The sequence below is a fragment of the Saccostrea echinata genome, unplaced genomic scaffold (genome assembly GCF_033153115.1).
Source record: "Saccostrea echinata isolate AGI-Se365-2 ecotype Australia unplaced genomic scaffold, CSIRO_AGI_Sech_v1 ptg000029l, whole genome shotgun sequence".
Lineage (NCBI taxonomy): Eukaryota > Metazoa > Mollusca > Bivalvia > Ostreida > Ostreidae > Saccostrea > Saccostrea echinata.
Genome location: NW_026889778.1, coordinates 3,765,112 through 3,837,200, shown reverse-complemented (window position 1 = coordinate 3,837,200; position 72,089 = coordinate 3,765,112). Strand labels below are relative to the sequence as shown.

The following is a 72,089-nucleotide window of genomic DNA, read 5'->3' as shown; positions in this document are numbered from 1 at the left end:
AAAAATAAAGCTCAAGAGCTGTTAACCGTGTACAAATTAAATTTTAATGGTAACAATGATACGTTTTATTTTATGATTTATACATCATGCAGAAAAGACACAGTGATTAGCTACTGAACTAGTTACATAAAACTTAGACAAGCTTAGTAAAAAGATGAAGATTGCATTAAGCATGTTTAGATAAACAAACTTTGCATTCTGTGCATTAAAATATGAAATAATTTGAGATAAATGGTACTTACATTTCTGTATATGTGAAATGTCTGGACATAACTCTAAAAATCCACATTAAAGAATACACATTTCAAAGCTTTCTTTTTTACATAAAACCTTCAACGTTCTTCTGTAGGAAACCTCTGTGATTAAAATATTGGACGTGCTAAAGAGATGCAGATTTGACCATCCGGTACTATCAGATATCACGATTACCATAGAAACTGGCCAGTCTCACGCTGTGAAAAACCCTGCCCTAACTGCTTGGTCAGAAAATGTGCTCTTATCTTGGAATATGCTCCCTCAATCCAACACTTTAGAAAAATTATGTAATGGAAGTTTTTATAGTGTGTTTGTCTTATATTTTCATTTTATTTTTATTTTTTTATGCAAGTTAATTTAGATGTATGCATAATTGAATAATTTTTTATGTGATTCTCAAAAACATTTAATTTATTGTAGTGTTTAAAGATTTAAACATATTTTACGTCTAATAACTTGATACATCCCTGCATGTTTATTAAGAACACACGGTATGTGTAACATTAAATACATATAATTAACTCATAATATTTATCTTTTTCTTTCACTCTCTCTTTGTCCGATTTTATAACGAATACTTCCAGTGTCCCCTGAATTCTGACTTCACCCCAGTGTTGGTTCAACGTTGTCTACCCAACAAAATGTAACAAAATAAGGACGTAATTCACAATGTTGGCCCAATGTTGGGCCAACGTTGTACTCCCAACAAACTCCGTCAACTTAGTGGTGACAAGCTAACAACGTTGGCCCGACGTTGGGCCAACGTTGTGTCCCCAACCAACCTCGGCTTCTGACTAAAATAGTGTTATGTTGACATTGGCCCAACGTCGGGCCAACGTTGCATACCCAACGCCAACCATCGACCAACGGTCCAACCAATAGCCAACGTTGGGCCAACGTAGTCATGCTATCTGGGTAGTGGGCTGTACCCATATGAATCTTAAAATATTACAATACAGCCGAATGTTTTACAACAAAGTGTTACACTGAGTAATTGACGACAAACATAGCATTATATTATTACCTAAATAATCATTTACTATTTACTTTAACCGAAAGTATACAGTCTTTACACCTTTCAATGTTTACTTGTCCAGATGAAGATTAATTGACGTGACCGGTTTCGGTATAAATATTCATAACACAAATTATCTGTTTTTCTTTTTCGGTTTAACAAACAAATACATATATATGTTGGAGAAACCTAGAGGAATTAAACAGAAATCCACCTTCAAATTCTCGGGAGGGACGTTAAACAACAAACAAACAAACAAACAATACCTTCAAATGTAAACAAGCGTAAAGTAGATTAAAAAGGTTATAATTTATGGCTGTGATATTTTTGTCTTTTATGAGTTATACTTCGTCCTTTTGAATCTGTTTACAATGATAATACTTTAAGATGTATCTGTTCGTTACTTCTTCCGAATAGTTCCTTAATCTTGCTTTATTTTAATTCTGTTCCCAATTACTTACGATGACAAACATAAAAAACAACTGTTACACTGGACTTGCAGGGTTTTTCTGAGCATATTAGCTGTAACTATTATGATGTGAAATTAATATCTTACAATGGATTTTCTTCACGTTGAGTATAATTACTGGTATGTATCGAGTGTTGTAATGAACATCACATTGGTCAATTTTTATTTTAATTTATTTTGTTTTATTTATTAATTTATTTATTTTAATAATGAATTTTTTCCCGCTGTTTTATCAACAGGCACTTGTTTCTTTAATATTGTTTTACCCCATATTATAATAGTTATTTTCACACTAAATTGTCTTCAATATTTACGTTTCTCCAATCATGAAAAAGAGCACAGGACAGGTATAACCGGTCGACAGGGGGAGCTAACTCCTCCATGACACCTGAATCCGCGTTTGATGTTTTTAGGGGTCTGGGTTTTCTCTGATCTTAGTTTGTATTGTTTCATTGAATTTTGAGCTTCATAAGCGTTCATTATCTCCATATATCATTATGGCAAACTCTAAATGAAATAGGAGAAATAACGTATAGGTAATTGATCTCAAGAAATCTAAAAACAACACATTACATATTTGTTCACAGGGCATAAACACTTTCCCTTTACATTCCAGAGGTAGGATCAGGTGCCTAGGAAGAGTAAGCAGCCCCTGTCGACCTGTCCCACCCGCCTTAAGCCCTGTGTATTGATCAGGTAAACAGAATAATATGTAGACAAATTTAGTTAAAAATAAAAAAAAGAAAGGCTAAACAATTGGTATGAAACATGTTAGTCGAATTATGACCCAGCAGTTTGTTGTATTTACTTACAAGATCAATATAATTACTATAGTTATATTATTATACAGTTGGTTTTTGAAATCTATAATTAGTAGAAATCTTTAATCAAGTATAGTACGTTTTTCGTAGTGTATAACCTTAAAAACCGAGGCCCCGTGTCACGGCAGGCGTTGGCACGATAAAGATCCCTCACTGCTCAATGGCCCTGAGTGCCGAGTAAAGGTCAAAATTTGAAGCCCTTCATCGGTATATGGTGACGTCTCTATATGAGTGAAAAATTCTCGAATGGGACGTAAAACAATATACAATCAATCAATCGTAGTCTATATAATTTTGTGTCTATTCTAAGTGCATTGCTGATTGAGATTGTAAATTTGATGAATAGAGAAACTTCCTGAAAGATGTAAAACCCGATTTTATACATGCTGTTTGATTCAATGATAGTTAAGGAAAAGTCTTGAATTTATGGTACTTATACATATACATTCATATTTTGTGTGTATTCATCTTGATCACTGAGTGGGAGAGGGGCTGAAATAGGCCCAGCTCGCTACCCATGCAGTCCCGTTCACTTTTGTTAATAATAACGTTTAAATAGAAATATTCATATGAAAAAAGGGTATTTTAAGGTTAAGGTCTAGTAAATGAATTAAGACTGTCTTTTGGTGCTTGATCCATTATGATTTGATAATTATGAAAGAGGTGTGTGTGGAGATAACGAACAGTATTCGAGCTTATATGTCCATGAAACATTACAAAATAAGAGCAGAGCAAACACGGACCTCTAAGACATCAGAGCTGGGATCAGTTGCCATGGAGGAGTGAGCATCCCCTGCCAACCGGTCACGCCCGCATTTTAAACTTACTTTTTTTAATTTATGGCCTTAATAGATTTATGTTAAAAATAAAGCATTTTTATGGAATTTAATTTTAAAATTATTTCAAAAGTAAACCCGATACCTATATTTAATTCATTATCACAAAAAAGAATATCTAATTTACCGTTTTCTGAGAGACTGTAGGCAATCTACATATATTCTTATTGTCTGATATGTTGAAATATGTTTTTTTTGTTTTGTTTTTTTTCCCGTGAAATTTACCCTACGATTAAGCCTCGATAGACCTTATTTTACCAAGTTATTGTTATAAGCATCATTTAAGCAATTCATTTCTCAAATTGAGAAATCTGTAGGCAAATTTTATTTACTTGATCTTGACCTTAATGTTTAAATATTCACAACCCATATGGTCCATGGTGCATTCGATTAATAAAATGTTTGCATATGGACTCCAATCCATAATTATGGTTAATAGTTGTTTAATTTCTGTTTATAACCTTCATGAATTTTCACATAAAATTTTAGTCGAATACATTTCTTTATTAAATGTAATGTTTAGTACGTATTGAGGAGATTGTTTCATTTTGTGACACATTTAAATTCAACTCTAAAGTGTTAAATGAGGATTGATTTATCTTAAAATCCCCATTCAGACCACAAAATGAATGAGTGGGAGGTAATTTAGTTGGAAAACAAGTCATTCATCTCTTTTAATAATTGTTCTTTAGTTACAGATTGACGTTGAACTTGCTTACAGACATACATACATCAGAGTGTAAAACAATAACCTACAACAGGTGTGAGGAATAAGTGAACTGATCCGGGGATGGTCATTATTGATAAACAAACTGGGTCTCAAAGCACATTTAATGAACAGAAAACAGTGTTGTTGATTTAAAACAGGAGTGAATGCTAAGAAATGATACAAACTTTGCTACCTGGCGCATTTAAAAATATATGTGAGTGTAAACAAATGTGTAAATGTGTAAAATGTGTAACAAATGTAAATTATAATATATCTACAATAAGATATTATTTTTATAAAGTAGTTTTAAATTGATAATAACCGGATATGTGATTTAAGCTAAATTAAAAAGTACACATTTATTTACATTTGATGAGGTGATTTTTTATGTGTCCCTGAAAAAATCTAATCAGTCACATTAAAAAAAATGTAGAACAAAATGGATTGTTTCCAAGTTTAGAACCATCAATATAAACATTTTCTTACATAATTGCACACAAAACGTGTTTTCAAATATATGATTTGCTTTGGGCAAATTGACACTGCTTTGTCTTTATTTTACGTAATTGTTCTATTGGTCTGGTCAGCCAATGAAACATTTGGATGCAACATGCATATATATACGCCTGAAGTTCTCCAAGTTACAAAAGTTTACTTAGAGTATATTTTTCCTCCGCTTGGAAATCATTAAAGGTAAGGCATCTGGTTTGCAATTGATGGCTAAATTTTCTTTCAATCACATGATTTCGCTAGTACGTAGTGTCTAAGGTTTTTAAGTTTAATTTTTTACTTAACGTTTTTGTCTTGTCCGCACGTACAAGACTTAGTATTACATTTTCTGGTATCCAAAAGACGAAGTATGATTTAGGATAAATATAAAAATCTTAATGATCTTGAAGCAGGTTCATCTATTGAGTATATGTACCGTTAATGTTATATGCACAATTTTTTAGATTTATTTAACAAGAATTGTTGGACAAAGCAAATTGTTATTCATAGGAGTAAAGTTTTATCCAATAATTGCAGACCTCTTTTCACACAGGTTCCGGTTTTAGTACGTTGACGTCTTTAATTATTTGAGACATCTGTTGCGTAATAAAAAGAATATCATGATGAAAACAAAATAAAGCTTAAAAGCATAAGCACTTTACTGATGTCCCATAAGTTATCAATATTGAACGTTAATTTTAACCCCCCCCCCCTTCCTTTCCAGAAATGAAAATCGTCTACATTTTGCAAATTTCAGCGTGAATTTCTTTGACCAGTACTGTTGATTGACTTGTACCAGATTGAGCTTTATTCATTACATTCATTCCTTTTCCTACATTCTCACACAATGCTATAACATAGACATCTGACATATTTTCCATGTTACAGAATTTCTGTTTATCTTTGTACTGGAGATACAAATCAATCCTGGGTATAAGTAAACAAACACTTGCTTTTTTTTTTTTCCTCCGAATACTGCAGCTTACAGTAATTAATTAGCAAACGATTATTACTTTTTTTCTTTCTAAAGATTTAATATTTTGTATCAATAATTTAGTTTCAGGGCGTCAATAATACAAAATCAAATCATGAGAACGTGGATCTAATCTTACTGAAATTATTTTAAGAAAAAAAAACAGAAATTTTTAAAATAAAGAAAAAATGCCCATGTTTTTTATATAATAAATGGCAATCCTTGATAGTTTGCCATGCTTTTTTTTTGTTATGCGGTAGTAAACAATAAAGAATTTTAAAAAGCCTTGTGTCCTGGATACAGGTAGGAATTAATTAGTCTGGAGTAGTTTTTGATGGGATACTTATCTTTAAACTTGATTAAAAAATGGCTTGAGTTAAATTAAATCTTTTTATATATTTTATGTGCCCTATAGATATATGACCAACTAATCCCTGCAGCATATCACAAGTATAATGACTTAAATTTCTCAATCGTCAACTCCCCTTATTTATGAAGTAACATTTCAATATCACGTACATATTGTGTTTATCCACCTGATTCAGTCGCAAGAGCATTTTCAAAGCACTATCAATGATTAACAAATGAAGGCTACTGATAAATTAATTGAGGTTGTAAGGCTTTCAAAAATTTAAAATCAGCATTTCATGATCATTAATCGTATGATCTATGTAATGATCTCGTTTGCAAATACAGCCTATTGTTGGGTTATATTTTGACAGACATTTTTCATACAAATTGTTCTGCCTTTGGTTTTTTTCAAAAATTTCTTAGTCTCCCTCAAGATTCCAATATTTTTACCTTAGACTGGGACTGAATCTTTTTATGAGATGAAAAACTATATGTTAACTTCCTGTATATACCAGATTCATTAAAGTTTTCGGCGTGCTGAATTTCGCTGTATGCTGCATTTGTTGGAGGTGGGGGTGGGGATTAGGTCCTGCACCTGATTTTCAAGCATCTACTCGAGTTTGACAGAAACAAACCTGCGTGCCTTGCAAGATTTATCTGTGTTACTTCGTACTTAAATTTATCACGGTAAAGATTTGTTTTACAAGGTCTGAAACAAAAAAACATGAGGCTGAATTTTTAGACTACATTTAAAAACAGGGACGTATAAAACATTATAAACACATATTATTTTCTGAGATGTTGATTGATCATTTTGAACTAAAAATCCCTTAAATGACTATACATGTTTACATGTCCCAAGTGATTTAAGCATAGAACACTTTTAAAAATTTTTATCTTCACATGAGCCCTTTATCAAAATATATACATTACTATTGAACCGATTTGGAATTGAGAAACTCTGGTTCTTATTTTCTTTAATTCATAAAAGACAGTATATATTAATCCTATGGTCATATTTTGAAATCATATGTTATACTTTTAATGAAAATAATGAAAAACAGTAATTTATTAATTTATTAACGTATCAAATTATGCGGAAAAACACTTAAGATTAAAAATCAATATCTTCAAAAGATGAAAAAAAATGAAAAAAACATACACATGTACATTGATAATACATGCAAAATGAAACATGTTAAGCTAAAATAATAATAAACCGCTTACATTTCGTTTTAGATGAGGATAGCCGTGTTGCTTCTTCTGTTGTGTCTTCTGTCTTTGGTTATTGTTGATCCTGTAGTGGGTCAAGGTGGATGTGTGAGAAGATGCAGGAATAGAGAATGCTACAGATACTGCCGACGCAGAGGGTACCTAACTGGATCCTGTAGACGCTCCAGGTACTGTCCCAGAAGCCGGCCAAGAAGATGTGGATGTTATATACGGAGACCAAACTATGGCTAACATACAATGACACATTACCTAACGAAAGAACAGTATGCCTTGATTTTGGTTAAAAGAAATAAAACAAACGTTATATTTTATGTTGTTTTTAAGTACTGATATTTAGGTATAATAAATATTGTTAATTTCTTTAGTTGCGCTTCGAATCCTGTGAAAATAAGAGAAGCCAGTGCATTTATTGAATGAAGTATGTAACAAATATAGATGAATTCCTAATTCAATGGATCATTTTTTTTAAAAAATACATTTATTTTTTGAGAAACGAATAATGACCTATGAACTTGTAACTTGATCAACCAGTAACATGAAAAATAAGATAGTTTTGATTTTTCTCTCTACTACAATAAAATATGAAGATAACGAACAGTATTCAATCTCGAAAGTCTAATGAAACGATACAAATTTGGAGCAGAGCAAACACGGACCTCAAAATTTAGAGGTGGGATCAGATGCCATGGAGGAGTGAGCATCCCCTGCAGACCGGTCACACCCACCGTGTGTTCCTTGTCATAATCGGAAAAAAAAACGAAATAAATCTGTTGACAGCACAGTGAATACATTATAGCCTAACAATTAGTATGAAAAACGTCAAACAGCATTTGACTCAATGATAGGTTGCATGTGCTGACAAGGTCAGTGTATCGACCGTTAAACTTGCGAAATGACGACTTCAAACGAGACTGTTGATATCCTTGTTTCATCAACTTCTTTGTCAATAGCTCGCCTCGTTTTAGAAATTGTTTATTCGTAGAGCAGGCTCTTGCGTATCGAATCAACTGAGAGACATAACCCCGTATGCAGGTGATAAGGGTATATTGCTACGTAAGTAAGGGAATTTGATGATTGAAAAGCTGAAGTCATCCCGTTTATCATAAAGCTTTGTTGTCAGGTTACCATTAATGTCTTTTTGTAGTAAAATATCTAAACATGAAACAGATGTGTAAGAATCTGTGGTATCTTTTTATTTCAAGCTCACTGGGATTTATCGAGTCGAACTATGAATTAAAGTTACTATTGTTAATTGATAATACGTCATCGATATATCGAAATGTCGAGTTGAAGGCCAGAGCAAGTGCTTCCTACTTCTCATGTAGAAGTTTTTAAATAATTTCTGTGTCATATTAATACAAAAACAGGTCTGCTAACATGTAAAGGTCACGTTATTGTGTCTATTTCTTCCGAAAAGGAATTATTTTATTAGTACAGTGCTTTAAAACAAAACTGTAAGCTACTTCCTGGATTTATAATTTTTTTCTGAATAAACATTGTGTTAAGTTTTCTTTCAGAAAAAATGGCTTTAAGGGGAATAATAGAACCGGAAGCTCAACTAGAGAGAACAGGCATCGGCTGTGTAAACAAAGACATATTATATTAATCCTTTAATGTATTTTCTATATTAATTTTGTGCTTATTGCTAACACTAGGTTTAATTTGTTTGAAGAATGACAATATTTTATTGACAATCCTGTCTTTATGAATTATTGAAATACTGATTCTATATAAAAATAAAGCGTTTCACAAGTTAGGACCATGCCCATATTAATGGATAATATTAATAACATATCTTTTCAATAATCAATAGCCTCAAACGTATGACTTTTCTACACTTTATACAACATCTCACGATAAACAAAGGAGCAGACTTTTTGACATTCGAGGCAATTGTTTCTTCAATAAAAATGACCTTAAAACTGTGAAAATAAAATAAAAAAAATTTCATATTTTGTCATTGTTCATATATCTACAAAATTACTTTGTTGAAAATAATTTTGTTTCAACATACGTACTTATTCTAAAGTTGATCTGCTAAAGATTCGTCGTTGACAATATGTAATACTATGTAGTTTTTGAAGTCAAAGTTTTCAAACAAGCTGTTCGAATTTCGACGAGCAGTAATTGTTTTTTTTTTTTATTAGCATAAATGTTTTTTGATATTTTTCTTTGAAGCAGAATTTATTCAAAAACCTCTGCCTGATAAAAAGAAAAATCTTAATGTGGTCTTCAAACATTTAGATATTTTGATGCAACCGAAATTTCCGTTCTCGTTCTTATTTTGGTTGCTGATATAGACTGCACTAAACAAAACCGGGTTTTTTTTCCCGGCAGGAGCTACATTTTGTCCGTGAGCTTGGGACGCGTTATTCATCAACTTTGTCTTAGGGTTTCTCTTAGCGTCTGAGACGCTCTATTACAGCTTTTCATGCGCAAGCGTGTAAAGGATAGGTGTAGGCGTTTCTATGCAAATACTCTGATTAAAGAGCAAAAGAGCTATATTATTTTTACATAGAAGGTTATAAAACATACTCGGTACCACGATATGATAAAAGCAGGTACATATGACCTCATTTTATGACACCATGTTCTTTGCTACAACAGATTATATAACACATGGCTACTACACAAAGGCGAATCCTATTTAATTTTAAATAAGTAATGTACATTGTATAATGCGTTGCAAAATATTCTAAAAATCGATTAAGCTGCTGCACAAATCCCATGTACTTCCTTCATATTTCATACTATATTTATACAATGTACGTAATTTGATACTAATTACCCGTTCCATGTGATCAATTAATAGGACTCACGGCGGGTGTGAGCGATCAACAGGGAATGCTTACTACTCCTTAATTCATGATTTCTGGGATCTCTGCTTTTGCCCTTTTTATGATTTTTACTCTCGCTCGAAACTTATGTATCTGATCAGTAAATAGGGCTTACGGTGGGTGCGACCGGTCGACAGGATATGCTAACTCCTCTGAGGCACCTGATCCCAATCTGATGGTTTAAGGGGTCCTTAGATATGTTAAGAAAGGCAGTGGGGAATGTGATCTAAATACATTCTTAATATGAATTATATTTAATAGTCACTGTAAAAATAGTAACTACAAAATTGTAGGTAAGGTAATATTGTAACCAATGAAGAGGTTTATGTCATACTTAGTACCAGTTATTTTGCATGTATCGCATGTATCAATTGCGTGTCACGAAACTGGTATACATGATAAAAAGAAATGTCAGGCTGAATGTAGAAAATGACGTTAGTGCAATGGCATCCAATTGTTTTTTTGGTCATAAAAATTTATACAAATTAAGGGGTTTAATCCCTTACCTAAAGAGTGCTGGGAGCTAGTTTTGGCTTTTTAGGAAGTACTCGTAATGTTGCCGATAATGCGTGTAATAGTAAAAATTTCCCTTCGCCGCTATATCGTAATGAATTTAAAAATATATATATTCTTCATATCAGAATTAACTCCCAGCACTTTTTAGAATACGAATGACATTTTAGCGATTGATATCCCGTATTTCAGCTAAATCAGCCTAGTAGATGTCTTTGCACTTTTGACGTTCATCAGGAATATGCTTATCGTATCAGCGATTTTCATTACATTATCTAATGTTGTGCAGCTTTATAATGTCTTGATAAATAATTTGTATACACTCGTGTTTTTAAGAAATGTTTTCTTTTCAGTTTTATTAATACGATTTAAAAATTAACGACGATTTTGCACTTAATTTAGCATCTCCTGTAATAATTAAACTAATGGATCAAATCCACTGGATCATTGCTCTGCGTCAAGTCAAGGCGAATAACCTGAGATGTTACACAAGATTTGTTTTTAAACCATCAGTAGTATTGTTATCAAATGGTGCGACTTTGCGTTCTATAATATAAATAATGGGTAAAAATTGCCTTTCTACACAATAACCTTTATTTACACATTATCATATGGGCGTAATTTCTTTTGTTCATTTTTAAATATTTTTAATGACGTCACAATGATACTCTTCATGTGAACTCAGGCCTTCCTCAAAGTAACTGAGTCCATTGTTTTTACTTGTACACGATTTGTTCTGTTTACTAGATTAATGAGATTGATCACTGTTCGTTATCGTCACCTTTTACCCCTACTTACATGTATGTCTGCTTACACAAGAGCTACAAGGGACATGAGAAGCTATTTAAAGTTTTCTTATTTTTCTTATTTATTTTCCTGTTCCCGTAACTATACATTATTTTGTCTAAATACTCAACTTTGAGCAAACATTATGAAAATAAAACAAATTATAATAATATAAAAAAAAAAAAAACAAAAAACAAAAACAAAATAAAAAAAAAACACTTTGTATAAAAATCAAATCCAACCACAAACCATGGGAGATCCTAGATGTATTTATCTTTTATTAATTGATTGATATATTTATTTTTCATTTCTTTCTTTCTTTCCTATTTATTTATTTATTTTTCTATTCATTTATAACATTCATCTTCCTTTCTTAACTTCGAAATTTTGTGTATGCGATTTCTCGAAGACTTACATGAAAATTTCAGGAATTATTTCATGTTACAAAACCCTGATCTATTCGAGAGAAAATTTTTAAATTTACTTCTAGTGCCTAGTTATCGACCATTTTCTGAATACAAATTGACATTTTGTCCACAGACAATCCCGAGAACGGCACGAGATAACAATGTCAAACTTTCAGGGATTGATTTATTCAATTTCTTCTCTTTTTGATTTATTTTCAGTGATATAAATAGGGATAATAGAAAGTTTTATAAGAATGTCAAATATGTAATTTGTTTATGATTGATCATTGTTGTTTTACGCCGAGTCAGCAATATTTCAGCTATATTTCGGCGGTATAATTAGTTTAAAAATATATTTAAACCAGTTTCTAGATATTCGGCATATTTTTCACTCCGAAACGGTGGTTCCGATGGCATAATGGTTAGATGGATTTCCATGCAGGCGACCCGGGTACACTTCCAGAATGTGCAGTTTTTTCACACTCCTTTTAGCTTAAATAAACGTGCTTAATTTTAAAACTTTTATGTGTTAAGATCAAAGAACAGTAACTGGCGATATTGTAACATGCAGCTATGTCATTTATTATTTCATTTATTACATTCAATAGTTTCCTTTATTACAGTCAAAGTTATTCATAATAGACATTGAAAAAAGGCGGATACAATTTGTCACAGACGTCTGGGTAAACATCTGATTGAAATTCTAGTTCAAATTGTAATTTCAATTCATTATTTTCACAGACGTCTGCACGGAATTTATTGCAGATGTCCGAGGAAATATTGAACATTAAAAAAAAAAAATAATAACTTGCATTAGATAATCCTTAGATTGAAAATTCAAAATTGTTTTTTAATCATATTATTCCAAATTTACATTTTATGCCACACCTTATTCTTTCGATAGCCGATGAGATTTTGTATATCATATATATTAGAAATAACCCCCATCGATTAGAATGAAAGTGGCGTCTCTTATCCGAGTGATACAATATTAAAACAAGCATTCGGAGAGTATTGCATTAGCAATACTAGTCCCCTACCGGCAAGTGTAATCTGGTTCCTATTAAGAATTGGTTAAGAATTGAAAATCCCATAATTCAGTCAAAAATCAATGACGCGGGACGAAATGCAAACTTGATCTATAACTAATCAAGGTAAAGTCACATACCAAAAATCAGCTCAATATCTGAAAGCGTTTAGAAGAAAATTGCGGAAAACCCGTAAAAATTGAGAAGGCCATAATTCAGTCAAAAATCAATGAAGCGAAACGAAATGCGAAATTGATCTGTAACTCATCAAGATACACTCAATACCAAAAATCAGCTCAATATCTGCAAGCGTTTAGGAAAAAAGTGCGGAAAACCAAGTGGGACGGACTGACAGACAGACAGAGGGACAGACAGACAGACAGCTAGACAGACAGACAGACAGACAGATAGACGGACAGACGGACGGACAGGCTCAGAGGAAACTTATAGTCCCCTCCGGTTTCACAGGTATGACTAATAAGCATTCTGAGAGTATTGCATTAGCAATATTAGTCCCCTACCGGCAAGTGTAATCTGGTTCCCGTTAAGAATTGAAAATGCCATAATTCCGTCAAAAATTAATGAAGCGGGACGAAATGTAAACTTGATCTATAACTAAACAAGTTAAAGCGACATACCAAAAATTAGCTCAATATCTACAAGCGTTTAGAAGAAAATTGCGGAAATCCCGTAAAAATTGAAAAGGCCGTAATTCCGTCAAAAATCAATGAAGCGGAACAAAATGCAAACTGGATCTGTAACTCGTCAAGATACACCCACATACCAAAAATCAGCTCAATATCTGCAAGCGTTTAGAAAAAAAGTGCGGAAAACCAAGTGGGACAGACTGACAGACAGACAGAGGGACAGACAGACAGACAGCTAGACAGACAGACAGACAGACAGGCGGACGGACAGACTCAGAGGAAACCTATAGTCCCCTCCGGTTTCTCCGGTAGGGAACTAAAAACAATTCAGCATTGAAGATAATGCATTTGAATTCCTTTTATTTATTTATTTATTTATTTATTTATTTTTGTCCAATTTTCTTAGTATATAATAGCTTTTTAATCTCATTATATTGCTATGAAAAAAAAATAATATTCGTTTCATATATCTTTTGGAAGAGTAATACAAAGTTGTTGTTTTTTCAATAGTTATACAATTGTCTCTAAATATAACGAATCTATGAGTTATTTTGAGTAATTGTATGAAATGCTAAACAATAATAATAATAATACCCGCTGCCAATTATGTCTACCAAATTCCTGAGTCGTTCAATTAGGTTACATAATAATCTGAAGAACTATACCTTTTTTCACAATCAGAACCACACCAATTGAATTTATTTTGAAAAAAAAAATGTATGTTGTTTTTAATAGCCAATATCAGATGTTGCTTCAATTTAAATTCAAAATTCGATGGCTTTTGCCAACATGAACATTTATCATTCAATATCGACTACCATTTGTGCACCAATTACTTATTTTTAGCATGCTTATCAACTTATTTCTATATTATACATATTGCTGAAGATTAAACTAGTAGATTTCAGTCATTGCTATATTCCTCATACATTTATTACTCAAAATTCATACAGAATTTTATTTGAAACAATGGTTTAAGGTCCTCATAAGGCTTTGACTCAAAAGAATATTTATTTAGATATTTTTATTTCGTTTTAAGATGAATACGAAAGCATTACTCGTTATGCTGTGCCTTCTTTTGTTAGTGGCTTTTGACCCCGTTGTCCGGCGGGAAGTGTTCAAATAAGCGCAAGGAATACACGTATCAGACATGTTATAGACAATGCCAGCGCAACTATTAACATAGGTGGATCCTGCGAGTGGACAGGTAGACGATACACATGTAAATGCTATGGAAAGTACGGAAGAAATCTTGGTTGACGATTAAAATATACACAACAGCTGACAACTGACAGTATATTGTGAATCGTTGATTAAAAACATGAATAAATTTTCATTTCATTTTTTTTATTATTGTTATTATTATTATTATTATTATTATTATTTTATTTTTTTTTTTTTTTTTGTGAATAAAAAATGTAGCTTAATTTACCTTAATTGTAAATGTTAAGTGTTAAGTGACAATCTTAAAATCCAGATTTATTTAAACATAAATCCCCATTTTTTTTTTTCATTCCTAAAAAGCCATATCTTGTTCTTTTGAATGATTGCTCTCATGATGCAAGTGTCTTGTCTTTTCTTTGAATTGCTATTGTATAAAGAGCTTATTTGGTGTCGTATTCGAGAAAAAAAAAATCATGATACTTGGCCAATTTTTAAAGATTCCATAATTTTTACTTTTTAATTAAATATTTTAACTAGATGCTGTCATGAGACAGTAATACCCGCACTAAGGTGTTTGCCTCTAAATGCACACTCCTTCATATTGGGCTTACCAAGGAGTCCAAATAATTCTATAATTTACACTGTACATGTATTCGTCAAATCGAGCATAAAATGCTTAGGTGACCATGTGACCCATGAACCTCTTATACGCATTTCGTATACTTAATTCATTACCAGTCTGAAATAACAGAATTTAATTAATGATGTAAATTAGGTTTTGATAAAAGGGGGGGGGGGATATAAATTTTTGGCCCATAATTGGAACTTTTTAAATTTATTTTCTCAACAACAAATAATATTATTTTAGTACAAAGCGTTTTTGATGAATTTATCAAAATGTGCAAACTTTTTTTAGTATTTGATTAGGCAAAAACCTCCTTGAAAAGCCATATCCAATCAATTTTGTCACCCCCCCCCCCCAACACACACACACAATTTGCCTGTTTTTGGAAATAGGCCTAGATGGCAAAGTTATGTTAAAACATCGTTTGTTATGATAATTTAAAATTTGTTTTTGTACTGTACATGTATGTGAACACCTTTTTGAAAATTTCTACATCACATTGGGCTTGCGTAACCCTACCAGTACTAGTTTTACCATTATCATTTTTAGATTGCACATGCCATGTGACATGGTGTGGTGCAGTGTTACATGTCTATCAGTGGAAATTAATTCATTTTGTGGTTTAATTGGATTATATTTCATGAAGTTGACAGGACCTATGACAGTCGGTAAGTACAAGTTTAAGTATAGATTGGGGTAAAATAAACCGAAATACAAATGGTTAGGTTAAAGTTTAAAAAGGATCAAAGATCATCGGCAATCTCATATGCAGAGTTGTCGTTCGCTTCTCTCTCAGACACTGAATGTATGAGCCGATGGTAGAGAGTGGATCATCGGATGCCACAATAGACCAATTTCACATTCTGAAGAGTTATCTCCCGTTGTCGACATTACATTCAGTTACAGGCACAGATCGGGGAATTTTTTTCCGGGGGGGGGGGGGGGGGTTCACACCTCAGTCAAAAAAAATTCCAGCCCAGAATTTCCTGAGGAGCAAAAAAACAAACAAACAAACAAACAAAATAAAAACAATGATGGTGGGGTCCATGTTTTTAAAGGGCGAAGTCATTTTTTATTTGCTTCTGTAAATCAGTATATAGTCCTATTTAAATAACTCTGCAAATTCCGGGGGAGGGGGGTTCCAATCTCCCTAGCCTCTCCCTGTCCCTGAAATGACAAATGATCATGTGACTCCTAAATAGTAGAAAACTTTTCCATTTGACTATAAATAATTTTGTTTCTTGTGTTATTATGTACATCTAATGGTTTAAGGTTATGAACCCCTGGAGGTCATCCCCACTCTCTTAATGAACTGGAAATGTTCATAAGATGACTACATCAAATTAAATAAAAGTGCATCAATGATAAGATTACTTGACATTTCATTCATGAATTTGGGTCAACCCATGTACTCTCCTAGAATTAGGAATGAAAATCATTCAAAGAGATGGACCATTAAACTATTTGTATATATTCACATTTTTTTTTTATGTCAAACAAAAATATTAGACTAGAAACTTTAAAATTCACTAATTAAGCTCTGTGGTTGAGTTAGCTATACCACTTTAGCTTATTTTGCTACTCAAAGCACCTTGTCAAATGATTAACTATCTTTAATCATACTGTTTTCTGAAATGTGAAGTTTTTTTCAACATGGATACAAGTCATACCTTTTCAGCTTCTGAAAACAATGTATGAAAAAAAAACTGCTTTTCAAATACTGTAACTCTTTCCAAGTACTTGTGATCATCAAATTTTAGCTCACTTGAGTTTTTCTGGTTTTCTGATCACATTTTGTTTCTCATCCATCAGTCCACCTGTAAACTTTTCACATTTTTATCTTCTTCACTAGAACTGCTGGGCCAATTTCAACCAACCCTGCCACAAAGCATCTTCGGGTAAAGGGGATTCAATTTTGTTCAAGTGAAGGGTCACATCCTCTTTCAAGGGGGGATAATCAAGAATTAGTGAAAATTTGGTGGTAACATTTTAAAAAAGTCTTATCAAGAACCACTGACTGGGCCCAAAAAGTTGAAACTTTCTTTACATAGACTTAGTGTAGCTTCAAATTTGTTAAAATTATGACCCACTGGGGTAGGGTGGGGCCACATATGGGGATCCAATGATTTACATAGAAAAATGCAGGGGATTTTTCCCATCATAAATCTTCTTCTCATGAACAGCTAGCAAGGGCATTATTGTAGTCCGTTTTCGCAAAAGGGACCTAGGGGACATTAAATCTCATTTGTCTGTCAGTCTGTCCATTTGTCAGTCTGTCCATCTGTCACAATAAATTTAACCTTGGTCATAACTTCTGAATAATAAGAGATAGGGCTTTCATATTTCACATGTACATTACCTACAAGAACTTTCTAAACATACCATGATTTTTGAACCCATGACCTTGACCTTGAAGTTTGACATACTTTTCAAAAAATTTAACATTATTTTAAATGATCATTTTGAAAGAGAAAAGATAGGGCGTTCATATTATACATGTATATTACCTGTGACAAGACCTTTCTAAATAAATCATGACTTTTGACTCTGTGACCTTGACCTTGAAGGTTAACCTACTTTTCAAAAATGTTATATTTCCTTATAACTTTTGACTGAGAAGAGATAGGACTTTTATATTTGACATGTACATTACCTGTAACAAGATGCTTCCAAGCATGCTATGATTTTTTTTACCCCTTGACCTTGATGTTTTACCTAATTTTCAAAAATTTTAACTTTGGTGATTACTTTTGAATGACATATGATAGGGCCTGCATATTTGAAACAATATGTCATAAATAATGGCATCCCATCCACTAGGACACGGAAAGCAGGGAAGCACAATTCTTTGAATTTGCTTGTTAGTCATTTTGATATGGAAACATCCTCATATAGTGTAGATTCAAGTTTTTTATGCCCTGCCATGAATATGGCCGAGGCATATAGTGTTTGTCATGTCCGACTCCAATAAAACGTCATATGCTGATACATACTGATGTAAGCTTTTCAACTGCATCAAAATTTTTGACCTTGACTTTTCCTTTGACCTTGACCTTACCTTTCTTAAATTAGTGTATAGATCAGTTTTGAATAAACAATTCAAGATATATTTATCAAACTTCATATGCTGATATATACTGCTGAGAGATATCAATTGCATAAACTTTTTTGACTTTGACTTTTTCTTTGACCTTGACCTCACTTTTCTAAATTAGTGTTTATCTACGTTTCATATAAACCATTTCTGATATTTTTATTGAACTTCCATGCTAATAGTAAATACATACTGATATAAGCTTTTTAACTGCATTAGCATTTTGACCTCAACCTTTCCTTTGACCTTGACCTCTCCTTTCTCAAATAAGTGTTAAGTTCAGTTTTAAATAAATCATTCAAGATATTTTTATCAAACCTAATATGCTGATATGTATTAGTGAGAGCTATTCAACTGCATCAAAAACTTTTCACCTTGCACTTTCCTGTGACCTTGACCTCCCTTCTCTTTAATTTGTATTTTGCTTAGTTTTAAAGAAACAATCTAAGATATTTTTATGTAAGCATGCACTTATACATAATTTTGTGAGAATTTATCATCTATATCCATTTTTTTTTTTTTTTTTGAGATTTTAGTTTCAATTTTAAAGAAACTGTTCAAGATATTCTCATCAAGCTTCATACACTCATACAAATTTTCATGTTGCATTAGTAATATACATTCGGCTGGGCATTCATGTCCTATGGACATATTTCTAGTTTTCAAATCATAACCTCCAAGGGTAGGGTCAGGCCACAAGAAGTTTTTTATAGGAATAAAAGTGGAAAAAATCTTCAAAATTCTTCTTTTCAAGAACAACAAGAGCATGATTAATATGGAAACATTCTCAAGAAGTGTAGATTCAAGTTTGTAAACATCATGACTCTATGGGTTAGGGAGGGGCCATTTTTTCCTGCCCCTATTTACCATCCACATGGAAATGCAAATTTTGAAACCATTTTACACATCCACAGGACAAAACCAATCATCTTCCAAATGTTCATGATTTAAGGCTAATGCATAAAATATAAGGGAAGTTCTGGGAACCAGGATGTTTAAACATGTTAAATATTTAGAAAAAAAAAATTGAACCCCATTTGACCCCCAGGGTGAAAATAAAAATTCCGAAACCTTACTGCACATCTACAGGACACCACCAAACATCTCCCAAAAGATGATTAGGCTACTGTGTAAAATGTAAGAGGAGTTCAGGGAACCAGGGGCTTTTTGCATTAAAAAAAAACGTCATTTTTCGACCCCCATTTGACCCCCAGGGTGTAAATGAAAATTCCGAAACCTTACTGCACATCTACATGACACCACCAACCATCTCCCAAAAGATGATTAGGCTACTGTCTAAAATGTAATAGGAGTTCAGGGAACCAGGGGCTCTTTGCATAGAAAACGTCATTTTGCGAGTCCCATTTGACCCCCAGGGTGAAAATGAAAATTCCGAAACCTTACTGCACATCTACATGACGCCACCAAACATCTCCCAAAAGATGATTAGGCTACTGTGTAAAATGTAAGAGGAGTTTGAGAAAGAAGAGTGTGACAGATGGACGGACGGACGGACAGACATGAGTAACAACAATATACCCGAACTTTCTTTAGAAAGTGCGGGTATAATAATTTTGCACACAAAAGCTGCCTGACATTTCTGAAGGTGAGCAACATTCGTATCATTGTACATTTATTTATAAAATTGCTTTTATATTTAAGGTATTTACAAATTTTATATTTAAGGTATTACAAATTTTTTTTACAGTACATGGTGAATCTACTTCTGCGCGTAAATTCCTGTGTAGACTTGAACGGCCTAAGTGCACTGTGATGAATGTACCACCCCCCCCCCCTTTTTTTTGCTTTTTACTTATACAATAATGTTATATGACACAGTGTAGCTTATTGTTTCATCCATGACAGTGGTTACTAAACCATGCTGCATCAATGACTGTAATATTTTGCTATTTTTTTACGTACTTGGAGCGGGTTGATTTTTCTATCCAATAGAGTCAATGACTGTAATATTTATTGTACATTATGGTGATTTGGAGCAGGTTGATGTAGTTTTCATACACCCAGTGCTTATAATTAAAATAATAAGATGTAAAAAGCTTGTTTTTAAATAATATGTTTGTGTTATGACATGATGTAGAAGTCTAGAATACTAGTTATAGTGTATTAGTATACGTAAACAATGTCGAGGAAATTCAGACTGTACATGAATTCGTTTTTATCTTTTGTTTCATTCTTGTTGATATCAATGATATTATTTTGTTGTACCTAATGTGTTGTTACGTTTAATCTAAGTTAATTAATGTTACCTTTGCTATTTGACCTGAATGTAAAGAGTATGTGCAGCCATATGTTTTTCTGTCTGCTCGTTTCCGGTTAGCTCACTGTTCATGTAGTCGATAAATTTACGCTTGAATATTGATTATTTGATGTGGTCAGTAGTTGGGTTCACATTGTGTATTATTGAAATTATTGATTGAAAGTTGTTTAATATATATAGTACTCGATGATTTAATTGTTATCTTGTTTTATGTTGCATTATTTACTGAGAATTGGAAGATGTTGAATTGATAAATTTATCAGTTATTTACAATGATTTCTTGTATCACACGTTAGGTGGCGCTTGTCCAAAAGCGATTTTTTTTGTGTTATCCTATCACATGTCACAATTTTGATCATATGATCGATTATCGATGTTGCCGCGATATTTGACTATCGTTTGGTATTTGGTATAAATACAGAGGTTTGACGTCTGGTAGTCACCTTTATTTTCCCTTTGGTTTTAGGAGGATAGGTGGTACGTTTTGACGTTCCAATTTATTTTAGTTTTTTTTTTTTTTTTTTTTTTTTTTTTTTTTTTTTTTTTTTGCTTTTTTTTAATTATTTGTTAGGATTAGGGTTTTATTTATTTAAATCGCAGAGATAATGACTGATGCAGTGATTTAACTTTAAGTTATTATTTCCGTGATTATTTATTGAGTTAGGATATTTTTCGGAAATTTATTGATTTTAAATTTGATTGAAATTCATTGATATTTGATTTATTTTTGATTGAGAAATCTTTTAAAATTGATTTAGAGTAAATTTAATTATTTTAAGTAAACTTTTGATTATTATTTTTTTAGTCATATTCTTCTCTTTAGAATTTTTGACAAATGACTTGGTAATTATTAACCATACGTATATCAAGGCAGTTAATAAACTGTGATATACACTTGTGGTTTAGTTGTTTTATTTATACTTCAAGTAGGGATAACCATGTGAATGAAACAGTAATTTAACTGTATGTTCACTTTGGTAATTATTAGAATCAGTAAATGTATTCATTAGTCTCAGATAGGTAACCATAGTGAACGATTGAGTAATTTAACTCAGTTAACAAATGGTATTTATTTGATCCTGTTTACATTAAATAAAATGTTTTATTACGGGATTATTCAACTAGAGTTATTCCCCTTGATTCAGCCCCTTTATTTTGGGAGGTTTTAAAGTAGTTCTGGCGATACATAATTTAAGTATATTTAAATTGATTCTAATTATGAATGAATGAGTTGTGTGAGAGAGTATTTGATCTATTGTTGATTTTTATATATATTATAATATTATTGAATAAATTGAATTATATCTTTGAAACCTTGATTAATCTTGATTATATATTGAGTTCATGGATTCTGCACAGGTCTGATGAAATTGACTTTGATTAAATTGCGCATCATTTTTATATCTTACAAATTTAAAATGCTGCTGCGCTACTCAAAAGCTTATTAGGTTAGCGATAAATTACTGCTATCCCTGAGCATTACATGCACCATAATATTAAAACACCCCCCCCCCCCCCACTCTCTCGTTAAATATTAAGATTGATCAAATTAATTCATTTTTGTTGTTAGTTTTAGTGTGAAATATATGGAGATAACGAACAGTATTCAAGTTCAAAAGTCCATTATGCAATACAAAATAGGAGCAGAGCAAACACGGACCTCCAAACATCAGAGGTGGGATCAGGTGCCATGGAGGAGTGAGCATCCCCTGCCGACCGGTCACACTTGCCATGTACTCCTTGTCATGATCGGGAAATAACGGAAAAATCCGTCGACAATTCAGTGTGTAAATAATGGCCTAACAATTAGTATGAAAAACGTCAGTCAGCATTTAACTCAATGATAAATTGTATTTGCTGACAAGGTCATTGTATCGACCATAGAACTTACGAAATGATGACTTTAAACGAGACAGCTGATATTCTTGTTTCATCAACTTATTTGTCAATAATTTACCTCGTTTTAGAAATTGTACATACGTAGAGCATGCTCTTGCGTATCGAATCAACTGAGAGATATATACCCCGTATGCAGGTGATGAAGGTATATTGCTGCATAAGTAAGGGAAGTTGACGATTGAAAAGTTAAAGTCACGTTTATCATAGAGCTTGGTTGTTAGATTACCATTAACGTCTTTTTCAAGTAAAATATCCAAATATGAAACAGATGTGTCAGACTCTGTGATATCTTTTATCTCAAGTTCACCTGGATATATCGTATCGACATAAGAATGAAAATAGCCATTGTTAATTGACAATACGTCGTCGATATATCTAAATGTCGAGTTGAACGCCACAGCAAGTGTTTTCTTCTTTTCACGTACAAGATTTTGGACAAATTCTGCTTCATATGAATACAAAAAAAGGTCTGCTAATAACGGGACGCAATTGGTACCCATAGGAATTCCAATAGATTGTTGGAAGACCTGGTCTCCAAAAACCACATAGATATTGTCAATCAGAAACTCAGGCATCTTTTTAATGTCAACTTCAGAGTACTTGTGTGTACAATCAGAATGTTTTTTAACAAAATAATTTTGCAAATGACCAATGACAAGGTAAGTATATTTTCGAGTTCCATTTTTATTGAAAAAGCAGCTGTCAATGATATCAAAAAGCCTGAACTTTAATTTATCGTGGGGAATGGTTGTGTATCAAGTTGAAAAGTCGTAAGTTTTTAAGCTGTTGATTTTGGTAAAATCTTGTGATTTCAAATTTTCTAAAAGTTCCTTGGAATTTTTAAGTATCCACATCTGATTTACACCACTTCTCGAATATATTGTTGCACAGTACTCTTGAAGTTTCTCCTTCACCACTGTTAATATCTTAGTGAAGAGTAAAGATAGAGGCTTGTTTGAACATTTACTGAAACCCGCTATGTATCTTTGTCTGTAAATTTTAATGAAGTTTCGAAATCCAATATAAATATGGTAATTCGAATTCATTTTGGTTGTTTGCAATATTAAAAATATTCAAAACTGACATATGATTTTGAAGAATTTCTTCCTTAGAAAGGGAACTATGAGTATAAGTTGGATTACCACTTGTAGAATTAAATCCAAGTTCCTCTAAAATACATTTAATATAATGAGCCTTACAACAAAGACAATGTTGTTACCTGCTTTGTCAGCAGGGACCAGTACGTACTGATCATGTAATCTATCTAATTCTTTTTTCACTTCTGGATTATTGAATACAGAAGGATAGATGGTTTTCATATTGCCCCTCAATTTTTTAATGCGCGATTTTAGCATACATCTGATACATTTAATCCATTCTGACAAAGTGTCAAGGTCTTCTTTTTCATGTCTGGCCCATCGCCTGGCGTAGTCCTCTACAGAATCCATGATATTTATGAAATTCTTACGCCAGATGAAGGATCTGGGTTCCCTAAATTTAGGACTTAATGCGTGCTTTTTATTCTTCCTTATAGATGAACACTAAAAACAATATGGTAAAGGAAAAAGAAAAACATAAAGTTTACGGATGCCGAGAAACTGATGTTGCCGAGATCATATCATCTGCACCCTTGCTCACGGAACAGAATCATAGATTTTATAAAGGAAAATTCCCATTAACTCCCATTAGACGCCCAGGAAATGCATAGGTCTTCAAACCGAAAACAGCTAAAGGATCGACTTTTCTCAAAGTTTTCGAAATTGACATCAGTGCCGCTTGTAAAGATAAGCAACAGTTTGATAAGGTAGTTCTTCACTGAATTTTAATTTTTCTTTATCAAAATTGATTAAGATTGAACTAAAATGAATGTATTTTATAATTTTACTTTTTTTTCATTTTTAAAGAGAGGAATTACAAAAGATTGAGAGAAAGTTCCAAAACTCTTCAAATACCATAAATTCATAACTTAAAGTTCAAAAACTATTGAAAGCATTGAGTGAAAGCAGTTAAAATTCTTCTACCGAATCTCTTATTAGAAAAGTGTATTATTTGATTTCAATAAAGTATGATACAGCATATTTTTTTTATCTGATGGTGTCATGATATCCATTCGTTTACAATGCAGTTTTCTGGTAATATATTTTACCCTTTATATAAGTCCTTATGTTTTAGCCTTTTGAAAAATAGAAAATGTAAAAATTGTTCTTATGATATGATAAGTTAATAGTCAATTTATGCTACATTAGTGTTTTGACATTTTCCCTGAAATTCTCCTAGTCCGACATCCACTGTCCGAATCTGCTTTCATCGCAAAACTCCAATAGAACGACTCTAAAAGGAACATATGAAAAACGAAAGTTTCCCCTTCCCCATCAAAAACTGAACTCTTTAATTTTCATACTTTGTTATCAGTTATCTAAAGATGAATTTGCTAAAATCATTCTGATTCAGCATACATTATTTTAAAGTTGATATTGAAAAGATGATGGAGTTCCTCGTTGACAGTATCTAGTATGTAGAGCAGACGTTTTAGCGATCTTCTTGATGGACATAAATGTGGAGAGACTGAAGGACCTTTGGCTGAAAAAAAATGTCATTAATTTTTTTTCTCACATTTTGTATATTACTAAGTTAGTATGTTTCTTTTAACCTTGAAACAGTTCTTTCATTAGGTTTCTTGCCTAATTTTAGAAATATTGATTGCCAAATACCATGCCCTACAGTCTCTCAGTGGAATTTTAATTCTCCATTCTTGTTTATGGGCCCATTATTCTGTCAATAATTGCAATTTTTAAAAATAGATAAAAAGTAAGTAAGTGGACGTGTATCTTTTAAAATATTTCAAAATATGAATGGGGTTTAAAGTTTATATAAAAAAAGAAATATTCTATCTTTACGTTCTTGGAAACATTCTGCTTTTTTTTTTTTATTTTGCCAAGTGTCCACGATGATTTTTAAATTTAGAAGATAAATAAGAAAATTCATAAGAATCCTAACAATGAACAACATATATTATTTACGTAAATAAATCTTTGCAAGTCCAAATTTCAAAATGTCAATAGGTGAAAATAAAATGGGAAAAGTATATCACATTGCTGGTCTAGTTTAACCAAATCAGTTGTTGATTCAAGATTATTATTAGCTGTCTGTGAATACTGATTAACAACATGCAGAAAATATAAAGAAAAACGTCCGAAAAATAGTAAATTACAATTTTCAAAGTTTTAGAACAACAATTTTCAAACCAAAAAATTAGTCAATAAACACGAAACTGGTTTTAATGTGTAAATCATTGATATTACATGTAAGTAAAGATACCAAGAAGAAAAAAGAATCAGCACAGTATCTTCGTCTCTATGTCACCAATATAAAGATACATAGACAAAAATCAGCGTACTTTCTATAAGGCTACAAGGACAGAATGACGGAATGAATGTTCACGGCACATCGATTTAAGGGTGTAAAATCAATTCAGAGATGTTACTAGTTTTACAATTCATCACTTATTTATTTTATCGTGCATAATAATGAACTTTAACCTTTTCACATTCGTACCGGTCAAATCTGACCAGTAAGCCTTCTTTTTTTTTTTTACATGTTGCTGAAAAAATTATTAATTTCGCTTAGAATTAACGGATTTCAAAAAATCAGTTACCATTTTAATTGTGAGACTCCGTAAAATTTAATTGTATGCAAAACAATTATGAAATGTAAATATTTATTGTCTTAATGAATGCTTAACTCTGACTTAATTGCGAAAAAAAAACTCCGAAATTATGATTTTCAGTAATGTGCGTTTTCTACAATTTTCTTCGTTGTTGTAAAAAACAAAAGTGATATTTCAAAATAAAACTTAATACCTAAAAATCAGGACACTTTTTAGAAACAGAGTGTAATGAAAGAATTGAAAAATTGCTGGGTTAAATGCAGTGGTCAAACTGGTATTGGCGTAAAACATAAACAATCCACTTTAAAAACGCATTGACCAAAGTAAATCTGTAATAGGAAAATGTAAATCAAGTTTTGAAAGTAGAGGAATGCAGCTTTTTTTGAGAATAATTATGTTCCTTCAGGTCTTTAGTATTTACATAGCACAGACTTGACCAAGTATGACCATGCCCACAAACGCAGTGTTCCGTTAATTTGTATCAAAAATACCCGATCGAGACACGTTCTGTTTACAAATTCAATATGATTGCTTGATAAGAGGCAATTGTTTGAAAACAATACTGAAGCTAACGAACAGTGATCGATATCAAAAAGATAGAAAAAAATACAAAAGAAAAAAAAACGATAACAGGGCATAACACGGACCCCTGGAAAATTCCAGAAGTGGGATTAGGTGCCATGGAAGAGTATGTATCCTCTGTAGACCGGTCACACCCATTAATCTTTAAAATATATGACGTAGTCAAAGATTAAAAATATGCATAAATTGTATACTAACGTCGTCATTTGATGTAGATATTTTATAGGAGCAGTTGAAGTGTGTGTCCCGGAACTGATACTTTTGTGTATGAAAAACAAGTACTTCAGCTCATTGAAGGATTTAATCGATAAACAAAGTAACGGATAGAGGGAGAAGGTAGGTCACTGACATAAAATCTTGCTTTTTATCAATTGGTCATATCTATTAGTTTGACTATTTTCCGCGTATTTCTCTATTGTTTTGCTTTCTATATAGCATTATCTATCTTTTTGATAACCAGCATTGTCTTAATAGCTTTATTGTAATATTTTAAGATTCATATATATACGCATTGACCTTATAAAACCAAATATTTTACAACAAAGTGTTACACTGAGTAATTGACGACAAACATAGCATTATATTATTACCTAAATAATCATTTACTATCTACTCAAACAGAATGTAAACAGTCTTTACACCTTTCAATGTTTACCTGTCCAGATGAAGATTAATTAAGTAAACGTGACCTGTTTCGGTATAAATATTCATAACGCAATGTGTCTGTTTTTCTTATTCGGTTTAACAAACAAATACATATATATGTAGGAGAAATCTAGAGGAATTTAACAGAAATCCACCTTCAAATGTAAACAAGTGTAAAGTAGGTTAAAAAGGTTATCATTTATTGCTGTGTATGAATGTCGATGTCTCATTTCTCCTTTGACGCTGTGATATTTTGTCTTTTATGAGTAATACTTCGTCCTTTTGAATCTGTTTACAATGATAATACTTTTAGATGTATTTGTTCTGTTACTTCTTCCGAATAGTTCCTTAATTTTGCTTTATTCTAATTCTGTTCCCAATTACTTACGATGACAAATATTAAAAACAACTGTTACACTGAACAGTGTTTTTCTGAGCATATTAGCTGTAACTATTATGATGTGAAATTAATATCTTACAATGGATTTCCTTCAGGTTAAGTATAATTACTGGTATGTATCGAGTGTTATTACATGTATGAACATATCACATTGGTCAATTTTTATTTTATTTTATTTTTTGGGGGTTATAACGAGTTTTTTTCGGTTGTTTTATCCACAGGGACTTGTTTCTGTAATATTTTTTTACCCCATATTATAATAGTTAAACAAGGGTAAACATTTATTACAGAAACAAGTGCTTGTGGTTTTATCCCAGCTTTTTTCATGAAATTTAAAATCCCCGGCTTACAAAAAGCAATGCATTACTTATAAATCGAAAGTAGAATTTTACGTTCGTGAATTCACATGTCAAGGCTCTTTTCTGACAGTAAACAGCTGTTATTCGGAATTCCTCTGTTTGTGTGGATGATAATATTATCCTGTTTTATTACGTTGCTGGATTTTTTTTTTTTATCTTAAACTGTTTAGAAGGCTTGAATCGAGGAAACTTTAATACAGATCCCTACAGGTAAGGACTTTGACTTACAAAGAGTTAAATGACTGATATTGACATGGCTGTATCGGCATTTAATTAGGTCAGTGTGGTACATGAGGCGAGACATCTAACTCATTGATCCGTTCACGCTGGCGCCTCGTATAACTTACACTTTGTGGGGTTGGTTTTTTTTAAAGGTCTTTCGTCACAACGGAAGACCTTCTACTGATTCTGATGGTTAAGATTATTGTTTTTTTTTCTTCTCCTTTCTAGACGCCAACTTTGAGACCTCATATCTCGCTCATTTCTCAACGGATTTTGCTCAAATTTTCAGAATTTATAGACGTTACCAAATTCTATCAGAATGCTGCCATACATTTAAAAAGTCCCTTCCGCTTTGGAATTATTTCCCTTTAAATGAAAATTTAGGGGGGTCGTTTCCAGACAAAGGCTTCGAGACTAAAAAAGCTGGAGCAGAAATACTACTGAATTTTAATAATAGAAGCATTGAAGTCGTGCACATCTATTTTTGTTTTTTGATTTCTGCGTTCAATATGGCGCTAGATAGGGGTAAAAAATTAGAACGCCTAAAAGCGCGAAAAATTACACATATTTTCCTACATATCTTTTAAACTAAAAATATTTTGTTAAGACATGTAGAATAAAAGTTGTGCACAATTTTAAGGTCTTTCATTTGGCACCACCAGAAAGGGGCTGGTCTCTTAAATGAGGGATCTAGGGTCCTTTAAAGTTTTCGTTTTATTACTCAAAAACGGTAAATATTTTGAATAAAGCTGTCGCTAAAAAGTTGTTCTTTAACATATAATTAATCTCATGGACTTGTTATTTTGTTCGAGTCTTTTTTAATAAATGAGCTAGAAGCTTGACTCATATACAGGTAACTAGTTTCATTAGACTAGTGAAAGTGAAATCTTAATGCGCATAACCGAAATAAACTTGCTATAAATGATAAACCTATCCAGGATAAATACTAATATTACTTTAAAACAAGTTTTTACACGTGTTCTGTGGTTTCATTCCAAATAATTGAGTCACATTTTCAATATGTCTCAGGGTTTGGTTTTGTTTATAATTACGTAACCGGCCATCCCCCGATCACGCGTGACCTAGATCCAGTGATCCGTGGCCATACACTAAACAGACATTGTCGTACTAAATCTATTTTGCAAACTGAACGATGTACGGATAATTGTGTTTTTTAATCATATCGGATCTTTCAAATTATTTCATCTTATATATGTTAGTCATGTTGGTGTTATACTTATTAAACAATTCTGGCCGAAATCACAAAAGATCCATTGCGTGTGAACCACCGACCTGCGTTCGTAAACAAAATATCTTTTTGTCGTTTAATGTTGAAACATACACTATATTAAATTTTAAAAACAGTTAGCAAAAATTAAATCAGTCTTTAACTGCATTTCACATACATCCCGGGTTTTGTGTTTGTTTACAATTATGTAACCTTTCCCTCGATAGCATATGGCCGAGGAAGCAGCTATTAGTGCTCATACACAAATCATTGTCATTCTATTCATTTTGCTAACACAATGATTTACGGAAAATTATTTTTTAAATCATATCGGATCATTCAATTAAATCATTTAATCTTAACTTGATTCAATTTAAATCCAAAACATTTTATTAAGGACGTATAAAGGTCTCCGATTTCATGAATCCTAATCTTTATACTGCATACATTTATTTAATAAACGATTTTTTTTCTCAGTTATTTGTTATTGTGTGTTTAATTTCGGAGATCCATTGCGTGTGGTTAATTCTGCAGATAATTCTAACTTAACGCACAAGGTTTGTAGACAAAGAATTCAAAAACAGATATATTTGAAAACAATAGACGCATTGCTAAACACTCTTACAAATATTTTCTTTTTAAAATCATTATGATTGCACCTGAACATGCTATGTGAAAAACTCAGTCGACTATAGTTTTGTAACTCCAGCATATGACAAGTACATGTGCTTTTATTAAACACCCAATTTTCCATTAACGCCATCAAAATCTACCTAGCTAAAGATCTATAATAAACCGCCCGTCAATCATACAAAAATAAAACAATAGCTGCTGATTTGATTGACAGGCCAGCTACCTGTGCTACCTGATAGTCTGAGATTGCATGCTTTGAAAGCAATTACATGTACCTGGTCACGCGTCAAACGCTTTCATGTACCCCTTGAAAAGTCGCCTTGTATACACCATGGTAAAAAAAAAAACTTATATATTGGTTGGTAATTATATTTCTAAAAATAATTGAGAGAAGAGAATTAAACTTTGAGTTCATTATTCTTATATTCACTGCTGTTTTGTACACTGTACTTGTTCGCGATATGTCGTCCAAGATAACTGTACAGCTTTCCGAAGAGAAAAAACTGGCGGCTATTCGAGCCCCTTTTCGCCTTCAATGTCCTCTTCATAACATACATGTTTACAGAGAAGAGATCGTAATTTTTCAATACATTATTTCATACTATATGTAATTTGATTTGTATGTATAAATATCTGAATTTTTTAAAATACATGTTTTATGTTATACATATTTTTTAGCTACGATAAAATATCCGCAACGCTATAAGCTTAATTATTTCTAATGTCCAGAACTGTATAACGTAAAAGCCATGCATTTAAGAAGTATGTTAACTTTTTATAATTTAATTCCACCTGCACGAGCGGTTCAAAAGAAAAAAATGTTCGAGGAGTACATTTAAATGAACTTGAATATAACAAACTTATTAACACACATCTAATGATGAAAATGAAAATAATTTATAATACACTTTTACAACTTCATTTCAATGATGAGTTATTCTAAAACTTTACTTCAAATGTCAGAAGGCCAGCACAGCCAAACTACTTTTAATTGTCTCTGTTTTAATTACAATGTCAATCACAATAACTCTTTTCTTTAGATCCCTTCATTTCTTATTTGTACATAGTTACATGAAATCCATGCACGGCGCTACACCTGTCAATCAAAATTATAAACTTCTGGTGCCACGGAAGCATTTCCCCTGTGGTGTAAAATATTCTTAAGGTCAATTCTAATTTTACTCTTTTATAGATACAGTGTAATATTTCGAAACAACGTTTTAATTAAGGCTGAAGATGCATGCTGTGAATTTAGCAAACCTGCAGTCCTAATTGATCCGTTCTTACATGTATGTTATAATTAATCAGAGAGTCCAGTATTTGTGACAAGTTTTGACTGAGATTTCACTTTCCCTTTAGGATAAAATGATTGATTAAATAGATTATGCATATGAGATGGATACCTGCACTACATTTAAATGTATACTTTTCACTTTGTAACAAGAATGAAATATATGGAGATATCGAACAGTATTCAAGCTCAAAAGTCCATTATACAATACAAAATAGGAGCAGAGCAAACACGGACCTCCAAACATCAGAGGTGGGATCAGGTGCCATGGAGGAGTGAGCATCCCCTGCCGACCGGTCACACCCGCCGTGTGCTCCTTGTCATGATCGGGAAATAACGGAAAAATCCGTCGACAATTCAGTGTGTAAATAATGGCCTAACAACCAATATGAAAACGTCAGTCAGCATTTGACACAATGATAAATTGTATTTGCTGACAAGGTCATTGTATCGACCATAGAACTTACGAAATGATGACTTTAAACGAGACAGTTGATATTCTTGTTTCATCAACTTACATGTATTTGTCAATAATTTACCTCGTTTTAGAAATTGTACATACCTAGAGCATGCTCTTGCGTATCGAATCAACTGAGAGATATATACCCCGTATGCAGGTGATGAAGGTATATAGCTGCATAAGTAAGGGAAGTTGACGATTGAAAAGTTAAAGTCATCACGTTTATCATAGAGCTTGGTTGTTAGATTACCATTAACGTCTTTTTCAAGTAAAATATCCAAATATGAAACAGATGTGTCAGACTCTGTGGTATCTTTTATCTCAAGTTCACCAAGATATATCGTATCGACATAAGAATGAAAATAGCCATTGTTAATTGACAATACGTCGTCGATATATCTAAATGTCGAGTTGAACGCCACAGCAAGTGTTTTCCTCTTTTCACGTACAAGATTTTGAAAAAATTCTGCTTCATATGAATACAAAAAAAGGTCTGCTAATAACGGGACGCAATTGGTACCCATAGGAATTCCAATAGATTGTTGGAAGACCTGGTCTCCAAAAACCACATAGATATTGTCAATCAGAAACTCAGGCATCTTTTTAATGTCAACTTCAGAGTACTTGTGTGTACAATCAGAATGTTTTTTAACAAAATAATTTTGCAAATGACCAATGACAAGGTAAGTATATTTACGAGTTCCATTTTTATTGAAAAAGCAGCTGTCAATGATATCAAAAAGCCTGGACTTTAATTTATCGTGGGGAATGGTTGTGTATAAAGTTGAAAAGTCGTAAGTTTTTAAGCTGTTGATTTTGGTAAAATCTTGTGATTTCAAATTTTCCAAAATTTCCTCGGAAAATATCCACATCTGATTTACACCACTTCTCGAATATATTGTTGCACAGTACTCTTGAAATTTCTCCTTCACCACTGTTAATATCTTAGTGAGGAGTAAAGATAGAGGCTTGGTTGAACATTTACTGGAACCCGCTATGTATCTTTGTTTGTAAGGATTTTTATGAAGTTTCGGAATCCAATATAAATATGGTAATTCGAATTCATTTTGGTTGTTTGCAATATTAAAAATATTCAAAACTGACATATGATTTTGAAGAATTTCTTCCTTAGAAAGGGAACTATGAGTATAAGTTGGATTACCACTTGTAGAATTAAATCCAAGTTCCTCTAAAATACATTTAATATAACGAGCCTTACAAACAAAGACAATGTTGTTACCTGCTTTGTCAGCAGGGACCAGTACGTACTGATCATCTGTTATTGACAATTAAAAGTGAAAAGTTTAGGTAAAGGACTTTGACAAATGACAAGTTATTCCTTCTTAGTCACTATGTAGCTTAAAGCTATACAGTCGTGCCCCCCCCCCCCCCTCCTCCCTGCAATTATGTTTTTATTATTTTTTTTATTTATTTATTGCTTATATATAAAAAAAAAATGAAATTGCTTTCTACAGGTTTGAGTCAGAACATGATTTTCATAATGATAGTACCTTTATCAAAATGTTTCTACCCCTACGAATCGGAGTCACGGTTTGAAATACCACCACTTCGCCCGCGTGGCGCAGTGGTTTGAACGTTTGCTCTAGAGTCGCGGAGTAAGGAATTAATCTTTACGTCGCGGAGTGTTCCCTCTGCGGGACGTGGAGACCGGTCCTTTGCATGAGACTGTATAAACCGAGATCCCTTATAGCAGAAGATGCTGGCACAAAAAGGATCCCTCACTGCTCAATGGCCTTGAGTGTCGAGTATAGGTCTGAATTTGCTGTCCTCCACCGGCAAGTGGTTGCGTTTCCATATGAGTGAAAAATCTAAAGAGGGACGTTAAACAACACACAAACAAACAAACAAACAATTCCACTAAGGGACGTGGAGACTGGTCCTTCGGATGAGGCCGTACAAACCGAGGTCCCGTGTAGCAGTAGGTGCCGGCATAAAAAAAATCCCCCACTGCTCAGTGGCCTTGAGTGTCGAGTATAGGTTTGAATTTGCAGCCTCCACCAGCAAGTGGTGGCGTTTCATATAAGTGAAAAATCTTTTGATTGTTAGATTCTATCGCAGTCTTACTATCCCTGGATTTTTTTTTACATGAACTATATTCCATGCCGTAGCAAAAAAATAGTTGATCACTTTTAGACTTAGTTACATCTTTAATGAAGCTAAAAACAGGCTACACATGCGTTCCTTGGAACACTCTAGTTCTGTAAGAAATCGGCAAAGATAATTAAGCAGAGATTTTTAATGAATAAAATGGTTTGGTTTTTTTTTTTACCTTTTTATAACACTGACTATGTATACATGTATGGTCTGCGTTATAAAACATGATGAGATAGGGTAACGTAATGCACCTTGTACACGTACTCAAAGAGGCCGACATTTTTCAGTATCGAAATTGGACATAAAACATATTCACAATAAAATTTGAAGCCAGCGTGTTAAACATAATAAATTACAACTATATGGAAACGAAATGAAAAAAAAAAAGATGTGTAAACTTGTCAAGTCGGAAACACTCAGAAGAATGTGTCATGGCCTAGACTCAAGTTCAAGTCAAAGAACAAGATGCTTTTACTGGATGTGTGGTCTGAAAGAACATGTGTGAACTTGTAAAGTCGGTAACACGGATAGATTTGCGTCATAACCAGAGTGTGTCATAGCTTGACACAAGGTCATCTGGACAAGTTCAAGGTCACGAGATAGAAAGTGTACATTATTTTATTGTCTTTCTACTGTGGCGAAGCATTGCAAGTTGATATAGTCCCTTACAAGATTATTTGTCATCTTAGAATATGGCATGACTCAAGGTCACTGCTCCAACGGAAGACCTATTCCTTGCTCTGCAACGAGCTTGGCTCTAGTTTTTTTGTTTTTGTTTTTATCAATAAGGAAATAGGGTTGTGACGTTTGGTTTGGTTGTAATTGATGTTAGAAATAAATGTCTTTACCCACTTCTTCTAAGGAAATATTTTGTACAGATAAAAAAATACAATGCGCTGTATTTCATCGTCCAAATTTAGCATATTACATGTAACAATATGAAATTAGTTTCCTTATTCAGTACACGTATCTGATTAAGAATGAATGCATATACAATTTAAGGATAACACTGAATCAAATTTCATGTATATTTCTTGTATTGCAAACCAGGGTCAAAATAAAAAAAAATAATAAACGGGCCTTATGTAAGCTTAGGCATGTCCATGCAGTTGTTTACACATGCTGAAAATCATTAACTTTGTGATGATTAACAGAGATGTAGACCTACAAGTACTTGCTCATTTAACATGTTTAAAGATGAAAGGAAAACTTAAAGATGTTTTTAAATAGGTACCTGACTGGTAGACATATGATAAGAGGATACTAATGGGGGATATAGACTGCGGCAGCTGCGATTGTGGAAGCTGTGATTGCGGGGATTGTGGTGACTGCGGCGATTGCAGCAATTGTGATTGTGGTGACTGTGAATGTGGCGACTGCTGTGGCATCTGTGGGGACAATGGTGATTGTCATTGTTGTGGTGATAATGGTAACTATTCTCCCTCATTATCAGCATTCAATTCAGGGTTTAGGCAGTGATAGCTATACTACCAGAATCTTTATATTGGTATTGTCAGAATTTTCACAGTGCGCAGCAAATTACACGACGTCCATGGAAGTACGTATTACACAGTAATAATGGTATTAAATGACATCCATTACAATTAGATATATCTGTGAGTGAGAAAAAAAATCATTGTAGTAGATGAACATAAAAAAATATAAGAAATAATAGGCTATTTTATGATTTGTTGTTTTGAGAGTGATAAGGAACATGGTACATGTAGCATGTAAAAAGAATACAAACAATAAAATCTTCAAGGGTTACAATAGGAAGGAATGTTTTCGTTAAGTTCAGTGTTTTAGATCGTCTTCAGAAACACTTAGCTACAGAAAATAAATAGGGAAATTCTCTTTAGAAACAAAAAAAAAATGTCCTTTAACCAATATGACATGAATGGTTGAAGACGAACATAACTTTTAAAATCAATTCCGCTTTATTATAAACATTAGTAAGAAGCTATCAAACAATGGTGTATGTTATATGTTGATGCAAATTAAATCAAAGCGGCATATTTTGATAAACAGGAAGCCTATTAAACAAATAATAAAGTATACGTGTGGTTTGTACGTCGTACAAACCACACGATAGAAAAATTAACTAAAACAACATTTTTTACACACAAATCATGAATTGAATTTATGCATATTATGCAATAGATACATACATTTACAAATAATATGAATTTACAAATTACTTTTTTAATCGGTTGATTCAAAACTAAATCATTCAAAAGCCCAACAAATAATGATAAAGAAACTATTTAAGTATTACACAGCAATACTCAAAATAATGTAAATATAGTGAAGCATTTTCAAATTAAAGTATTCCCAAAGGATTGCTAGTCCCCTTTTGACATATGTAGTCTAGATCAACTATAAAAATGAAGGTTTTATATCCGTAAGTCGGTGATTCCGTCGAAAATCAAAAATACTAGAACGAAGGAGAAACTTGATCCAAAACTATAAACTAAAAACCAAAATTGGGATAAGATTCTACAAGTGTGTTGAAAAAAGCCCATGGAAAACCAAGTAAGACAGACAGACACAGATTACTTTGAATTCGTATCCATTCCGATTTCACCGCTAGGAGACTGAAAAGTAACCCGATTCAAGCACAGCATCGTAGTTTTAATTAAAGCAATATGAACTTTGAAGTCGGGGATTTTTGTTGCAGTTTTGTAATTAACTATTTCAATGACAGAAAAAAGAAACTTTACACACTATTATTTTTTATATATAAGAAGGAAGAACTAATTTTAAGCTTGATTGAAGCAAAATAACATTATTGTCGTCCTGTACAATATTGATTTCTTATATAATACTATAGATTCCTATGTAAAGAATTTTTTCTTCTGAAACAATTTGATACTTTATTTTAGATTAATTGACCATAAAGATTAAAGTTACATACAGATGTATCATAAAATCACATTTCAACAGCCCCCCCCCCCCCCCAAAAAAAAAAAAATAATAATAAATCTGAAAAAAAATGCAGCTCACTTTGCTTAAATCAGTATATATGATAATATGCATCGTGAAAGATTAAAAAGGTAAAAAAAAAATTAAAACTTCACTAATAACATGTGCTTGAATTTTTTAATTATTTATGAATTTATTTATTTTTTGCGGCTTTCAAGGGGAGGACATTGTCCGCTGTTTAATCATTATACATATATTGTAATTTATGCTTCATAGATAGGGGTTTCAGAACGGTTAATAAATGAGGCTGATAAGGGAAAAGAATCGGTTAAAATTCCTGAACTTTTTGAGTATTGGTATTTTAGTACAGTCTTGAAACGCGTCAACACTGACAAATCGTAATGAAGATCTTTTTTAGTGAATATAAAAAAAAACAGTATGTCTGTCTACTTTCAGATCATTCCGGTCACTGTTGTCCGTGTTTATTTGGTTGCACACACTGTTGTTCCTGTGGTGAGTATAGAATGTTAACACACACTGTTGTTCCTGTGGTGAGTATAGAATAGTAACACACACTGTTGTTCCTGTGGTGAGTATAGAAGGTTAACACACACTGTTGTTCCTGTGGTGAGTATAGAAGGTTAACATACACTGTTGTTCCTGTGGTGAGTATAGAAGGTTAACACACACTGTTGTTCCTGTGGTGAGTATAGAAGGTTAACACACACTGTTGTTCCTGTGGTGAGTATAGAAGGTTAACATACACTGTTGTTCCTGTGGTGAGTATAGAAGGTTAACACACACTGTTGTTCCTGTGGTGAGTATAGAATGCTATCACACTGTTGTTCCTGTGGTAGGTATAGAAGGTTAACACACACTGTAGTTCCTGTGGTGAGTAAAGAAGGTTAACACACACTGTTGTTCCTGTGGTAGGTATAGAAGGTTAACACACACTGTTGTTCCTGTGGTGAGTATAGAAGGTTAACACACACTGTAGTTCCTGTGGTGAGTAAAGAAGGTTAACACACACTGTTGTTCCTGTGGTAGGTATAGAAGGTTAACACACACTGTTGTTCCTGTGGTGAGTATAGAAGGTTAACACACACTGTTGTTCCTGTGGTAGGTATAGAAGGTTAACACACACTGTTGTTCCTGTGGTAGGTATAGAAGGTTAACACAGACTGTTGTTCCTGTGATGAGTATAGAAGGTTAACACACACTGTTGTTCCTGTGGTGAGTATAGAAGGTTAACACAGACTGTTGTTCCTGTGGTAGGTATAGAAGGTTAACACAGACTGTTGTTCCTGTGGTGAGTATAGAAGGTTAACACAGACTGTTGTTGCTATGGTGAGTATAGAAGGTTAACACACACTGTTGTTCCTGTGGTGAGTATAGAAGGTTAACACACTGTACAGAAATACAATTTCTAATAGCTAGGTTAAAATGTACGTCAAGTATTTCAGATAATGTGGTCCATAATTTGGACATTTTAACGATATAATGGATGCTTTTGCTAATAATTAAGAGTGTCATGCAATGAAGACAAATAATTTATATTACGGGGACCCAAAATAAAATAAGATGAAGTGCATATTAAGATTGTACAATTCAAGATGCCGGAGGAGACCGTATAATCATAATGTAGTATGTGACAAGTTGCTGGGAGGGAAAAAAATAACGACTCCTCATTGGCCTAAAGTGTGGAATACCGGTCCATTCATTGACAATCGATATAGGGTCCAAGTAAAATTTTCAAAGCGGTGTGATGCAAACAAACAAACAAGTTACCATACTTATTGTAGACAAACCCTGTGATCTGTACAATATGTACAGCGTAGGTTGCTGTTTGACATCCCAGTGCGACTAGAAAGTCACCATCATTCCAAAACATGAATGAAAACATAATAACAAGAAATATGTACTTTCAAATTTCGCTAAAAAATTTCCTTGAAGAATACCGTAATTGATTTTGACGCGTATTACGAAATATCTGCATTACACTAGCATGCTGGCGAAAAAGTATTACATGATATCTTTATCGAAAGAGCTAGGATACACGCATATATCGTTGATTCGACAGTTTATATGAAACGTGATTGGCAGTAATTTTTGTTTCCTGAAACTTGTTTCATGGAGTTTCTATAGACAGTGCTTTACCAATGCTCTCGCGTCTGTCCTGTTTGCCAGATCGCTAAGCCGTATTTCTATCGAATTTATATTGAATTTCTTCTGTTTCCCTTTAGAATCTTTGCAATTTTCAGAAACATTTAATCTTATGATACGAAGAAAAATATACTTTTTCATTTTGTTTTCTCTATCAAAAATTTAGCAAAGTTTTGGACCAATTGACTATCGACTCTTTAATATAAACCATTATGTCCAATTAATGCTAAGAAGAGTTTTAAAATTTAAGGTAAAATTTTAATGTAACACCTCTTCTTCATGTCTTCTAGACTGTTGCGCGGATTCTGACCACACTGACGGAGGGCACTACTGCGCCACTCATTGGTGGCTCTGCTTCGCTTCTGAGTCATGTGACTGCTGCTATAAAGATCGGAGACGTCAAGGTCCTGAAGTTTACACTGTTAACGGTGGGGGACTTCCGGTGACAAATGGCGCACCTGCAATAATCTCATCTAGAGATATTACTCAGCCAGCAGTTATAACGCAGCCACCATCTTATGAAGAAGCTGTTTCCGGTAGTCAAGCTGTGACGTCACAGCCTACGTAATGCTCATAAGATATAATAATGTTTTGTAGCCCTTCTTGTAGAGATTGCACATTTGGAAAAAAAATGTTTGTTATATGTAATATTGTACAAGCAATACTGTACTTGTATTTCAATACCCAGAAATGTGTGACTTTTTTTCCGGGTACCACATTGATTTATTATGTGAGGATTAATAAATTACATGCTTGCATATTTGTTCCGAAAAAGATTTGAATATTGTATCTATAATGAAAAAATTTTAAGACATTAATTTTGATATGTACTATGCATCTATCTTGCCATTTGTACGAAAATACAACATCCTGTGTACTGCTTTAACTTTTTAGCTTTTACTTTTGACATGTATCAAGAATGTTTTTAAATGTAACAAAAATAAAATAAAATTGTTGATTTTGTATGAATATCAAATAATTACAGAAAATTGAAATTGTTACAATGTCAAGTATGAGAATGTATTGCTCTTCCTATAAGTAAATAGGTCTTTAATGGACCTAGAAGAGGTCTCATTCGTCCTGTTCCCTTCGATACAACAGGTTATTATAAGAATTAAATGTTAATGTAGAAAGGGTAGATCATCGACGCGTCATCTTAATTCATTTTATTCATTGTTTTTATATGTCTTCTTCATGTCAATCACTCTGTAAAAAAAAAAATTGAGTTTGCTATTTCTATATTCTTTAACGCATGTCATTGCTAAGATAATGAAGAGGGTTTGAGAAAAGCCACTCAATCCATTAGAATTCTGTTTAGTTTGATAATGCAAGAAAGATTGTTTGACTTTCTTAGAATAATTTTCTTCCATATCATTTGAATTTTATTCCACTCCAAAAAAAATTATTTCGTTTCTGAAGTTTGTCTTCTTTTTTTTTTTTTTTTAATAAACTGTATCTAGATATTTTCCGATGTATCTTGTTTATTTGAAGGAAGCAAAGATGCTAAATGCACAGGATAATATTTCTTTTAACTAAAGAAAGAGCAATTAAATGAAAAAAAAAACGACTATTTTCTGTCCATTTGTACTTAGTTTCAAACCAGACCAAAATTAAGAAGGAAAGGCGTTTTCATTTTTTAAATTTTACTACTGTGGACTAATCATTTTTGTCGAACAGCAACATGTAACCAAAGTTGGTGATCAACAAACTACAGTTTTTTTTAAAATAACATATGTATTGAAGAAAAGACAAGGTTATTGTTCACAAATTAACATATCAATGAAATAGATCCCCACGGAAATTATGGAAATCGCAGAATATTTGACAACACATATTATCAATGTTTAACATCGATTAAAAATGTTTTTTTCTTTTTCACTTTATGCAGTCCACTGGACTTTGCGTGATATCAGACAAACATTGCATAGGGTGTTGTGTTTCGCGGAAAATGAAACAAGGTATAGTGATGGACCTAATGCTTGGATTATCATGGCTATAAAGCAAAATGTAATATTAATATCAGTCTATTACCAGAGGTGTTTGCAGTATTTATAACACTTTATAACACATGATACTTATTTTAATAAAAAGTTTATTTTACGTTACATTTTGGGAGGTAATTAATTAAGATTGTCAGGATTAAGTTCAAGTTCATTTATTCACTCAAAACCATGTAAATATATGGTACATAAGGACAATGAAAAATATTTACAGCATATAAATTCAGGTCAGAGGTACAAGTATATGATATTAATTATTATGTTTAAGATCATCACATGGGAAATTGGGCAACTTGTGTAAAATCATGTCTGGAAAACTCAGTGTCTTAAAGTTTGATATATGTGATGTTTCATGGTTTTCTTTCTTTCTTTTTTTTTTTTAATTTTATTTCGCCTTTTGCAATTGAAATGAAATATGAAATGTGCACTAATCAATTTAAAACTACTTTTTTCCCCCGTTGTTTTGTTTTCTTATATATGAATAGAAGTTACTTTAAAATGAAAAAAAAGGCCAGGAAAATGTTTATTCCAACACGATTAACATGTACATCGGTCGAAAAGTTTTGCAGTTAAGGAATTACCAATTCTGTATTCGATTGCTATCCCTAATGCAAAGTGATCTTTCCTTCAAGTAGAGAGCCGGATCCTCCCCCCCCCCCCGTTACACATTGTTAATATAGATATACTTCCGTGTTTGCAAAATTCAATTTTAAATCAAATTATTACACCAGTATATTTGTGATAATTGTGTCCTGATGTCAAAATGGCGGGTTTCTGACTAGTTATTCATCATATCAATCTTTAGAAATCAGCTCATTTTTTAATGTAATCATTTCTTTATTTATTTTTCCTTTCATATTTTTCTTTGTCTAAATAAAATGTTAACAATTTTGACTGTTCTTTGGCCTTTAGACAAAAAAAAAAATTGCTAAGATGTATTTGACCGACAGCCATTATCGTAAAATAAAAATTATTTATTGGAATGAAAATTGTGTTACAATGAAATTGTGCACATTATTTTTTTTTCTGCCTGTTTCTTTCAATCAAAAATAAGTAGTGCAGTTTATGTTTGATGACATTGGAATGAAGCAATGTTTCAATCTCCACAAAGCATACGAAGACAATTTGCACTTGATACCTTCTTTTCTGAAAAATCATCTATTTTTAAAAGACGCATATACTTGATCATTAAATCAATAAGGCTGAGCAAAAGGGGTCACACATGTCTATTTTTGAATTCATCTCAAAGGGCCTCTTTACAAAATGAAGATTGATGACTCTAAATCTTGAAATTTACTGCTGAAAAGGTCTTCTAAAAGACATAAACAAAAGTAAATTCAACATTCCCTGCAGTTACGATGGTCATATTGATCCACTGTCTAAGAGATTCTTAGGCAAAAATAGAACCTAGAGTGTTTTCCAAATCTTACTTGATAATTAATTTTCTACATGCGTGCAACACACACTATATAAATTCGTCAATAGTGCATAATTCATTGAGTTGAATATGCTTAGTTTATCACTACGGTCGGTTTCTTGTCTCACCGTTATTATCACTTTTTCCATTGTTGAGGGGTCTCACTTTAAGAGGCGGAACAATTAATTAGAGACCCACAGGAAATGGAAATGAGGTTTCTAAATTCATGCCTTTACTTTAAGAACCTCAAATCTGAAAATAAGATAATATTTGTTGGTTTCTAAATTTGAATTTCCTAATTTTAGAAGATATATGAAATCCACTGTGAAACCTGAAGTGGAGGTGTAAAGTTGACATTAAAATGAACAGAAAGTTGTTTTAATGATTAAAGGTACAATTTTCGTTTAAACTTGCCTGAACATCATATTGTTACATCTATCAGTTATCTACTGACAAGACAAAAATATAAACATCTGCTCCACAAATGGTATTATTTTTTAACTGACTGTATATGCTAATGTGTATGTCAGTCTTTACTGGTTGATTAATTTAGTTCACTAAGTAGAGTGTGCTTTCATTTAACCAGGTTGTCAAATTTTCTTAGAAATCGCAAGGTAGACTGCCAGCCAAGAATTTTGTAAGTACACATACTATTTATTATTATCATTACTCGGTTTTATTATGATAAGGACGTAAACCTCTTCCAAATACATTTTTACATATTTCTTTAAAAGAGAGGATTTTAAAACCCCGTTTGTTCTGGATTGTTGTAAATTTTACTTGATGGTAAATTTACTTTGGTTTCAGAAAAAAGGAATCTATTTGAAGACCCTTAGGAGAATCTGACATATGAGAGCAAATCGAAAAGGTGTGCTAATAACATACACAATCATCTTGAAATACATATATAGATGCTTTTGTCACTGATACTATTTGTATTTTTTATTTGTGTGGTGTTATATTTCAATTATAATCTTCAATATTATACAATTATGGACTCTTTCGGTGGTGAATATGGTTTGTTATTCACCAGAAAAAATATCAATATTGACCGAGGCGAAGGCGAAGCCGAGGTCAATATTGATATTTTTTCTGGTGAATAACAAACAATATTCATCACCGAAAGAGTCCATAATTGTTTTATTATATAGTCCGGGTTTGAATAAATAAGACATTAAAGGCTGCATGATTATACCTTTTTTTCATTAACGAACCTCTGTCGTAGAAAAATTAAAAAAAAAAAACGTACAGATTACAACTTATTACTTCCGTTATTTCATTTTGCGGTGTTTAAGACATCGAAATGTTTGGAAAATAATCCTGCGATAGACTTTCCGAACATTTTTCCTGCTCAGATACACAGCTGGCTTCGGCCGTTGTATCCATATTGTTTTCAACGTTGGGTATTGATTGTGACGTCACAATGCCGCTGCACGCGCACTGACCCTCCGGTGAATACGACTTCAAATCCAGTGAATATGTAGATTATATAGGGGCTATTTATAGACTATATAATAACAATATTTGTTGTATAATTAGATGCTTATTCTTCGTCATTTCATCTTCTACATTTTTTACATCATGTAAATACATGTACATTGATGTTAAAATATTCTTACTGGGGTTGGATCTTGTAAATAGAAGTTTTAAAGATGACCTCTGTGCCTCTAATTCCATCTTCATATAAAAAATAGCTTTTATGGGGATTTTTTTTCTGATGGTTTTTATATGAACAAACAGAGGAAACAAAAAATATAAACTAATTCTTTCTAAAATATAACAAACCATATTCACCACCGAAAGAGTCCATAATTGTTTTATTATATAGTCAGGATTTGAATGAATCAGACACTGAAGGCTGCATGACGATTCCATTTTCATTAACAACATGTAACTTCTGTCGTAGAAAAATAAAAAAAAATGTCCAGATTACTACTTATAACATCCGTGTTTCCCTTTGTGTAAGACATCGAAATGTTTGGAAAATAATACTGCAATAAACTTGCCGAACAATTTTCCTGCTCATATTGTACAACTGGCTCCGGCAGGTGTAACGATTGTTTTCGAGATTATTTGAGGTATTGATTGTGACGTCACAATGCTGCTGCACGCGCACTGACCCTCTGGTGAATACGGCTTCAAATCCAGTGAATATGTAGTATTATGAAATGTTTGCGTTTGTAGAGATTATATAGGGACTATTTATAAACTATATAATAAATGGAAATAGCGAACAGTATTCAAGCTCAGAAGTCCATAAACAATACAAATCAGGAGCAGAGCAAGTATCATATCATAAAATATCACTGTTTTAGCATTTGAAAGAAAACAAGCAATACAACCATTTTAAAATCTTTCAATTTTACTGAATGAAAAAGGTAAAGATAACGAACGTGGATCTAAATATAAATAAACAATACAGATATGTGAAGAGGGTATAAAACACGGACCCCTGGAAATTTCAGAGGTGGGAACAGGTGCCCAAGAGTAAGCATCCCCTGTTGTCCGGTCACACCCACCGTGAACTCAAAGTGGACTGCGAGTAGAAGTTGGATTTCTAGACATAGAATAAGAAGTTCTTCTAAAACACATTTATTATAATAAGCCTTACAAACAAAGATGATATTTTTACAAGCCTTGTTGGCTAGAGCAATAAATATTGTTCATGTAGTCTTTCTTACGGAAGCCCAATAGTGCAAAACCAAAAAAATAAAAAATAAAAAACGAAATTATTAAATAAAGAAAACGAAATTATTAAATAAAAAAAAAAACAAAATCAATAAATGAGAAAGGAAATTATTAAATAAAGAAAACGAAATTATTATATAAAGAAAACGAAATTATTAAATAAAAAACGAAATTATTAAATAAAAAACTGAAACTAAAATACGGAATTTATAGATGTGCATGGTAAGGGCCTGAACCCATGAATCATTCCATAAAGCGCACGCATTATCAAGCATCATTTAGTAATTCTATAGACATTAAAATAGGTGTGGAGGAAATGAAAAATAAAAACAACTTAGATAAATGTCAAATTGACAAACGTAGAAAAACATTATTTGCCCACAGCCTATAATTCGCATTTATGATGTAAATGATTCATAACTGTTCAATTTTGTTTACGGGAATTTGATGCTGTGTCGCATCCCCACAACGTCAAAGTTTGAGCCTGAAAGCCTTGACGTAGCGAGGATGGCTGTTTCTGCTTACATAAAATTAATGACATTCACAAAGAGCTCCTGAATCGCTGAAAGGTCAAAACCTTGCGTATCATATTGATGAATCCCCCCCCTCCGAATTAAACATAGCGCCCTATCTGTGTACCTATATATCTTAGCTTGTTGAAACAATAAAGAGAATGATTTGAATTCTTTGTGGGATTTGTTATGCAAGTTTGTTCACAATTATCCCTGACTTATAAAATTAATACAGATTGCGAATTTGTCATTTAGAATATGTGAGAACAAATAGTTAGTGCATCACTTCTTATTATGTTTTGATAAAATGACCAAGAAATTAGAAGTGTTTTGCTTAATTTTTAATAAAGTAAGCAATCATTAAAATCTACTCATTGTAACCACTTTGACATGTTTAATTTTTGCACTTGCTCTCTTTAAACATTTTTTTAATGTCAAACCATCAAAATCGATCGGTTACGTATGTTTTTACAGCATTTTTGCACTGTGCGATAATTGAAAAATGACGTATAACCATGAAAATTTCCTAAATGTTAAAAAGTTCAGCAGTTGTAAACAACGGAATCTTAACAGACATGTTTATCTTAAATATTTGTGTAATTTATTAGCATAATATCTTTGATGTTTCATGTCCAGATTCATTGTTTGTTGATAATTAGACATTCTGAGATGAGGGTTTAAGAAAGCTAATGTAAACGCATACTTGGCCAATTCATCAAACTGGTCAAAGTTCACATTAATCATGTTCATGTAAGATAAAAAAACAAAGATCTAAGCATATTGGATAACCAAAGGTAAAATTCTCCCCTATTCATGCATTGTGATTGTCTACTCCAACTGGTTATGTTATCGATACGGGAATAGCTGAGTGTAAATATCACACTTGTTTTAATGTCGAAACAAAATCAGGCCATAGAACACGTGCGCTTTATGAAATGATTCATGGGTTCAAGCCCTTACCATGCACATCTATAAATTCCCTATTTTAGTTTCAGTTTTTTATTTAATAATTTCGTTTTTTATTTAATAATTTCGTTTTCTTTATATAATAATTTCGTTTTCTTTATTTAATAATTTCCTTTCTCATTTATTGATTTTGTTTTTTTTTTTATTTAATAATTTCGTTTTCTTTATTTAATAATTTCGTTTTTTATTTTTTATTTTTTTGGTTTTGCACTATTGGGCTTCCGTAAGAAAGACTACATGAACAATATTTATTGCTCTAGCCAACAAGGCTTGTAAAAATATCATCTTTGTTTGTAAGGCTTATTATAATAAATGTGTTTTAGAAGAACTTCTTATTCTATGTCTAGAAATCCAACTTCTACTCGCAGTCCACTTTGAGTTCACGGTGGGTGTGACCGGACAACAGGGGATGCTTACTCTTGGGCACCTGTTCCCACCTCTGAAATTTCCAGGGGTCCGTGTTTTATACCCTCTTCACATATCTGTATTGTTTATTTATATTTAGATCCACGTTCGTTATCTTTACCTTTTTCATTCAGTAAAATTGAAAGATTTTAAAATGGTTGTATTGCTTGTTTTCTTTCAAATGCTAAAACAGTGATATTTTATGATATGATACTTGCTCTGCTCCTGATTTGTATTGTTTATGGACTTCTGAGCTTGAATACTGTTCGCTATTTCCATTTATTATATAGTTTATAAATAGTCCCTATATAATCTCTACAAACGCAAACATTTCATAATACTACATATTCACTGGATTTGAAGCCGTATTCACCAGAGGGTCAGTGCGCGTGCAGCAGCATTGTGACGTCACAATCAATACCTCAAATAATCTCGAAAACAATCGTTACACCTGCCGGAGCCAGTTGTACAATATGAGCAGGAAAATTGTTCGGCAAGTTTATTGCAGTATTATTTTCCAAACATTTCGATGTCTTACACAAAGGGAAACACGGATGTTATAAGTAGTAATCTGGACATTTTTTTTTATTTTTCTACGACAGAAGTTACATGTTGTTAATGAAAATGGAATCGTCATGCAGCCTTCAGTGTCTGATTCATTCAAATCCTGACTATATAATAAAACAATTATGGACTCTTTCGGTGGTGAATATGGTTTGTTATATTTTAGAAAGAATTAGTTTATATTTTTTGTTTCCTCTGTTTGTTCATATAAAAACCATCAGAAAAAAAATCCCCATAAAAGCTATTTTCTTTATTTAATAATTTTGTTTTCTTCATTAAATAATTTCGTTTTCTTTATTTAATAATTTTATTTATTTTTGGTTTGCACTATTGGGCTTCCGTACTTTCTAATGTTTTTTGTCTCCTCTGATTTAGTATAAACGGACAAATAAATAGTTTGCTTATTAAATTTCTTATAATTTTTTTTATTGTATTTCTAAGACGCTTAATCCATTCGGACAAAGGGTTCAGATTTTCCCGTTCATATTCAGCCCTATGTCTGGCATAATCTTCGCCAGAACTCATAATAGAAAATAGTTCTATCGCCAATTGTAAGATCGGGTCTCCCTTATTTAGGACCTTTTAAGATGATTGCTTTTAGATTTTCATTTTCAACCATATTGACTTCATCATTAATAATGTCCATAACTACACCTTCGTCTAGGTATATTGTTAAATTGTCCCATCACATTCACATTAATGACGTCAATGTAATTTATACGATGTAAACTTTAGTGCTCATGATTTCTCAACATATTTGTATTTAAAGATTTTTTTTTGAAATCCTAACAATTAATAGAACATGCACAAATTAATAAAACGAAATTAGTATCATTTTCGTATATTACAATTGCATAGCTTTTTATCATGGGCGTTTTAAAAATACTTCAAACAAAGGATTTCATAACTTTTTTATGAAAAATATACGCCAAGTGAAAATGAAATGTATCAATGAATGGATTTTTTAACTGTAATATTTATCCTATGATAAAATATATCTGTTTAACCAGAGGAATTTGTTTGTACATCGACTATTGCTTCCAAACTTTTTAATTACAAGAAAACTTTACAGGGCCTGGATATCGAATATCTGAAACATAATCCTCCATCGTGTTCATGTTCTTCTTCGCCCTATAACTATAGTCCTGCTGGACACGTTATTACTGGTGACGTAAATATAGTTAATAATGAGGATCTTAGATCACTAATTTTAAAAGGTCCTAAATTTAGGGAACCCAGATCTTTCAACTGGCGTAAGAATTTCATAAATATTATGGATTCTGTAGAGGACTACGCCAGGCGATGGGCCAGACATGAAAAAGAAGACCTTGACACTTTGTCAGAATGGATTAAATGTATCAGATGTATGTTAAAATCGCGCATTAAAAGATTGAGAGGCAATATGAAAACCATCTATCCTTCTGTATTCAATAATCCAGAAGTGAAAAAAGAACTAGATAGATTACATGATCAGTACGTACTGGTCCCTGCTGACAAAGCAGGTAACAACATTGTCTTTGTTTGTAAGGCTCATTATATTAAATGTATTTTAGAGGAACTTGGATTTAATTCTACAAGTGGTAATCCAACTTATACTCATAGTTCCCTTTCTAAGGAAGAAATTCTTCAAAATCATATGTCAGTTTTGAATATTTTTAATATTCCAAACAACCAAAATGAACTCGAATTACTATATTTATATTGGATTCCGAAACTTCATAAAAATCCTTACAAACAAAGATACATAGCGGGTTCCAGTAAATGTTCAACCAAGCCTCTATCTTTACTCCTCACTAAGATATTAACAGTGGTGAAGGAGAAACTTCAAGAGTACTGTGCAACAATATATTCGAGAAGTGGTGTAAATCAGATGTGGATACTTAAAAATTCCGAGGAAGTTTTGGAAAATTTGAAATCACAAGATTTTACCAAAATCAACAGCTTAAAAACTTACGATTTTTCAACTTTATACACAACCATTCCCCACGATAAATTAAAGTCCAGGCTTTTTGATATCATTGACAGCTGCTTTTTCAATAAAAATGGAACTCGTAAATATACTTACCTTGTCATTGGTCATTTGCAAAATTATTTTGTTAAAAAACATTCTGATTGTACACACAAGTACTCTGAAGTGACATTAAAAAGATGCTTGAGTTTCTGATTGACAATATCTATGTGGTTTTTGGAGACCAGGTCTTCCAACAATCTATTGGAATTCCTATGGGTACCAATTGCGCCCTGTTTTTAGCAGACCTTTTTTTGTATTCATATGAAGCAGAATTTGTCCAAAATCTTGTACGTGAAAAGAAGAAAACACTTGCTGTGGCGTTCAACTCGACATTTAGATATATCGACGACGTATTGTCAATTAACAATGGCTATTTTCATTCTTATGTCGATACGATATATCCTAGCGAACTTGAGATAAAAGATACCACAGAGTCTGACACATCTGTTTCATATTTGGATATTTTACTTGAAAAAGACGTTAATGGTAATCTAACAACCAAGCTTTATGATAAACGTGATGACTTTAACTTTTCAATCGTCAACTTCCCTCACTTATGCAGCAATATACCTTCATCACCTGCATACGGGGTATATATCTCTCAGTTGATTCGATACGCAAGAGCATGCTCTAGGTATGTACAATTTCTAAAACGAGGTAAATTATTGACAAATAAGTTGATGAAACAAGAATATCAGCTGTCTCGTTAAAAGCCATCATTTCGTAAGTTCTATGGTCGATACAATGACTTTGTCAGCAAATATCATTGAGTCAAATGCTGACTGACGTTTTTCATACTAATTGTTAGACCATTATTTACACACTGAATTGTCGACGGATTTTTCCGTTATTTCCCGATCATGACAAGGAGCACACGGCGGGTGTGAACCGGTCGGCAGGGGATGCTCACTCCTCCATGTCACCTGATCCCACCTCTGATGTTTGGAGATCCGTGTTTGCTCTGCTCCTATTTTGTATTGTATAATGGACTTTTGGACTTGAATACTGTTCGTTATCTCCATATATTTCATTCTTAGTATTTAAAATTTAAAAAAAGAAATAGTATAATTTCCTAGACTGCAATGCATTTTTTTTTATTAATAACTGCATATCTTATTATATTTTTGCAATTCACAGCATAAGTCTTCACCTTTCAGTCAACTGAATGGACACTGAAAGACCTAGATTTATTAAGGAGACTGAAAGGCAGAGCTTCGCCATTCATGCAAACTTTCAGTAAACTTTCAGTTAAGTTTCATCCTTTGATATCTCTGGGTCCATCTTTTTGTTCCCTTAAATATTTCATGTGAATACCAAAGTAATTTATATAGGATGGATATTTAATAATAGTTGTGTCCTTTTTGGTGATGGAAACCTTAAAATGAATTTGATTTGTGAAAGATGATTTAGTACACGATCTATGTAAAGCTGAATTTATATTCATAATATACTTTTGATCATTCCAAAGTCACATGATAGAGACTTTGAATTGTTTCAGCTGTATAGAAATACTTACAATGTGGCAAGGTTGTACACTTGTGAGCAACTTGAAATTTACGAACAACAGATTCAAGTAATATTTGTCACAATTGGGCTATTCTTTTTTACATTGTCAGGTGGAGACCAGATTCGGGATAATAATTGTTCAATTGTTCGTGGTAGGTCAATGTTCATGGGTAATCAAAGTTTTACTGGTTTGTGGAGACGTAACTTTGAGGGTAACTTGTGTTTTATTTAGATAGATCAATCTACAATACCCAATGCAAGTGTGCATCAAAGTTCGTGAAGATGTAAATTCGTGGGTAAGCGTTTTCACGAAATTTACGAACGTTGAACGCCTACGAATAATAATGATTCCATAAAATTGCTTAGTAAATTTCATACCAGTACCATGAATTATTTTGTCACAGTAAATCTTTATTGTATGATAACTTTAAAAATAAATCAAGAAATATTCTTATATTTGTATTTTTCTTTGTAATACAAAATAAATTAATCGCTATAATATTCTTTATGATAACTAAACAATATGTGTGTCACAAATGATGGATATCAATGCATTTAAAGAGTCTTCCATGTTTCCATAGGTTTGAATGTGGAACATTTCTTTCAACTAACAGAAAACTAAAGGTTTCAAGAACTTCTATTATGCATATCATGAAAATGGTGAAGATAACAAATAGTGAGAGATCTCGAAAAATCTATAAGCAATACGATTATGTAAAGAGGGCATAAAACATGGATCCCTGGAAATTCCAGAAGAGGGATCAGGTGCCTAGGAGGAGTAAGCATCCCCTGTTGATCGGTCACACCCAACTGAGCCCTATGTATTGATTAGGTAGACGGAACATTCCGTAGTCAATTTCAGAATAAAAACAAGGGCCTAACAGTTGGTATGAAACAGGTCAGCTAAAATACGACCCAACAATAGTTTATATTTGCAAACAAGGTCATTATAACGACCATAAGTCAAGTGGTTAAAGCGTCTGCTACAGAGTCGTGAAGTGACCAGTTGATCCTTACGTCGCGGGTTCGAATCCACTGTGGAACGTGGAGACCATTCCCTCGGATGAGAAATATAAACCGAGGTCCCGTATTGCAGTAGGAGTTGGCACGAAAAAGATCCTCACTGTTCAATGGCCATGAGTGCCGAGTATGGGTTAAAATTTGTAGCCATCCACCGGAAAGTGGTGGTGTCTCCATATGGGTGAAACATTCTCGAGAGGGACGTTAAATAACATACAAACGTAACGACCATAAAATTTACGAAACGCTGAATTAAATCGAGGTTGTTGAAATCCCTGCAAAATCAGCTTGTCTGTGTGTAGCCTGCCTCGGTTTTAAAATTGATCATACTCGGAGCATGCTCTTTGGTATCGAAAAAGTTGGAAGACGTACACACCATATTCAGGCGATAGCGAGATATAACTACATAAATAAGGAAAGTTGACGATAAAAAGTTGAAGTCATCTCAGTTGTCATGCAATTTTAGTTGTAACCCTAACAAAAATTACTATAGTTAACTATTGTAAAAATATGACTTACTTTGAAACTTTACTCTAGTACTCCTTTTTTATTTTTAGAGATTTCAAAGCTTTAACGCTCTTAAATTCAATAACAGTGATATAAAATATTGAAATAATCTATGAATATACAAATAATAATTCCATTTAATATAAAAATTGTGTATCTATGAATTGGAGAACATTACCTGGTAAATGTAACAATCTTAAATCCATAATTTAAAAAATGGGGAAAAAATTGATTTATTGAGTTAAAATTTTGCTTACCTACTGTAAAAATTTCTATACTTTAGTAAACTTTTTTATGTAAGGGTAGGTGGCCCTTATCTTCTATAATCAGTAAAACACCCAAATATGAAACAGATGTGGAAGACCCTGAGGTTTCTTTTATTTCAAGTTCACCGGGATATATCGAATCGACATATGAATGAAAGTAGCTATTGTTAATTGATAACACATCGTCGATAATTCTAAATGTTCAGTTGAAGGACACAGAAAGTGCTCTCTTTTTCTCATGTAGAAGTCTTTTAGTAAATTCTGCTTCATAGGAATATAAAAACAAGTAGTTAATAAAGGATCACAATTACATATAGTACAAATCGCAATTCCAACAACGTTTTGGTTCATTATTTAGAGCACCTCCGGTTTTATGAAGACATCTATGCATGTAAAAATAAAAGTTTTAGTGGCTAATTTAAGCTACATGTATATAATGACGAATAGATGATACAAAGTATACAGTTTAATAAACCTGAAAACTTTATTTTTTCTTCCATTTAAGAATTTTATTTACGTGTAAAAGGCTTGAAAAAACTTGTAATTTCTCTTCTAGATAGTATGCACAGTGAGTTCTTAACCTTTATTAAATTATTTTATACTTTCAAATAAATTAATTGAGTTTCATTCGTTGAGAAACATTTTTTAAAAATTACTATTACCCGCTGAATAATGAAGCCACGCCCTCCAGGGTAGCAACAGTCAACATTGCTTGACGACGGGTGATATTCCAAAAAATATTGACTGCGCAGAATTTATGCGCGCAATTAAGGTTCACTGTAATATTTATTTGTTTAAAACATTCAATATAATATAATAAATATTGCATGTAGTTGAGTAACTGTAACATTGAAAATTTTCACCCCTCGAAAATCATTGTCAACCTCTGCTGCACCTCGATTATCAATGGGTTTCTTGCCATGGGGTGAAAATTTTCCAGGTTACACTCAGCTACATGCAATATTTACTTATTATGTCACCCCAATCGTACTCGGACCGAAATTTCGTTGTTCAACTTTATATGTAAAAGACACTTTTTTCCCTACTTGAATCGGGACTTCAGAACACCGAAAGCCCGTTCTACAACAACACGGGGTTTTCTATGAGATCCATTGTAATTTTGTTCCCCTTTCGATTTAGGGTTATTCACTGGAGTTAAAAGCGAAGGCCTCAAAGGATAACCGGAGTCTCCAAGTAACCACCCGTCAATTTCGCTCCTTTCGAACTTGCGTGCAATACCAGAATTTGCCCAGATAAAGGCATTGTGTGTTGCTCCGGGCCATTTGCTCACTACACTCAGAAACCTAGTACATTTTAATAATAATGTTATAAAAGTAAATACTAATATGCTCAGAAAAGTAAACCTTAGTTATATATATGTACAAGCATATTTCAAATTATTCTCTCTCTCTCATCGCGAATCATTTGATAGTTTTTGGCTTTAAAATTCGATGAAATACTTAATAAAATTCCCATTGAATACTGAAAAGATTGCAATATTAAGGTTAAAATTTTAGACTTTTATAATTCTGAATGATCAATATATCACACATTGCACAGCGTCGTCGAAATTTTTTTTACTGAGAAAAGGGAATTTGGGCTAAACTTTACGCCACAATAAGTGTTTTGTATATACAAAGATGCTTTTCAATAATAAAAAAAAATGTATCAATTGAAAAAAGAGAAGAATTAATGACTCACTTATTAGCATATAGTGTTTGTTACAAGTATTAGGAATTATAGGGACATACTTCAGGTCAGAATCAACAATAGCTTGTACGTTTATGGAATGAAATCCTTTCCTACATATGTACAGGTGCTCGTCAGATTTTGGCGCTGTTATAGGTATAAGCGTGCCGTCAATTGCACCGACCACGTTTGGAAACCCCGCCATTGGATAAAAATTGTGTTTTGTTTTCAAAATATCTGCATCTTCAGAAGGAAATTTGATGGTGTTCAAAGATGTGGATAAAACTTCGACTACTTTGTCAATTGATCTGCAAACAGAGTATGATCTCAGGTGTTTCTGCTAGATAAACTGCACGTTGTACTTCTTGTTAAGCTTGCACAATTTTATTCAAATCTTAACGTTTTGATGACTTATAACAATAAAGGAATGCTCTGTATGAATGATAGGGTAATGCATAGGAATAACTAGTTATAATTGTAACGGGGACCGTTACAGATGTTCCCCAAACGCTCCCCAACACCCTTTTGGTGTCTTATTTCCTGTAAGCTTCATTAAATAAGGCAATGAAGTATATTGATCGTTTTTTGCATTTCACGCGCGCGCACGTGCATGCATGTGCAGGATGACCATGTCATCTCATCTATACTATTAATGCATCTTTATATTCTCAGTTTCAAAACATTTCATCAAAAAATAAATAAGTTCCGCCTATATCAAGTATATTGGTCATCTTAGCATTGCACGCATGCGCACCTGCATGCATGTTCCTAATGACCATGCCATTTTGTCTACACTTATAATATGTCTGTTTATTCTTAGTATCAAAGCTTTTCATAAAAAATATAAAAATTACGGCTATATTAAGTATATTGGTCATTTAACACATTGCACGCGCGCGCACGTGCATGCATATGCATGCATGCATGCATGTGCATGATGACCATGTCATCTTGTCTACACTTTTAATATATAAAAATATTTTGAGTATCAAAGCATTTCATCAAAAAGTATAAAAATTACGAGTATATCAAGTATATTTGTCATTTTACGCTTTGCGCGTGCACACGTGCATGCATGCGCATGTTGACCATGTCATCTTGTTTACACTTTTAATATATCCTTATATTCTGAGTATCAAAGCATTTCATCAAAAAATATAAAAGTTACAGCTATATATATCAAGTATATTGGTCATTTTACGCATTGCACGCGCACGCACATGCCTATTAACCCTAAAAAGGTTTTACCTCAATCGGATGAGTAGCTGACGAGATCACTCGCGGACAAAAAAGTACCCAGGAAGAAGAAGAATAAGAAACAGAGTAAAAACAATATGTTCCCCAACTTCGTTTTGGGAACATAATTAATGACAAATAAAAAAAAATTCTATACACACATAGCGACATCTTTTAGAAACCAATGTGTATTTTTCTAACATACAGTCTAATATTGTTTCATGTTTATCAAATTAAAAAGAAACTCACTTCGCCGACCTGCACACTGATGACTTTGAGATTCCAAGAGTATCACCGATGACTCTCTGTTCTGTTTCCGAAGCCAAAAATCGTAGAGCAGCGAAGAGCTGCAGGAATGCTGGCAGACCCTGTGAGCGCTGTGGCGGTCTTTCCAACTGCTCACCAACAATGTCTAAAATTCTTAAGATCGACCTTCTGTCCAAATGGAACTTCTTAATAATTTCGCCATCACTGTATGAATTCAGTGGATTCAACCTGTCTCTAAATACACGCTCCTGCTACAAACTTTTCAGAGACGCTTGATCGTACATCTGCAAAAAAGCTGCCATTTTCAAGTACTCACGTAACGACGTAATTTTACGTCACCTCCGAGGTGACGTAAAATTACGTCGTTACGTACGACGCAACGTGACTTAAGACGCTTTCATGAAACGCCGAAATTTAGCTACGCATTACTTACGTCGCATTTACGTACTACGTACAACTTACGGTGCTTTTGTGAAACGATACTCTGGTCTCCGAAGACTACATAAATGTCAATGAGGAACTCCAGCATCCTTTAAATATCAACTTCAGGGTACCTTTCTATAGAATCAGAGTGATTTTGAACAAAGTAATTTTGTTGATGACTATTTTATTAAAGAAGCAGTTATCTATGAATTCAAAAAGTCTAGATTTTAGTCTACGTGAGGGATATTTGTATAAAGTGTAGAAAAGTCGTACGATTTGACATTACTGAGTTTTCGAGAACTTCTGTTATGCATATCATCTATGTTTTAAAGAAATAGTCCGTAGATTTAAATTGGTATATAAAGCATACCAACGAATTAGTAAAATAACATATATAGAGCAGGCAATTGATAACTGTTCAGTTTTAGTTTCATGTTGAAATCGTTTATGCAATTCTAAGTACAAGACTTAGTATTTTTGCATAAAATATTTTTGTCAGAAAGATGTTATTTGAGATACAATAATCAATGCTTGAAAAGAAATGTGCACATAGTGACATACATGTAAAAACGGGGGTAAATAGGTAAGAAAATAAACAAAATCATTGTAAAGATAAGGGCAGGTACATTCAAGGGGTTTTAATTATAGGTGTTTTCAACGTCAGTTCTTTATTTGATCAATGAAGGCAAGTGTTTAGTCTAACTCAAAAAAAAAAAAAAAAAAAAAATGTAAAGAAACTTTGCTTTCTTGTTATAATACGTTTCTTATAGACAGAAATATACAAGTGATAAACAGTTTTAATATTCATGTAAAACAAAACATAATTTGATTGGCTTGGAGTAGTATGTAGGCCTAAGAGTACTTCCTTTTCATTTTCTGACAGTAAAATACTGTTGATTGATGATTATTCGTGATTTTCCAAGCAATATTGGTATTTTAGGACACAATGATAAAAGATAAACGTTTAATTCTCATAAAGAATACCACACAAGAAAGCATTGATTTATTTTATAAAAAATTATTATTTTAACTATTCATTCTTGTCTGAAATTTTATTAATGTATTACTTAATAGTAAACGTTGTAATTTCTGTTTGATTGATCGATTCTTAAGCCTTTATAATTAATGGACGAAAAGGATTATTGAGTGCATTTATAAAACATTTCTTTTAATGTAACAACAAGAGAAGGACTTATCTAACACATTTTTTATGAAATATAAAATTTAATGCTTTGAAACAATCAAATATGGATAACAAATTATCACAAAAGAACATAAGGCATACTCAGAATCATAAAAGGTATTCAATATCAGCCAAGTTAGAAGATTCGTCTGCTAATAACTTTATTCAAATACTCCGCATGATAAATTAAACATGAGACTATTTTATAATGCACATTACTTTTTTTAAAAAATAAATTTGGCACATGAAAATATTTTGGCAAGTCATCAACAACTTGAAGTATTTTGTGTGTGTGTATGTGTGTGTGTGTGTGTGTGTGTGTTTCATAGGAAGTTTATCTAGAAAAAAGAAATATACTTGACAATTTGAAATGTTTGGAATTCAGCTTTTCCAACAATTCTAGTAGATGATTTTGTGCCTCTTGATAAGCAAATCGGTTTTTGCATTCTTGTGCAGCAGAATTTATTTAGAAATTTCATTATCAAAAAAAAATATACTATTGTCTTCAATTCGATATTTTCGCCCGTGTGGCGCAGTGGTCAGAGCATTTGCTCTAGAGCCGCGAAGTTAGGCGTTGATCCTTACGTCGCGAGCTCGAATCCCACTGCTGGTACTGGAGAATGGTCCTTCCGCTGAGACCGTATTAACCGAGGCACCGTGTCGAATAGGTACTGGCACGAAAAGATCCCTCAATGCTCAGAGGCTATAAGTGCTGAGTACAGGTCTAAATTTGCAGCTTCCCACCGGCAAGTGGTGGCATCTAAATATGAGTGAATGGGACGTTAAACAAACAAACAAACAGACAAACAGTCAATTCCATATTTGAGAAATCAGCGACGTTTTATCGAGTAATATATTAAATATCAAATAGTAATACTTATTTAATCGCTACATATGATATAATTAAGTATTAAGTTACTATTATATAATACTGACTGCAGTAGAGGGTTACTTTGATAGTGTTAGCCCCCAAGGAATTAAATATTGTCCGACGCTGAGCCGAGGGCAACATTTGTATCCCGGAGGGGCTAGCATATTAGATTCCATTATTATATCATATTATATTAATTTATTATGTTATATTATATTTATTTATTTTGTAGTAATAAACCGATTCCGCATTGTGCGATACGGGTGACCTCACCATACCCCGTATCAAGGACATGTCCAAAAATTCATATCAAGTATTTGACCGGTGTACAAAAATTCACATCAAACTGGAAGTAGGGTTTGTATAAGGCTAAAGAGTTAATTAACTTGATTTTATTCACGTACATGTATACATGCAATATACATGCAATATAATTCTTTACTAAAATCTATGGATTTAATTTATTTTCAAACAACTAAAATTGGCTTTGTTAGATTTTAAGAAAACGGTCACATACATATACACGAAACATTCTTAAATGGCTTAATTTCGAACTCGCATAGTAAGCATTTTGAATATATGAATGATAGAATACTGAAAATGATTAGGGTTAGAAAATTAGAACTTGCTTTGACTATTATCTTTTTTAAAAATCTTTATCAGACTTTTTTTTTATTTTAATTTCAAAGTACGGTTGTAGGTTGCTCGGAGGAGGGGGGATCACAGTACACATATATATTGGAATCATTCTAATTTCTGTTTAACATTATGTTTAACTTTTCTCTATATAAATTTATTGTTTTTATTAATTTAATATAATAATTTAATATTTTTTTTCGATTTGCCAAGTAATTAGTACCATTTATGTTATAATGTAGTGATTCAGAAGAGTTATGTGTTTTTCAATTTCATTTGTTTCTTCGCGCATTTATTAATGACCGCGGATATTAGCACTTTGCGTAAGTCTTGCGCCAAAGTTAAAATATGATATGATGTAGAACCCTGTTTGTTATATGTATTATATACCCGTAAACTCAGTCATGAATTGTTTAAATGAAAACCTATATATATATATATATATATATATATATATATATATATATATATATATATATATATATATATATATATATATATATATATATATATATATATATATCAAAATAGCATTTTGTTTTAAATGAATAATATGTATCCCATGCATTATCTACTTATTTATTATATAATTTGATTGTAGTGTTAGCAAATCTTGCTATGATGTGTTACTTTTTTTTATTCAGACGTCATTTAAAGTCGATACGGTTCCATTACGTCGCAATAGATCAGAATCCAAATCAATAAAAAAGCTCTCTTTACCAGTCAATAGTGGAAAATAAATGGCTGACAATATTTCTCTGTGTAGTTAATATCAATTTTGTTGACTAAATCTCTATAAAGAGAATATAGAGACTATTCCTTACTAAATATAACAGCAATATTTATTTTCACTCATTCGTTGATTTGATGTTACCAACTGAATTCGAAATAAAAGAAACTACAGTCTTGCGCATTTGTTTCATACTTGAATATGTCACTATATATATATACTGTTTGCTATAGAACAACTAAACTTTAGGATGTTTAGACTATATTTTCTATCGTCACATATACCATGATCACCAACAGTTGATGTCTGCTATTATCAAGATAAATATTTGTATGCCAAATGTCGGCCTTGGACATTTTTAAGGTCAATCAATATCTTTATCTTATCAAATACAAGCAGGGTCTAAATCACACTATTTACATCCATCAAAACATAATAGAAACTATGCTTTCATGTCTACGGAAATGTGTGAGCAGTCTACAAAACGCTTAAGCTTCAACATTTTATTAAATTAATTGAGAACAAATGTTATGTCTGGCTCCTAAGTCGGAAGTTTACAATTTTTGTAAAATTCCTTTTTAAAATCATAATAATATAAATTCTCTTGGTTCAGTCCACCTTTGTATAATCGTTTCATTAAAATTGGTCTAATGCTTGAGAAAGAATATGCTATTTTGTTATAATTATTATTTATTGTATGGTATGAAAGGAAAAATTTTATTACTTAAGTGTTAAAAAAATGTTATATTTATTTTGGAAAACGTGTTCGTCGCAAAAGGATCAACAATGACTGCATCTAATTAAAAAAAAATACCAACAAACACTGTAATTAAACTTGTGCAGATTGTTTCATTTATCACAGTAGACCACTGTTGTTAATGACGTTGATTTATAAAATCTTGGAATTAAAAAAAGTTTTTGTTTTGTTCTCTACCAATTCTGCTCTATGGATATTGTTTGTTTATTGTTTAGTAGTGTTTCAACCATATTCGATTGTCTATTAAATGCAGTCACCAGCACGCAGATTAAAATATTGTAGAAAAATTGCCTTAAAGGAATATTTATCTTTTAATATATTGGTGAAGGTATTGTGTCAATAAATATAGACAAGACCGAGGTTTAAATTTAACATTACAGGCCGAACAACCGTAAAGATATCGAAAAACACACAAACACGGGAATGCGCATTCGAAGTAACCGACAGAAAAAAATCCTATAAAAGTACCAATACTTTTTAGAGCGGTTGTATTGAAAAACAGATTCAATTAGAAAAATTTCAGATTTGATTAAGATACAGTTCAACACAATTTTATTGCAAATCTATCAACGCTAAGTTGACAGGTCAATTTCGAAGTTTTTGAAATTGTGACAGCAAATAGATCTCTTCCTTGTTCCTCATTCTTCTTGAGCCTAGAGATTACATCATGATTAAATGATTAAACAAACTTTTCTTTTTACAGTTAGTTTTCCTGCTCATGACAGCTCCTCTTAAAAATCAGATTGGTATCAAATAAAAGGGAAATCCAAAATTTTTCGACATTTTCTGGGTTAACAAAAATTTTCAAAAGTTAAATATTAGATCATTTACAATCATCCCTTTTCCTTGTCTTCGAATTCTTCCCAAAATTACTGGCTTCGCACAGTTTCCAGTCTTTACTCGTGGAATGGAATACGATTGAACTGAAACAATTAATTTTGCGTGCAAAGAATTAGGTAATCTTTCTTAATAAGGGACCACAATATTTTTTTACATACCAGTTTCCTATTGTGTGAACAGAGATGTCAAAATAGTATTGTGTCTGTTGTTGATGATGGCGGTATTAAATGCGATGTCCTTGACCCAAAGGACTACCCATGTACTATATGCACCATTTTTTTGAACATTTAAAAATCAGTTATACTGCTGTTGAATTTGATTCTCTAGTTTGTACGATTCGACCTTGCAATGTTAGGTGTCCAATGTATGGTGAATTCAGCCTAATCAATGTACAGAGAATTCACCCTAATCAATTGATCAATCGATGGGATTAATTCATAGTTTATAAAGAAAAATAATGTTCCCGATCATATCTACGTGTGCTACACCTAGTAAAATAAAACTTCCAGTATGTTAAGACAGGACTGAAATATAACTTCGAAAAGAGAAAAGATCCGCATACCAGTATCAATAGATTCATGTATTCCTCCGTCCTTTTTTTTTTTTTTTTTTTTTTTTTTTTTTTTTTTTTTGAATAATACTTTTTTTAATTGCTTGTGCTTGTGCTCTTACTGTGAATATATTAATCCTATACTAAAAGATTTTTCTAATTCGTAGGAGCCAATTTTCGTACAATGCTTCATGTTTACGAAGTTTTAAATTTGTGGGCAACGTTTTCTTTATGAAAATTAAAGACTATAGAAATTAACATTTGCTGAGACTATTATCTAATAGATGAATAGTGGTACATGTTATATATGCACATTAAACCAACATGAAGTTCAATTATTCTACGTTTCTTTTTTTTTCAAATAAGAAAAAAGACATTATGATCATATCTCAGGAATTTTTCATAATTTCATCTTTTGTGTTCTTGAAAAGGAATAGATAAAATAAAATAAATCTTAATGTCTGTTTATTTCTCTACTTGCACCTTAGTATTTGCTAGATTTCATTAAACAAGAGACCCAAGGGCCTCAACAGTCACCTGAGTATAATACAACAATCTAGATGATCCATAGAAGTATAAAATAAACTTATAGATGAAGCTTTGTTGCCTAAAAGCTAGAGAAAAAGGATGATCACGATAAAAGAAATAATTAGTCTAGTACTCAGTAACAACACATAGAATAAGATCTACTTGCCATCATTTATCATCCTCACCAGGCAGACTATTAATAAAGCAATAGTGCTTCAGGACTATTTTTAACCCCATACTATTACGTTTCATATTGGCCTCTCTTGGTCTTTGAAGAACATTTAATAAGATAAGTTATTTTTGTCCCACTTTTATTTATCGATTTTTTTTTACAAGTCTACCTGATTATGAAAATTATGAAAGTTTTTTTTTTATTATTATTATTATTATAATTATTATTATTATTATACAATATATATTTTATTCTATAAACTTTTCAAATAAATTATTCCCAGTGATTAATAATCTAAGGTGAATGGATGGCAAAGGGAAACTTAGGGAACCCCGATCTTTTGACTGGCGTCCAAATTTCATAAATATTATGGAATCCGTGGAAGATTACGCCAGGCGATGGGCCAGACATGAAAAAGAAGACCTTGACACATTGTTAGAATGGGTTAAATGTATCGGATGTATGTTAAAATTTCGCATTAAGCGAAATGAAAACCAACTATCCTTCTGTGCTCAATAATTCAAAAGTGAAAATAGAATTAAATAGATTACACGATCAGTATGTTCTGGTCCCTGCTGACAAAGCAGGTAACAACATTGTCTTTGTTTGGCTCATTATTTAAATTGTATTTGAGAGGAACTGGGATTTAATTAAGGTCTTCCGATTCGTTCGGAAGACCTTATTGTTTTCCGTCTGTTTTCTATTATTATTATTAGGTCTTCCGTTTTCAACGGAAGACCTATAGTGATTCTACTGTTTCTTATTATTATTATTATTTTTATTATTTTTTTGACTTTCTAATTTTGTGCACGCGATTTCTCGAAGACTTTTAGATGGATTTACATGAAATTTTCAGGAAAGATGTGTCGTAACATGAACTTGATCTATCTGAGAGAAAATTTCGAAATTCCCTTTTGGTGCCAAGTTACGGACCATTTTCTGAATTTAAAATGACATTTTGTCCGCGGATAATCTCAAGAACGGTAAAAGATATCAATGTGAAACTTTCAGGGATTATAGATCGTGATAAATACTAGCCGGGACATGATCTTTCGTTCGTCGTCAGTACCTCCGGTCGTTACCGGATGCAAATTTAAAAAAATTAATTTTTAAACTTTTTTGATTTTCAATATTTTTCTTTGATAGTAGTAGTGTTAATAGAGGCCCTTCTGAAAATGCTTAATATATAATTTGTTTTCAAATAGATAAATTCAAACTCTAGATATTCGAATTTTAAAATTTGAAGCGGCTCCAAAATGGCGGCTGTCACCGACGAGCAGGTCGGCACTCGGAGCTCCTCGGGTGGCTCGTACCTCGCACACTAACCTCGGACGTCAACGGTGTTCTACCATGTTGCTGATACAGTCATGTGATCTTCTTTGAAATTCCTCCAAATGTATCCTTTTGAAATCTGAGCTACTTTGTGGCACGCCCATCACTATGTTTTTGCTTTCAAAGACTACTTACATGATTTTGTGATCAAAACAAATATAAAAGGAAGAATTAGACAAGAGAAATAAAAACTTTTTGAAGAACTTTATGCAGAGCGAAATATGAAATGACTGACAAGGCAGTTTTCGGCGAAGAAATGTAATTGATTTGATACATATTCCTCCACCAATCACATCCGAGGCTTGTATGGAGGTAGGGGAGTCAGTTGAGGATTGCCGATTGGCAGGTCGGAGTTTACGGAAACAGCCGAACGTCTTGTTATTGGAAACTACAATAAGGATCAATTTTCTCACAATATTGCTCGGCAATGGTAAACGACTGAAGTCTAAAAGTTTCAGGACTGATAGTCAGTCATCAGTTTATTTGAATCGTGAGAAAATCTTGTATTGCCGTTACTTCCGGCCATGAAAGGCAATGAGGTACAAAAGTAAATGTCTAATGGTTAGCACGCTGGATTTTCACGCTGACGACCAGGTTTAAATCTCCAGATTGTCTGAATTTCTTTTATCACTTTTTCAGCTTGAATTTTCGCTTTTATTTTCAGAATCGGGCGGAAGACCTCTCATTGCTCGCAATGAGTTTCTAGTATTCTTGATATTATTGTATAGACGAAATTTTGTAAAGGACTGTGTCCGCTCCATTTCTCCAGAACAGCTTAAGATATGAATGTTAACTCTGTCAGATATCATAGATAATGATTTGTAGATTTCACCATGAATATTCTTTCCGTCGTCAATACTTCCGGTCTTCACAGAAATTGGATTAAAAAGTCGATTTTTTCAATTTTTTCGTCTTTCTAGCTTCTTTTTTCTGTAATATTCATAGGGTATGTAAAGGCCCCTCTTTGAAGATTTTACGTATTACCAGTTTCTTGATAGGATTAAGAAGGAATTAAATATCTTTAAATATCTTAGAATTTCCGAAAACGTAGGACCAACGTTTCTTAAACACTACAAAATATTGATTTTTCCCCGTATATATAGTTTGCGGGCACTGCTCAGTGCTCATTCACGTAGGAGGTGGTATAGAGTTAACACCTACCTGGTGATTGGGATAGGACAGAAAAACCTTCCTGTTGCCATGGAAACGAGTTTATATTAAATAAAAACGGTTGTATATGATGTGATTGTGCATTTTATTCGCCCCTCTTGTTTGTCAACTGTAGAAGACATTGTCATCTCCCCCCCCCCTCCCCCTTTTTTTTTCTTTTCGCTTTTATGTTTTGGATTCTTTCTAAAATGACCTTGACCTTCATATCACAAGCAACTCTTCTTGACGTTTTCGAAATTATAAGCCTTAATTCTTTCTACAAAATAATGGTCATTTACATGTTTATCTTTAAGACCCCCCCCCCCCTTCCTGGAAGCAACCAGGTAGAATACACAGATATAAAATTCACAACTTATAAGAACTTCATAAGAGTTTCATTAATAAAATTCGGTTCCCCTGATGTGATTAGATATTTTGCTACCATTCATTCTCCTTCTGTTTTGTCTATAGAATTTATAAATATTTTATTTAGAATTAATTTATCTTTAAAAAGTAGTGATTGTCAGCTGCATTCATTAGCATTTCGCGTTTTCTTGTATATCTGTTACTTGCATATTAATAATTTCAGTAAATAATATTTAAAAGTATTGAAACTTCATTTCTATTAAATTTTATTAATTTGTAAATCCTTGGATCCGCTCCTGCAGGTGCGCGAAAGCCTCATCACTACTGTAAATAAATTATTAATCACGCCGAAAATGTTCATGATTCCGCTAAACTAAGAAAGTTTACAAATAGTTTATCATCTCATAAACAACCATCAGCCCTGTCCAATGCAGAAATGTTTTGCGTCAGCCATGTTTTGACGTGAACCTTACACGGCATTCTGTTATTAAGGTCTTCCGTTCCAGACGGAAGACCTTATAGTGATTGTACTGTTTATTAAGGTCTTCCGACTTCCTTCGGAAGACCTTATTGTTTTCCGTCTGTTTTCTATTATTAAGGTCTTCCGACTTCCTTCGGAAGACCTTATTGTTTTCCTTCTGTTTTCTATTATTATTATTATTATTCCACTTTTCATAGTACAGGCGATATCTCAGCTGTGCGTGGTTCAATTCTAAAGATTTTTTCAGGGAAGATGCATCATGAGAATATCTCCAGGGGTGTCCCTCACTTTTTTAAAATTCACTTCCGTTCGCGATTTTTTGGAAAATTTGTATTTTTTAAATGGAATTTTGTCCCCTAATTTTCTCGAGAACGGCTAAAGATATGAAAGTGCAACTCACGGACGTGATAGAGCATCACATATAGATATGCTGATCGACCTTTATTTTTCGTCGTTTGTACTTCCGGTCGCGAACGGAAGTGAATTTAAAAATGTTAAATTTGCAACATTTTTGTTTTTCAATATTTTTCTTTGAAATTTACAGGGTTAATAGAGAGTCTTCTAAGAATTCTATGTATTTTTTCATCATTTTGAGTGATGCATTTATTGCAAAGATATGACCGATTCAAACTTTCTCGTATGTTGCGGGGTCGAATCCTGCTGGAGCGGGAGATTGTTTCTCTTTTTTTTCAGTTGTAAATAATATTTTTCTCCGTGAAGACATGTATGATAATTTTTGCTTATTTTTAAAAGCTTTGTTAACAGAGATTCTACAGAAATCCATTAATAATTATGATCTATGTTGAAGACTGTGTTATATAAACGCAAACGAAAAATACTTGCAATAAAGTATTAAATGAAGTGAGATAGCATAGCGTTCTGGAGAAAAGTTCGGTCGGAAGACCACTTGTTGCCCTAGCAACAAGAAACGCATCTAGTTATTATTATTATTCTTTTTTCATAGTACGGCCGATATCTCAGCTGTGAGTGGACGGATTTCAAAGATTTTTTTCAGGGAAGATGCATCATGAGAATATCTCCAGACGTATTTTTCATTTTTTCAAAATTCACTTCCGTTCGCATTTTTTGGGGAAATTTGTATTTTTTAAATGGAATTTTGTCCCCTAATTTTCTCAAGAACGACTAAAGATATGAAAGTTAAACTTACGGAAATGATAGAACATCATATGAAGATATGCTGATCGACCTTTATTTTTCGTCGTTCGTACTTCCGGTCGCGAACGGAAGTGAATTCAAAAAGTCTAATTTTTCAACTTTTTTCTATGAAATTTACACGGTTAATAAAGAGTCTCATAGGAAGAATAAATATATAATTTGTTTTAAGATTAATCAACTCATACTCTAGATATTCGTCATTTTTCACTTCGAGGCGGTGGTCCTTGCTAGCACAATGGTTAGCATGTTGGATTTCACGCGGGCGACCCCTGTTTAATCATCAGAATGTCCGTACTAATTTACTTTTTCAGCTTAGATATAACATTTCATCTTCAAAATGATGTCTGGTATTTATTCTTATACAGTGGCTTCCATTTTATCGGATAGCGGATTAACAAATATTTCGGCTATTTCAATATAATATCAGAGCACAAAACCATTTCTTATATATTTATTAATAATTTCACCTGATATTCTGATGAGAAAATATTGGAATTTCGTTTTAACTGATACAAACATTTGGACTATCATAGTGTTTGTTGATAATCAGCACCTTGTTCACACCTCCAACTTCGTATGTGAAGCCTTTGTTTACACAGTTTGACACCAATTACCTTGACTGGCTTGAGTACGACAATGAGGGGATTAGTTACGACTGGACGCGCACAGGCACCTTAACTGTGTCAATAGTGGACATAGTAGATAGATATGTTTTGATTACAGTTGTGGTGATCAGCTTGGGTACAATGATGCACTTGTTAATTATGACAATTATTTACAATTTTTTCGGCTTGAAATTTTAATTATTGAACTGATTAGCTTGTGTATGACAATTTGCTTGGATAATGAAATAAGCCTATTCAGTCATTTAACTTGGTCATTTGGCTTAATATTTGTTCACTTTGAAGTAAATAGTTAAAATCACAAACGGCCCAACTATAGATATACGTTTCAAAATCCATACCATCTTTCTCCACATGGCAGACAAGTATGCATGAGCCTGGTAAACTCATTGACCAGAGAATTGTCACAAACAGGATAAAATACGTAACCATATTAAAGAAACAAATAAAAACAAAGAAGTTACATTAATAAAAAATATTTTATATATATATATATATATATATATTTTTTTTTTTTTTTTTTTTGATTTTTAATTAACAATCTATTCAGAGGAAAATATTTTACGGTTATTAGTCAAGCATTTATTCTACTTCCGTTTCCAAAATGGCGACCATCGAAGAAGGAATGTAAACATGTGCTGAATTAAGATGGCAATAACTATCAAAGAATATATTTTATGCATCAATTTATTTGAAAAATGTTATCATATTAAATTCATAAGTAAGTGAAATAATTTATTTTAGGAAATTCACTAGTAAACTAATCAAACGAAAACTAAAGTGCAAGTTTGAAATTTTCTACGATGTATTATCAATACATGTCGCTCTATACATCTATCTTTGGACTAGGTATGGAGCAATCGGCTATTGGGATAAAATTAGACTGACAACTTGACTATTGGATAAAACGGGAGCACTGTATTATATATATATTATAACATTTTATTACATTTCCTGTAGGAATACAGCTACAGATACCAGGAATACATAAAGTAAAACTGTTACCTTTTGAGAAAGGTGTCAACTTCTCTGATGACATGATATGGCTGATTCAAACTGGAGGCAATTTTTTTTTTTCCTCTCTCTTTTTTCAATTAAAATGATGTTTATTTTTCGTACTTTTCACCGACGTTTTAAAGGTTTGTTTTTACGAACTTTATTGAAAAAACTTGTTATAATGATGGTTTATTCTTGAAAACTTGTAGTACTTGAATACATAAGAAACTTTGACATTAAGGTATGTTTCCAATGAAATATTGCAGCATATTTTTTCAGCGAAGAATCGGTCGGAAGACCACTTGTTGCCTTAGCAACAAGCACTCATCTAGTTATTATTATTATTATTCTTTTTTCATAGTACGGCCGATATCTCAGCTGTGAGTGGACGGATTTCAAAGATTTTTTCAGGGAAGATGCATCATGAAAATATCTCCAGATGTCTTTTTCATTTTTTAAAAATTCACTTCCGTTCGCATTTTTTGGGGAAATTTGTATTTTTTAAATGGCGTTTTGTCCCATAATTTTCTAAAGAACGCTTAAAGATATGAAAGTGAAACTCACGGACATGATAGAACATCACATGTAGATATGCTGATCGACCTTTATTTTTCGTCGTTCGAACTTCCGGTCGCGAACGGAAGTGAATTCAAAAATGTTAAATTTTCAACATTTTTGTTTTTCAATATTTTTCTTTCAAATTTACAGGGTTAATAGAGAGTCTTCTAAGAATTCTCTGTATGTTTTCATCATTTTGATTGATGCATTTATTGCAAAGATATGACCGAACCTAACTTTCTAGTATGTTGTGGGTTCAAATCCTGCTGGGGCGGGAGATTGTTTCTCTCTTTTTTTCAGTTGTAAATAACATTTTTTTCCATGAAGACATGTATGATAGTTTTGGCTTATTTTTCTAAAGCTTTGTTAACAGAGATTCCACAGAAATCCTTTAATAATTGTGATCTATGTTGAAAAACTGTGTTACATGAACGCAAACGAAAAATACCTTCAATAAAGTATTAATTGAAGTGAGATAGCATAGCGTTTTGGAGAAAAGTTCGGTCGGAAGACCACTTGTTGCCCTAGCAACAAGAAACGCATCTAGTTAAGGTCTTCCGACTTCCTTCGGAAGACCTTATTGTTTTCCGTCTGTTTTCTATTATTATTATTATTATTCTTTTTTCATAGTACGGCCGATATCTCAGCTGTGAGTGGACGGATTTCAAAGATTTTTTCAGGGAAGATGCATCGTGAGAATATCTCCAGACGTGTTTTTCATTTTTTGAAAAATCACTTCCGTTCGCGATTTTTGGGGAAATTTGTTTTTTTTAAATGGAATTTTGTCCGTTAATTTTCCCGAGAACGGCTAAAGATATGAAATTGAAACTCACCGACGTGATAAAGCATCAAATGGAGATATGGTGATCGACCTTTATTTTTCGTCGTTCGGACTTCCGGTCGCCAACGGAAGTGAATTCAAAAATGTTAAATTTACAACTTTTTAGTTTTTCAATATTTTTCTTTGATATTTATAGGGTTAATAGAAAGTCTTCCAAGAATTCTATGTATGGTTTCATCATTTTGATTGATGCATTTATTGCAAAGATATGACCGATCCAAACTTTCTCGTATGTTGCGCGTTCGAATCCTGCTGGGGCGGGAGATTGTTTCTCCCTTTTTTCAGTTATAAATAATATTTTTCTCCGTGAAGACATGTATGATAGTTTTTGCTTATTTTTTAAAGCTTTGTTAACAGAGATTCTACAGAAATCCTTTAATAATTATGATCTATGTTGAAAGACTGTGTTATATAAACGCAAACGAAAAATACCTTCAATAAAGTATTGAATGAAGTGAGATAGCATAGCGTTCTGGGGGAAAGTTCGGTCGGAAGACCACTTGTTGCCCTAGCAACAAGAAACGCATCTAGTTATTATTATTATTCTTTTTTTCATAGTACAGGCCATATCTCAGCTATGCGTGGTTCAATTTGAAAGATTTTTTCAGGGAAGATGCATCATGAATATATCTCCAGGGGTTCCCTCATTTTTTTGAAATTCACTTCCGTTCGCGATTTTTGGGGAAAATTGTATTTTTTAAATGGAATTTTGTCCGTTAATTTTCTCGAGAACGGCTAAAGATATGAAATTGAAACTCACGGACGTGATAGAAGATCAAATGGAGATATGGTGATCGACCTTTATTTTTCGTCTTTCGTACTTCCAGTCGCGAACGGAAGTGAATTTAAAAATGTTAAATTTGCAACTTTTTTGTTTTTCAATATTTTTCTTTGAAATTTACAGGGTTAATAGAGAGTCTTTTAAGAATTCTATGTATGTTTGCATCATTTTGATTGATGCATTCATTGCAAAGATATGACCGATCCAAACTTTCTCGTATGTTGCGCGTTCGAATCCTGCTGGGGCGGGAGATTGTTTCTCTCTTTTTTCAGTTGAAAGTAATATTTTTCTCCGTGAAGACATGTATGATAGTTTTTGATTATTTTTTAAAGCTTTGTTTACAGAGATTCTACAGAAATCCTTTAAAAATTATGATCTATGTTGAAAGACTGTGTTACATAAACGCAAACGAAAAATACCTTCAATAAAGTATTGAATGAAGTGAGATAGCATAGCGTTCTGGAGAAAAGTTCGGTCGGAAGACCACTTGTTGCCCTAGCAACAAGAAACGCATCTAGTTATTATTATTTTTTTCCCCTTTTTTGTCGGCAGGATTTCTCAGAGATGGCTAGATGGATTTTTCTGAAATTTTCAGGGTTGATAGAGAATGAAAATACCCCGAGGTGTTTTTTTTTCATTTTTTCAAAATTCACTTCCGGTCGTCAGTTATGTCCGATTTCCGTTTCTTTCAAAATTATTTTGTCCGAGTCATATCTCTGAAAAGGTAAGAGATTAAGACACCAAACTTATATGAGTAATAGATCTTGAGGAGTAGGCAAATCCATTTGGGTTAAGAGCGTCAGTCGTCACTTCCGGTCGTAACAGGAAGTGATCGTAGAAATCGAAATTTTCAACTTTTCTTTTTTGATTTTTTTCTTTCACCACAATGTTGCATCTTCTTTGAAGTTTCGAAATATGTTGGTCCC

The 72,089-nt window shown here is 32.6% G+C and overlaps 2 protein-coding genes and 1 long non-coding RNA gene across 6 annotated transcripts; 2 read left to right on the top strand and 1 right to left on the bottom strand.

Moving 5' to 3' along the window:
* Positions 1-4,708: 4,708 nt before the first annotated feature.
* Positions 4,709-7,515, top strand: LOC133194361 (uncharacterized). The gene is made up of 2 exons (XR_009722059.1): positions 4,709-4,798; positions 7,158-7,515. It is a non-coding gene; the product is annotated as an uncharacterized LOC133194361 (long non-coding RNA).
* A 19,469-nt stretch (positions 7,516-26,984) lies between these two features.
* LOC133195490 (keratin-associated protein 5-2-like) lies at positions 26,985-40,579 on the top strand. 4 transcript variants are annotated; one of them, XM_061331346.1, is made up of 4 exons: positions 26,985-27,014; positions 35,262-35,460; positions 37,410-37,466; positions 39,407-40,579. In XM_061331346.1, exons 2-4 carry the CDS (start codon positions 35,298-35,300, stop codon positions 39,682-39,684), a joined length of 498 nt encoding a protein of 165 aa, XP_061187330.1. In that variant the 5' UTR covers positions 26,985-27,014; positions 35,262-35,297; the 3' UTR covers positions 39,685-40,579. The 4 variants fall into 4 exon arrangements, with proteins under 4 accessions (XP_061187330.1, XP_061187329.1, XP_061187331.1 ...); XM_061331345.1 differs by lacking the exon at positions 26,985-27,014 and adding an exon at positions 27,783-27,835; XM_061331347.1 differs by lacking the exon at positions 26,985-27,014 and adding an exon at positions 28,190-28,292 and having other exon boundaries at positions 35,262-35,433.
* A 12,706-nt stretch (positions 40,580-53,285) lies between these two features.
* Positions 53,286-54,996, bottom strand: LOC133194375 (putative nuclease HARBI1). The gene is made up of 3 exons (XM_061330343.1): positions 54,730-54,996; positions 54,025-54,282; positions 53,286-53,361 (listed from the first exon to the last, which is right to left on the bottom strand). The coding sequence occupies exons 1-3, from the start codon at positions 54,870-54,872 to the stop codon at positions 53,286-53,288; spliced, it is 477 nt and encodes a 158-aa protein (XP_061186327.1). The 5' UTR covers positions 54,873-54,996.
* Between the last annotated feature and the right edge of the window lie 17,093 nt (positions 54,997-72,089).

What these genes read in the sequence shown, in the direction of transcription:
- LOC133194375 (XM_061330343.1), bottom strand. Translation starts at nt 54,872, where the DNA reads ATGGCGGGGTTTCCAAACGTGGTCGGTGCAATTGACGGCACGCTTATA. An exon ending in ATTGTTGATTCTGACCTGAA is followed by an intron (nt 54,283 to 54,729) that starts GTATGTCCCTAT and finishes AAAATGTACTAG; the next exon opens with GTTTCTGAGTGTAGTGAGCA. An exon ending in GTTCTGAAGTCCCGATTCAA is followed by an intron (nt 53,362 to 54,024) that starts GTAGGGAAAAAA and finishes TTACATGCATAG; the next exon opens with ATGTCTTCATAAAACCGGAG.
- LOC133195490 (XM_061331346.1), top strand. Translation starts at nt 35,298, where the DNA reads ATGGGGGATATAGACTGCGGCAGCTGCGATTGTGGAAGCTGTGATTGC. An exon ending in TCATTGTTGTGGTGATAATG is followed by an intron (nt 35,461 to 37,409) that starts GTAACTATTCTC and finishes GTCTACTTTCAG; the next exon opens with ATCATTCCGGTCACTGTTGT. An exon ending in CACACACTGTTGTTCCTGTG is followed by an intron (nt 37,467 to 39,406) that starts GTGAGTATAGAA and finishes CATGTCTTCTAG; the next exon opens with ACTGTTGCGCGGATTCTGAC.